Source organism: Corapipo altera, unplaced genomic scaffold (assembly GCF_003945725.1).
Source record: "Corapipo altera isolate COAL_440 unplaced genomic scaffold, ASM394572v1 78, whole genome shotgun sequence".
Classification (NCBI taxonomy): domain Eukaryota; kingdom Metazoa; phylum Chordata; class Aves; order Passeriformes; family Pipridae; genus Corapipo; species Corapipo altera.
The window spans coordinates 5,091,753-5,163,841 of record NW_020884904.1 but is presented as its reverse complement, the minus strand read 5'-3'; the positions used below and the strand labels follow the sequence as shown (position 1 = coordinate 5,163,841).

At 36.6% G+C, this 72,089-nt stretch overlaps 1 long non-coding RNA gene across 1 annotated transcript; it reads right to left on the bottom strand.

The window, feature by feature from the left end:
* Nucleotides 1-15,248: 15,248 nt before the first annotated feature.
* On the bottom strand, nt 15,249-70,629 carry LOC113950907. Its single transcript, XR_003528928.1, has 3 exons — nt 70,466-70,629; nt 42,080-42,179; nt 15,249-15,503 (listed from the first exon to the last, which is right to left on the bottom strand). It is a non-coding gene; the product is annotated as an uncharacterized LOC113950907 (long non-coding RNA).
* Between the last annotated feature and the right edge of the window lie 1,460 nt (nt 70,630-72,089).

Here is a 72,089-nt window from a genome sequence, read left to right as displayed (position 1 = left end):
CCACTGTGGCCACTCCCTTAACAACAGAATGACCCTTCTCCAGGAGAAATAACATTGGGAAGATTGATTGATTGGGAAGAGTTGTGACCAGAAATCAATGTGTTGGTACAAATGTTCAGTTTTATCAATAACTCAGAAGTCAAAAGGGTTTTGGCCAGTGCCAGCTTGGCTGATGTTGTTTCGGTAAGGAGAGGGCTCAGGAGGTTATATCTAACCTGGAATCATATCTCTCTTTAGATATACTTTTCCCACGCATAAGGTAGGCTAGAGCTGGTTGATAAAGTAACGGCAGAGATAGCTTACATTCTTGTTATATTCCTAATATCCTTTTCCCCTGGAAAAGGGAAGCAGGAAAAGCGCCCTGTTTAGACTGTTTTGCTCCATTTCTGATGCAGTGCCCTGCAAATTAGGGAAAAGCCTATTGCAAGAACACATGCTTTATGCTAACTGAAATATAAAATGAGTTCTAATACTTTTCCTTTGAGTCCTACAGGAGGCTTGAAATTTACTTGCAGTGAAAGAGGCTTTGATCCACATATTTTCATAAGTATTCATAAAGATACAGAATTAGAAGCTCCCCTTTATTCCTCCCCCTTTTCATGTGTGCTGGTTTTGAAACACATTTGAAACTGTGGAATTGATTGAACTTCCACTGAAGCTTCTTTCCAGAGATGGGCTAGACCAAAATGCAGGGTATCACAGGAAGCAAAAAGATCCCACGGAGTGCTATTCCTCTCCATGCTCAGCTGGAGCAGTAGACTACGGGGGAATATTGAGATTTACAGACTCTGCTGTTGCTTTCTTAAACTACCTACATAAGTACCAGGGCTTTCATGTAAGCATTTCAGCCTCTTCCTGCTAACTTGCATGTGAAAAAAGGACTGACTCTTCCTTGGTTTTTACCCCAAAAGTTATACTTAGCAAAGAAGCGTTAGAATAAAACCTTGTTTACTGATTGTGTTTCTTGTATGTACACATGAATTTTTCATGCTTATATACAAGAAAATAGTAAACCAGAGCTTTACCTGTATTTTATAACTTTGCTATTTGGATTGAATAACCAAGTCTGAGAGCAGATGATCTTAGTTTTCTGAGATATCTGATTCTTCAATTTTATGTTTTTCCCTATTCACTTTACAGAGCTAGTCAAAAACATCTGAAAACTAATCCCCTAAAATACAGCACACCTTTTCAGCTAGCTCTATTTCTAGTCTCTATAACTTAGAACAGAAGTTGTTGTTGGAAAAAAATTCAAATTTCAGAATAGGCAGTTTTACGTCTAGTACCTAGATTTAAGAATATTTCAAATGTCAAGCAGACAAATACACAGAAAGAAAGGAGTAAGGAATGTCATAATAACAAAGGAAGTCTGACCACATCAATGTAGAATGTGAATGTTATCTCACTGTACTGACTTGGTTCCTTAAAATAGAATGAATGGGGTATTGTACCTCTAAATCTCTCCTTCTAATAGTCTGTTTACTCTGCTGTACATCTGACATTTTATCCTCCTTAAGATATTATTTCTGGAATTAATATCAGTAGTATTAAACTGATGTAACAAAATATACTGTAATTCAAATCTTCTATGTGATATTCTTAGAGCTTTGCCAGAAATTTCTGGTGTCACCCTCAGTAGATCACTTAGCATCTTAAAACGTCAGTTCCTTTCTGTTAGATGAGAATATTATATTCTGAAACTCACAGGGTTGTTGTGCAGATTAATAGAACATAAAGTAAATACCATAATTCTGAGGACCATGAAAGTACTTTAAATAGGTGTTAAGACTTTCCTGAGAGTTATCACCATTTTCCTCTCTCTCACTTTCTATGTAGACAATTCAAGGGAAAATGAGGCACTATCAAATGTCAGGTGCAGCTAATCTGCAGTACAGTCAATGGCACATCTCCTGACTTTGGCCCTGTTTCTTTATCCTTTCAGGGTCTCTTTCTACTTGCAGAAGCACAGCAGTCCCTCATGTTTACTTGTTTGTTTTAATTTGTTTTGTTTATTTCCTGAACCAATAAAATATTTAAACACAATAAAAATGTTTATTAGAGGCAAACAGAACAGTAAGCTATGTTTAAAAAGGAAATGCACAAAACCACTGTGAACAAATCTTACTCCCAGGTGTTTCCTTGATGCCAACCATGAAAGCTGTAGAAGTATTCATTATAAACTATCAGTTCTGCCAAGATCAAGGGTGGATTCCTGGAGTGAGCAGCACAAAAGACAAAATGAAAGGATCTCCTCCTCTGTTACAGTTAGTTCTACATATACATATGTATATGCTGTGCATGTATGTTTGTGCATATGCATGTGTAGGTTTATGCACAGTCTATATAAATCAGTAGTGCTATCATCTTCTATTGAAAATATTCTCAAAAGTGTACTCTTTGAAATGTCAATATCAAAAGAATTCTTTTCTCCATTGTGAGGTTCCCAGAACAAAACAACTGAAGGGAAAATTTGACCAACCCTCTCAAGTAAGTGCCTATTCGAACACGTAGCCTTTATTCTCCACTGAATATACCAAGCCTTTTGTTACTATTCAGGTTCTATTTCTTAAATATATGATGAAAGAACCTGTGAGGGGTTGGAAAATACACATCATACCCAGAAGCACACACACCCCAGCTCCAGCAAGAACTTCAGTGTCATCTCTAAGGTGCACTTGGAAACTGCTCCTGGAATTAGTGATCAGGGCCACTAAACAGTAAGTACTTGGTATGAGAGTGTTTGATTTTATACCTTTCAGTTCTGATCACATGGTCTTTAATCTTCATTCCAAGACCTAGTAAAGGAGGAATTCAACCCAGGAAACAAGGCAGTATTTTCTACTTTCACTAACACACAGACTTTAACAGTCAAAGTGACTGCTTGAAGTCTTGGAAAACTAGCCTGGGTAGCCTTCTTGTATCAGACTGCTTCATATTGGCCTTGAAAAAGAATAAACTATCTATCTTGTATTAATCACTAGGTAATGTGATACAATTCCTTGTATATATGTTGGAATGGACCTTAAAAATCATCTAGTTTCAACCCCCCTGTCATGGACTGGGACACATTCCACTAGAACAGGTTGCTCAAAGCCCCATCCACCTGGCCTCGAACACCTTCAGAGATGGGGCATCCACAGCTTCTCTGAGCAACCTGCTTTAATGCCTCCCTATCCTCCTCATATCTGATCTAAACCTTCCCTCTTTCAGTTTAAAGCCATTCCACCTTGTCCTGTCCTTCAATCTGCTGGCCACATGTCTTTTGGTGGAGCTCAGGATGCAATTTGCTTTCTGGACTGCCAGTGCTGGCTTATGTCCAGCTTTTCATACACCAGCTCCTCCCGGTCCTTCTCCACAGGGCTGCTCTAAATGAATTTCCCAGTCTGTACTCATGTTTGGGACTGCCCTGACCTTGGTACAGCACCTTGCACTTGGACTTGTTGAACCTCTCTTGTTTCCCATGGGTCCACTTTTCAAGGTTGTGCAGGTCCCTCTGGATGGCATCCCTTCCCTCTGCTGTCTCAACAGCACTGGTCATCTTCTTGTCATCTTCAAACTTGCTGAGGATGTCCTCAATCCCACTGTCTGTGTCATTGATAAAGATATTAAAGAGCACAAGTCCCAAGATAAAGGCCTGGGGGACACCACCAGCCTCCACCTGAATGTAGAGTCATTGACCACAACTCTTGGGAAGTGTCCATCTAACCAGTCCCTTATCCACTGAATAATAGATGTCTCTCCAACATGGAGATAAGGATGTTGTGTATGACCATGTCAAATGCTTTTCGGAAGTATAGGTAGATGATATCAGTTGGTCTTCACTTGTCATCTGTTGTCATCATCCCTTCACAGGTGGTTGCCAGATTGGTCAGGGACAATTTGCCCTTAGTGAAGCCATGTCAATACATCTTTGTGTGACCATGCTGCAAGTTGGATTGGTCCTCAGTTAAAGAAGAAGATAAAGCAAATGTTGCATTTCCATCTTAATTCACCTATTTTAAGCAAGATCTTTTCAGTGACCTAATTTGCTGAGCAATTGTAATGGTACTAGTGATGCCTGGTAACTGAGGGTGAGGGAAGAGGAATTTAAGTGGAGAGATTTTTGTTTATTTGCTTGGGATTTTTTTGTGAGCTCTGAAACAAATGCAATACAGAACTACTTAGTTAGTGCCACATTGGCAGTGTGATCTCCCTATTAGTGTGTTTTGTACCAGACTAGCTCCAGATGCTTTTGTTGATGAGAATGGTGTGTAAAAATCAGGAAGACTGATTTCTCGGTGCCTTGCTTAATGTTTTCACATGGGCCACAAAGTGGTTGCACAGCAGTGCCATTCTGATCCGAGCTAAAAAAAGAGTTGTCTTCCCTTTAAGTGTCACAGAGCACCATACCCCAAAAACTTTCATAAGATTAAAAAAGCAGCAACAATTCTGATTTTAAAATGAGGAAAATATTTGCGAGAATATGACCAATCCTTCAGCTTATATTGTTTAGTTTATATTGTTTGCCTTATGATATGTTGTATAGTATGTGTCTCATTTGCTTACTTTTTAGGCCCTTTGATGTTACTCAGTGTAGTAATTAATAAACATTTATTCATATTCAGAATTTGGGAGTTTCAGTCTAAGCCAAGATAGGACACCTCTTTGACTTAGTCAGGATGAGTTTTCACACAGGGGAATAGCATCCTCAGTAACTTCATGCTGGTGATCTTGAACATGTAACAGTCTGTGCAGAACCGTGAGCTTCTTGGAAGTTTTTTGCATTATAGCTTTTAGAGGAGAAATCAGCATTTGAAAACGTGGAAGGATAAACAGCAGGTGAGAGCAGCATGGAGGACTCTGGTGGATGTCAACTTAGAGCTGAAAATTTAATATTATATTAGTATTTGTGTAAAGCACACAGGAGAACTGTCAGTGCTTTCAGAATAGTGGAAGTTATGGTCCAGCACTGGTTGCAATGAATGGTGTAGAAATTTAGAGAATGGATAAGGCAAGTAATTGAGCTTTCACAGTTTAAGGAATTGCTGCTAATTGTGTGTGTGTACTTCTAACTGACTGTAATTCCAAGGTAAGTGGTTTTACATATTAGAATGCCATGATTCAAACTAGTAACTTGTTTAAAATAATCTACTTTCCTTTGCAGTTGCAGTGAATCAGAAGTGTATTGTGATCCATTAATATAGTTCAACTAGTAAGTGGAAAATAGTTGAGCTGAGCTAACTCTAGTTTGCAGTTGTCTGCCCATACCCTAATTTACCACTTTGATGGGCACTCATTCTTTCCATCATGTTTCTTCTCATCAGGTTTTGGGAAAAATCACTCCCTACAAAGAAGTACTCTGTTAAGAAACATTGTAAGAAAGGAATTTCTAAGCTTGATTTCAGGCAGTTGCACTATTCATCAGCATTGGACATCTCAGTATAGAAATCTTGCTGGCAGCATAGTATAGTAAAAGCACAATTCAAACTTGATTATTACATTTAAAGTGTGATGATAGCATCTGTGAAAATGTAACCAACCAACCAAGGAACATGCAGAATTGAAGTGAATTGTTGCAATGGCAATAGAGACTAGTGTTCATAAATCATCTAGCAACCTAAGCATAGATAAAGCTGAGGATCTGAAAAGCTTCCCAAGTGCATGTGGGAGTCTCCGTTTTCCCTTTCTACTCTTCTGTCACCTTCTCCATTATTGGCTGCTGAGGCAGTAAAATTTTTCCTCTGGGTTTGTTGTGACAACATCCCAGAGAGTTTACAAAATGATTTTTGGTGTGAATCTTGTCACCTTGCCTGACAATTTTTTTGCCTCTTTATAGTGTTCTGTGGGGTAATGTAAACTATATTTGAGTGGTTCTCACTTTTGAGAACATGTGCCTCAAGGGGTATGTAAAGGCAGGGGACGGAAAAAAAAATTTAAATGAAAGGCACAGCTCCCTGACTGGGAGCTGTGGGCAGGAGGAGGGAGGCAGCATTACTTTCTTAAGCTATCTTTGAATATAAACATGGCCTGGGAGCTGCTCAGTACTGTCAAATGCATCATTAGTGACAGTGTGTGATAGAAAACTAATTTTTTTCTGCAAACGATTTTTTTTTTTTTAATAATTTCATCTAATTTTACTAAACTACTTCGGCTGAAAGATGCAATGCAAGAGAACTGCAGGACAATACTGGTTTTCTAATTTATAGTACTGATGGGAAATGGTGGTAACGTCATGCGTTTATGTTGTTTAAACCTATAGCTTGACTCTCCCTGTGCCACAGTTCTACTTAATTCGAGAATTTTTTGCACATTTCTCGTTATACCAGAGCCATCAGCATTGTTGGAGGCTGCTCTACTATGGAGGTAAACTACATAGAATAAAGGAGGTGGATATCTAAGCTCACATTCTGACTCTATGCTGTCCTAGGTGCAAATTACTTTCAATAGTGGTTTTCCTCTATAACAAAAATGTGAGTCTGAGTAGGAATTTACATCTTCTTATTTCAGTCAAGAGAGCTGAGGGAGGTATTTGAGAGGTGGAGATTTTAGAAAGGAATTACTTTGTGAAGAAGCACTGATGGTTCTGCAAGAAGGACCCAGTGAATACAGATTATAAATATATTTGAGTAGAAGTGATTAGTAAGTCTATTTTAAGTAGATGAATTAAGAATAAATTTTGATTCTGGATTGTCAAGATATTGGTTGACAGAATCTGAAAACCTGAATCTGTTGTCATGGTTAAAATAAAATTATGAAAGTCTAAATTCCAAAATTCCTAGCAGAGATTACCTCTTTATTTTCTGACTAGTGTGAGAGTTGACTGACTTGTACAGTAATGGAGAACTCAATATGAATTAAATAGATGAAAGGTATTTGATAAAATAAACCCCTTGAATGAAATGATAATCATGGCCATATAAATAAATGCGTAATCTGCAATGCATCTAAAATCAATGCCTACCTGTGAAGTTGTATTTACTAGTGCATCTTAAAAGAAATTTAAAGAAATACCTAAATTTTATTTGTTTTGAGCTAAAGAATGCTGTATTTGGTTACAACCACAATTCTGCTGTAAGATCTGTGGCCAAAACCTTTCACCTACAGCTGATAGACCCTGAATGCCTTTTTTTCTAGTTGATGTAAATTACTGACTGCTTCCCAAGGGCTGGGACTCAGAACATCCTTCTTTATATATAGTTACAAACAACATGGATGTCAGATGTACCAATGAATTCTTAGTAATACTTCTGCACTTTTCCAAAATTCTTGTTCACATGTGTAGTGTAACTAAGAGGTGGCCTCAGATATTGTTTCCACATGAAGTGGAAAGCATTGGTAGCTCCACCTGTAGATGGAGCAACTATATGGTAAGATGCACATCTTGAAGCAGAAGAGTTTGTCTGGAACGTTTTTCATCTTTATCCCTTTTCAATATAAGTTCTGCTTCTAAGGAAAGTTTAAATACCCTTAATCAAGGCATCAATAAGTGAGCCATTTTTAAGACAAGAACTGAACTAACTGTGTTATTAATTTCAGTGTAGTTCAAACCCTGTGTTCTTTAAGAGCAGGAGAGGGAGCATCTCTGGAGGAACTTAATGAATTCTGAGCCCTGGCCTTGCCTGGGAAAATCCCAGCAAAACTCAGTTTTGGGGAAGCTGGCAGGTAGTTCCGTAGTGCTCTTTGCATCCTTCAAGTTAATTGATACAACTGTGCCAGATTTATAGTTGTCTAGAGGGGCAGATGTACCAGAATGGAGAAGAGGGAAGTAAACAAAATGTGGTGGTGCACTGCTCCATATCAGAAGAAATTTCCTCACTGTAGACCATACAATCCAAAAATCTCACTTCAAAATATTTCTTCTGTCTTGCCAGAATACATGAATTTCCCAGAAGACATTTACAGCAGTATAGAGACACTATAGTTTGCTGTTGCTGTCCTGAAATTTTTTGGTGGATCTCAGGATACCCATTAAGATTTTAAATACTGAGACTCACCTTAAATATTAAGAAGTGTAGACTATAGGATTATTCTAAAAGAACAGAAGGATAAAAAAGTTTTTTTTTTCTGTGTATGAATAAGGATACAGACCTAGTTATCTTTCAGATAGGGAAACACACTCATTTTGTTGTTATTAAGAAGTAGAGCTAAAGATACCCAAGTAAATGGGTAAAAATGAAATACCTCCTGGGAAACAAAATGCATAGTTAAAAATAAATTAATTGTGGAAAGTTCTCCAAAAGGAGCTTTTCAAGTTTATGGCAGAGAACAAATCTGTATCCTAAAAAAGAATAAAGTCAGCAATTGTATGCACTTTTCACGTCTCTCATGTAAAACCTGGCAAACAGATTATTTGTTGGCTTAGTAGATTAGACATGAGGGCTTCTGTAAATTAAAAACAAAAGCAGCTTTGGAATGTATTTCACTGTCTCAGTTGGAAAACAAAGATCTCTTTCCCTCAACCCCTTCTTTTCCTTAGGATAATTAAAAATAAAAAAGTGTGCAGAGCCATATAAATAAAACAAGGGCTGGGATGAAAAAAAAAAGAAAATCTTCCTTCAAAGAGATGTCAGCAATCACAGTTTTCATTTGTCTGTGCCAAGAAATGTGCTTATATGTAGGTCTGAATGTAGTTTATTCTTGACTATTTATGGAAGTTATGCTCTTAGAGACCTTAATATGCAACAAAAAAAAGAAAAATCCTTAATTAAAATCTGTTTTAAATGATGCTTAACTTAAAAGCTTTCAAACACTCCTCTAAGCATTACACAATGTTCTACTGTCTTCCTTTTCTAGTATTCCTTACCGGTACAAATACATTAAAGTTTATACTCTAATTATATAGGATTTTATTGTAATTAAATAGTTCAAGAAAATGTGAATACATTCTTCATGGGCAAAATATGTTGCTTTGAATTTCTGAAAAAACCCTTTGGCTATACAACTTCTCCTGAAGTTTGTAACCTAAAAGAGAGCACAGACTGTAGTATAAGACATGAAACACATTTAAAATACAGTTCACTGTTAAAAATAATTCAAGAAAGAGAAAAGCACCCAGTCCAGGAGTGTGAGTGCCTGAGGACAGCACAGGATTGTGTCTTGACATATTATGCAATTACTTACCTTTTTTATTAAGTGAAAAATTTAGAAATTGCCATCACAAAATACATATTCTGACCAGGAGCTACAAGAATAACTCCTTAAGGGATGCTTGCCTAACACACGTGTTTCCTGACTGAATTCATTTGTCAATGTTTATTCCTCCCCTTTGATTTTTTGGTAGCTTCTTTCTGTCTTTTTCCGTCTCTTTATTTCTCCTCTCATATTTAATTTTGGGCTGAGTCTTGTCAGACTTAGATGATGGGAGGGTGAGAAGACAAAGGAAATACAAGGTTCCCAGGGATCAGTCTTTGCAGAGTCACAGAAGCAGCTCAAAACTACCTTCCTTTTCCAGAAATTACAGAATCCCCTCTGGTACTCCCTTCTGCTGGGCTGCAGTCAGGTTGAGAAGAGGATGTGTAGGGAAGAAGAATAACTTAAGAGTGACATTGTCCCTCTGGAAGCCATGTGTTATAGGCACATCCAATCCCACATTTCCATCTTGTAACCAGTGATGACTGAACATTTGTGTTTTCCTAAAAAGCCTTTGAGAGGATGCTTCTGTGGGACATCAGATGCATTGCTTTGCTGCTTTTGTTACCCGATGATTTTTCAGAATTTACTTATAGTTCTCAAGATAGTTCAAATTAGTTTGAAACTCGTTTACTGCTTGTGGAAAAGTGGAATACCATGTGGGGAAAATTAAGTCCTCTAAAGGCATGTGGAAATCTAATGGACACAAATTAACAATTTGTTGGCATCTACGTAGGTTTCATGTGTGGCACCATTTTTTCCTCCCACTTTTTCAGGATTTTATAGAGACTGCAACCAAAAATCATGACTTTGGGATGTTGTATGAGGAATGCAGAATCAGTTTTTGAATAAGCAGTTGGGAAATATCTTCTGCAGTTTTGGCTAATAGAATTATCTGGCTAGTTATCAGGCATGTTCCATTCAAGACAGTAATTCTCAAGGATATTCTTGATTTTGATTGAATGGTTTTTTATCCGTGAACACTACAGTCTTTATGTCAAAACTAATACTCATTTTCACTTCTGGGCCAACTGGCAGATCCAAATACAAATATTACTAATTGGCTGCTCATAAGCCTTTCTAGCAATTAATTCAGTTATAAATGATTCAGACCTTTCTGTAACCCAAATAAGATTCATGCTTGGTTTATTTTTCACAGAATTGTTTCATGCTAGAAAAGGATTTGTAATAAACCATTATTGAGAATGGGGGAAATGAGATGGTTTATTTGACAGTCCTCATTACCTCTTCTGCAGTGTGGCAGACAGATAAAGTGTAACCTTTACTCTAAAGCTGTTTCTTGTTTTTTATAAAAATACAAAAAATGTAGTTCTGTAATTTCTAACTTCTGCACAGAATATTCTGTCAGCAACTTAGAAACTCCAAGAAAATATAAGGAAAGAAGTTACCTGGAAAAGAGGTAAGATTTTAACCCTGATCATTGGTAAAATAATGATCAATTTCTGCAGTAAAAATTATTTATTTTAATAAGATAATGCACCTATATATTTGTCTGCTGTTATTAGTTTTCCAGGTAAATATTTTTTTATCTAAATCACTGAATTTTGCGATTGCAAGTAATTATGTGTGTGTTTCTTCACTGCATTTCTGTGTGATGATGAACATGTGAAACAGGGCCTCTAAGGGGACTCTGTCCCTGTGGATCCTGTGGCATTCTTTGTAAACCCTGAGACATTTCATTCCAGTATTCCAGCCAGATTTACAAGTGATTACATTTGCTCGTCTAAGCTGCCTTGCAGTCACTGCTAGCACAGTGTTATTTCTCTTTTTCCAGTTTTAAACTGTTCACTGTTGAACTAGACAGTTGCATTCAAACTTTGTGGCATCTACATTCTGGAGATGGTTTGGCCCTGATTCATCCAGGGACCACCAATTCCTATTTGGTGTCTAAATGATATTTGGTACCAATGTGACTACTATCTGAAAATTCTTCTGGTCTCTGTAGCATGGCATTTTTGTTGTAATTTGTTCCTATTAGTTATTATGAATCAAATTCAGAGCCCATTAATACCAGGCTCTCAAACACACATTTGTTTACTTATAAAATTCTTAATGATTGTCAGAAAGTGGAGGGCCAACTAGACATACCACCAACTGCTGAAAAGCACAATGAGACTAGATGAAACTAAAAAGGAGTAGCATCTGTAGGCTGGCAAAAAGACTCAGGACAGCAAGTCTGTGAAGCAGTGAAAGTCATACAGGTATCTATGTTGTTCTCTCATGTGAGAAGGCACAGAATAATGATGACAGAAATAAAGATTCCTGTTTATTTTAGCTATTATTCTTGCTGTAACTTTGACAAAGATGCAACAGGGTCTTTTGTAATTCAGGAACTGTCATATCAATCATTACTAGAAGAGGAATTGTTCTGCATCCAACTTGCAAAGAAAATGCTTGGAAATATTCTCTATCATCTTCTGAGGGAATTTCAGGACCTGCAGGACTTCTGGTTGCTATTCTAAAGAACATAAATGAAGTTGAGTGGTTTACAGTCAATAATAGTTGGAGATGAAGGGGAAATATCTTAGAGAATCTATTCTTAACCTCTTTCCTTAAATACGCTTTTACATGTGTTTGTGTTTTTTTGAAAACATAGCATATTGGTCTAGGTACATTTTTCTAGTCAGCTCAGATCACCTTTGGTCATCTTACGTCCTCTGTGTTATTTTGACTCACTCTTCTGTGTCTGAAGGGGAAAAACAGCTTCTGACAAACAGATTTAATCTTCCAAGCTACCAAATAATATGGCTTTTAATTTTAATAATTTTACTTATACAGTAAAGCCTGTACATAATTGATCTTAAGAATGTGAGTGGGGTCACTGAATTCAGATCTTTCCCCAAACCCCTAAATCCAATATGTTAAGGACAATGATATGACAAGCAGAGTGTCAGGGACTTATATTCCATTGACTGATAATTAATTTTCCTCTAAACTGTGAATGAAGGAGCACAGTTTAGGGAGAGACCAGTGAAAAGACAGACAGACTTAGTGAGGTGTCTTATTCAAGTGACCTCCTCCATACGTGAAGTAACATTAATTATTAAACAGAGATAAACTAGTAAGTTGTCCAGCAGACATAGGTTTCTGTGCCTTCCGTGTCCTCCACAGGATTTTGCTCATCAAGTCCACTAGGCACTGGATCTTGCTCTTGCTGAGTGAGATTCTTCAACTTTTTGTCCCATTAATAGTATAACATCAACTGCATTTACTGCTTAGTGTCTCTTGTGTTCTGTCTTTTAATTTGATGTGATTTTATTAAAGAAGACATATTTTAAATGGATGTCATCAGCTTGAGGATGTGGTCCTGTAGGTAACTGAGAGATGAGAGGATTTTGCAGTGTTTTATTCCATTGTGTTTTATTTCTGCTATGTGATAACCCGGAGAATAAAAGAGCATTGCAGAAGCAGAGTTGATTCAAAAGACCTAGTGCAGTTCTGTCGCAACGCCTAGAGTTATACCAAACTGGTGTGAAAGGCAAAGCAAGACAACATGCAGTAAATATAAAGTTAAATAACTTCCATTTGCTTCTTTGTATTTACTTATCTCAAGGATATTTACAGGATCAACTTACTGAATTAGTATCTGGCTCAAAACTTATCGGGGTATGAACACTAGGTCAAACCTTACTTGGTTTGCTAAATTCTGAGACAACAGATAAGTTTGATAGAGTGTAAATGAGAGTTCATACCCATTTCTGCACAAGCAGTTTAAAAGGAAAAAAAAGAAAAAAAGTCTTTTTTTTTTTCTGAGAGCAATAAATTTCTGTGTCTATCCTGGGTTCTGAATTCCCCTCAGAAGATTTGAGAAGAAAATGATACTGCGATTATAGAAATCTCAGTAGCTTAACTAGACTGTTTGCTTCTCTTCCAAAATGCTAACAGATAGTGGAGCAGACTATGGGCTTATGTCTTGCCAAGGGCCTTTTTTCATGCCAGAACTGTATTTTTTTTTTTCCAAGATAAAAGTCTTTAAAAACTTTTCAGTGCTACAAACTTCTTCTCAGACACGCATAACTGACCAATTTGGTGCATGTTTGTCCAGAAATGGTGAAAGGGATAAGACCTCAAGACAGAGCTTAGTTTTAGATGGGAGAAAATATTTATGGCTCTACTGTAAGTCTCTGGCTCATAAGTGTTTGAAAAGTAAAAGCTGGCATAACCTAACTGCCATATAACAACAGCAAAGTAATAATTCCCTGTTTAACTCCCAACTGCGCCTATGTTGTCAGTGCTGTTACAGATGAAGTAAAGGTATTTCCAGACTTATACTTGAATCTCAATGGCAACTTTTGCATGCTTAAACCAGGACAATGTATATCTGGGCAAGTTTTTTATTTTCTTTCTACTATAAAGTGCAATCATCACCTCCCTGACTTACATATAAAAGAGCTGTGGTACAATTTCTCACCTCTTATTTAAATATTGTTTTATGGGTTGAACTCTAAATGCTCATTGTCTGAATTGTCAGGATAGTTAAGGTGATTAGCAAGCTGCTTAGATTGAAAAGTGGCCTGTTTTAGGTAGACTTTCCTCTGCCAAATGTTTGTTCTTGTTCATTTCCCTCTCCTCCCTTCATTTTCCATAGAGACATAGAATCATAGAATGGTTTGGATTGGATAAAGACCATCTAGTTCCAAACCCCCTGCCATGGACAAGGACACATTCCACTAGACCAGGTTACTCAGAGCTCCATCCAACATGGCCTTGAACACTTTCCAGAAAGGAATGCTGCACTTTCCTCTGATGTTGACTAAAACAATGTCAGATTGCATATGCTTGCTCAAATCTTTGGAATTGATTATTACTAGAATTTTTTAACAAATAAAACTGAGTTAATTAGTGCATCTGCAATTGGCGATAATCAGCTCTATTCATCTATAACAAACAACTTTCCCTGATCATACTATCATGGAAAATAGAAGTGGGAACAGTTGTATATTAACACAACTGACGTGAGCTCTGGTTTTGCGCAATCCAGTACTTGTTGTGATCTTTTTGACTTGCTTCCTGTGTTTAACCATGTTTGATTATGTCTATCTACAAGGTTGGTTGGGTACACCCTCTATTGTGATTTTTTTACTGTTGTGGCAGTATGCAAGTCAGTGGTGGGTTTATTGATTTAAATTATGTCTCAGATATATCCCTGTTTCCTATAAACCAGCACATCTCTATCAAGCTTGTTCATGTGGCTGCATCTTTTGGTGTTTCACATTCATTTCTGTAAGTAATTCTGCTATATAAGAATATCTATGTAAATAAATTTGATAGTCTGAGATCACAGAACATGTTGCCAAAATACTACCCATGTCTCAGGTTCTTTGTAAGACATCCAGCTGCCATGCATGTGTGTGCATTACTGGAATCTCTCATAAAGATAATTCTTTTTAAGGAAGACTAAAACTCAAAAGTTGCAGAATTGTGATTGTATGGCTGGGACAGGGTTAGGAACCTTGCAGGGCATTATCATAAGAATGACAGCACTGGTTAGTGCCAAGGATCTATCTAGCCTAGTATCCTTCATTCAACAGTGGTAGAATAGAATAAGAATAAGAGAAACATCTGTGATATTTCTAATCCATCTTTCTCCTAGCCTCTGTTTTTTAGCTCACTATTCCTGAGCCTCATGTTGTGTGTTTGTTTAGTAGCTTTCAATGTACTTAATTTTTTTAAGTGTAAGGTGATGGTGTGCCCTTGTTTGAAAAACATTCAACCAGTCTACCATTCATTGCATGTAGAACCACCATTTGTTTTGTTTTTAAACCTGTTTTTTCTAGCTTTGTTTGATAGCTCCTCACACTTGTATAAGGAAAAAGTGAAAAAATTATTTCTATCTACTTTTTTCATGGCACTCATGATGTTGTAACCTCATCATGCTATCTTCTAAGTATTATGTCTTTCAAGCCAAAGGGTCCTAATGCAACTACCTATATGGAAGGAACTATTTCTAGTTCTAAAATACCCCTTCTTGAGACCAGGAGCCAAATGGTTCATTGTAATTTAGGAATAAGTAAATGAATTTATATGGTGGAGTAATATTATTTTTACCATGGTCACTTGTCTTTTACTGATAGTTCATGTAATTGCAGAAAAAATTATGTTGAAAGGGACATCTGGAGCCATTCAATCCAACCTTCTGATCAGGGCTAGACTAACTTTAAAGTTAGATAAGACTGTTCAGGGTTTTCTCCATCTGATTTGTCAAAATTTCCTGAGATAAAGATTTCACAAGCACTCTGAGTACCTGTTCCAATCACTGCATTATTCTTCTTTTCTTCATATCTAACAATAATTTCCATCATAGAACCTTTTAAACTATTGCATCTCATCCTTGCATGCTCTGGGAAAGAGTTTGAATCCATCTTCTCCATGACCTCTTTTTGGGTAATGGAAGACTGCAATTAGATCCCACCCCAGCCTTCCCTTCAGCATCTTCTGTGCCATTTTCTCCAACTCCTAACTGTATTAAGGCCCTTATTCTAGAGTCTCAAAGGTTTCTTAATGTGTCTCATACCAGAGTGCCAAAATCTGAACATAGTACTCCAGATGTAACCTCTCAAGTGCACTTGACCCTCTGGCTACATTCTTGCTAGTGCAGACCAGTAGGTGATTGAACTCACCTAAATTTGACTCCCAATTCCCTTTCTGCATAGCTGGTTTCTAGTCAAACGGTTCCCAGGCTGTATTTTTGTATGGGGTCTTTCAATTCCACGAGGCTCATGATGGCCCATTCCTTCAACTTTTTGATGTGTCCCTGAATGGCAGCCCTGCCTTCCAGTATCCCACTGCTGCCCACAGTATAGTGTCACCTGTGAGGCTGGCGAGAGTATGCTCTGTGTTAGTGACTGATGACAATGCTACACAGTACAGCCCAAGGAGTAGCCCCTGAAGAATGTTCCTTGTGACCAGCTGCTGTTAGTCTTTGAAGTGTTGACCACCACCCTTTCAGCTCCAGCATTCCTGACCTTTCATTTCCTTTTTATGACCACTACTGAGCTAATGTTTAAATAAGTCCGTTCGCTGTAACTTCTCAGACTTTCACTTGAGTACTTGCAGCCAGCTTAAAGTCCTGCATCTCACATTTGGCTGCCAGTCTTAAACTTGAATGGCATTCAATTTTTAATTGTTGAATTTTTAACGTTAGAACTTTGAAAACTTCCACATTCAGTTTATGAAGTTAAAACTTTTTTAATAGCTTGCAACATGAAAAATTTCTGAGCAATTGAAAATGAAAGCTGGTTCAATATGGGGATTTGGGGTTTCTGTGGCTTAAATGTTATGTTGGATCTGACATTGTATATGTTTATGAACTTTTGAATCCTCGTGGAATCACCCAGTTGTTTTCATATATTCCTAAAATTCTGTTGTAAACAAGTATATAACCAGCCTTGGATCCTTCTGCATTTTCTAGTGGGAGTGCTACTGAGCAATGTCTGCAGAATCACAGTATGCAACATCAGCTATTTCTGGCTTTCAGTCAGCTACCAGATGAATATGCCTTGAACTGATGTGCAACTGAAAAACATTTCTAATTGGTTAACTACCTGCCTATTTGCTTGGTTTTGTTGTTATTTTCTTTAAATTGTGTTGGGGAGATGCCAAAACATCTGTAAAACTTTATTTTAAATTTAAAAGCTTTATTACTCTTGTGTCAAGGACCTTCTGTACTTGCTTTTCTCCAACACTCAAGCCACTGAGCACTGGTCACGTGAATCCTGATAGAAAGCAAATGTTAACTTTTCATGCTTGAGTACCTACTGACAGCTAACATTAAACTTGTAAGCACATGTATTTGCACTGGAAGTGGTATCTGCTGTATGAGAGGGAACACTGCTTAACATTGTAAGGTAATGTTCCTCAGATCTCCTCACCAGAACATGGGAATGGAGACTATTAAATTAAGATCTGAAATATCCCTTCTTAGCCATGCCTGCTCACATACATAGTGTGATGATCGTGATTGTGACAGAAAATTACAGGCTAATACATGCACTGTTCTCTGTGTGTATATGTAGCATATATAAAATATGAATGAAAGCAAAGAGACAGTTTCCCTGAAGCCTTTTGCCAGACTCCCAGCACAGAAGCTGTTAACATAAGCTGTCAACCGGAACAGCCTTTCACCAGCCTGAGAACTGAGCCCTGTTATTCCTGTGTTCCGTTCCAAGCAGATCCTTTTCTGGAGTCATGAATCAAACCAAATCATATTATTTATTCCACTCCAGTTTATGGGAAATCAGTTCAATGCCCCTTGAAACAGCGAAACCAGTATCTTCCCAGAAAATTTAGAGATTTGGTCATGGTGGAACACTGTGATTCCTTTTGAACAGGACACCATCTGTAGCAGCATAACCTGACTATTTTAAAGTGTAGCAGCCACTGATCGAATTAAAACCTTGGGTAAGATTTTTCTTTTTCTCTGTAAGATATTTTTATTTCTATTTTACTAGCAGTGCAATAGGATTACTGCCAAGCCAAATCCCTTTCTAATCAGTTTATTTACTAGATTTTTAGTTCTGTTTGAGAGTTGACATAGATTGTTATACAAAATACATTAAGTCTTGGCATTCAGTCCTGCTCCATGGAGAATCCTACAAGCCTTCTTAGACAGCTTGATGACATCACTCTCTTTTTGGCATGGTATTTGCTGTTGCTTTTTCTTGTCCATGCTCTACCTTTTTGAAGAATGAAATGTCCATCTTTGACTTCTGACTTCAAATCTTAGTGATATAAACCCACAGATTTAACAAATTCCTGTAGGTTTTGTTTTGCTTATCCAGAGACCAATGCCTAGATTTTCTTCTAGTCAACTATATTCTTAGTTAAGAACAGATTTCTTTAACAAGAAGATTCTCAAAATGAACAAAGTGGATCTTTTTTTTATGAGAGGAGTTTTTTTCCTAGATTTCAATTTTTTACCCATCAAGTATTTGTATTTTTTTTTAGTCAGTTACTAAATATTTTAGTATGACCTGATATTTCTTTCCTTGATATGCTTTATGGTAAGATAAACTTTTGCACTTATGAGTCCTCTGAGGTTATCAACTCTGCAATGTAATATAGCACAGTTGATTCTACTAATCTCTATTGAAACACAAACTGGCATATCAAACATTTTAAATGTGTGTTGAAAATGTGTTGTGAAAGGAGGCTGTGGGTGATATTCAAGATGTTTTCAGTTTTCAACACATGTAAAGAAGAGAGGTTCTTTGTTAATTGTATAATTTAGCAATGGCATAAGATACATGTACACCATAGGATTAATGTGCTGACTTCACATTAGGTATTTAACTGTATGAATATACTCTATTTAACTAAACTGGAAACTATGAAGTTGTAACAAGATTAATTTCTCCATATAACTATATAATTCTATACTAATTCTTCAAGTCAAAGACCACAGCCCTCTGCTATATTCTAAGCAACTAAGAACATTGTGAACACGTTGCCTAGAGTCTTCTAGAATGTACTGAATTGAGCACAGTTCTGCGATGTGAGAGCTGTAGGAAGATGAAGATATTTGATACATTGATGTAGTGATGCAAGAAGAAGAGAACCTGATAGAACCTAAGAAGAGAACTATTGCAGTTGTGAAATATTTGCTGAGTGGTGCAGTTCCTTGTGGCATTGGCAGTCCCAGCTTCGCTTACCTGAATCACAGAGAAATTTGTTGTATTGACAGGTGATGCTCAAGGCAAAAGATCTTCTGTCTTTTTCGTTGTTTGCAACAAAATCTTTTCCCACCTCTTCTGGTAGCTTAAAAAATTATTTTAGATAAAATTTTTCAGAACATAATTTAGGGCTGCATAATTATCAGGAATTTCTACAATAATGTAATCTAACACCATATCCTACTAGGATTTATCAAGCGGGAGGTAATAACAAGAAGGAAGCTGTTTAATACAGAAAAAAAAGGCAAAATAAGTAAGGAATAATATTATGAAAATGGAAATTAACTTAACCAAGGTTGACCTAAAATTGGAAGAACTTGAATATGTCTAGACTGGGGGAACTAGATATTCTTCAGTGTAGCACACTGAAAGAAATGAAGGGCAGGTCTTGTTTCAAAGGCTTTTAATGTAGCTGTGAATAGCATGAGATGGCTGGAGAATAACAAACACAGTATTTAAGATGGTGAAAGTTTCTTGAGCATCTATAGATCTCTAAGACTTCTATGCTTGTATCCACAAATATTTAAGTAAAGTTAATAATATAATTAGATGGGACAGAATCAGGCTAATCTTCCATCTTTCTTCATGATCTTAACTGATTTTTCAGACTAAAAAAAACCAACAGTGGTAGATCTAATCTTGTGGGAATTAGCATTTGATAAGGTGCAAAATGGGGAACTATTACAGAAGCTGTGATCGTATATCATAATTGTGAGACCAGTAGACACTATGGGAAATAATAGAAAATACTAACCTGTATGAAAGCTAAAACCACCAGTTTGGGCAACAACCTTATGTAATGTATCTGACCAGATCTCTGGTCTAAGAGCAGGCTCTTTTGCAGCTACATGCAGCAACAGCTTACCCATGAATGTGACCCACCTACTTTGCCGAGAAAACTTGGCAGGTATGTCAACAGTCTGTCAACTCTTTGCTCTCGTTTGGTGCCCCAAAGTACATAAAAAAATAATTAAATTTCCCGTTTGGTTTGGCTACCACTCTGTAGCTGAAGAGTTTTCACAGGGGACAAAACAGAGTGGCTGGCAAGACTGATTTCTTCTCCTGTTCTACCACCCCTGTCACTTTGAGTACTGAGGCAAAAGGAAGGACAGGTCTTCAGACACCTGAGTTTTCTGGGCACACGTGATTTCTTGTCCACTGTACCTTAGTTACCAGGAAAACGAAATTCAGGCACACCATCCACAAAGAAGCCTCCCTCCTGTACCTGTGTCACAACATATTTCTGCTGTTCATTTCTGGGGCAGTCTTTATTCTTGGTCCAGATGCACAGTTCATGGTGTATCCTGAGAAAATTAACCTTCTTACTAGGCTAGATGATAGTAGTTTTCTGTTCCTGGATTGCTAGCATGGAAAATATGTATAGTTTATCTCTGATTCTGGTCTATCAGCAGATCATTTACCTTTATTACACAGTTATCTGTTGCCTTAAAGGGTACCTTGTTCATCCTTTAGATCACCAGAATGCTGCAAAGGCCAACAGTGTGAGACCAAGTCATCCTTTTTTAATTAATTTTCTTTTCTTCCTCTGACTTATACCACAAGGGCATTTTGCATACATTTTGCTCCTGTAGTAGGTTTCATGGATAATTGCACAGCATTTGCTCTGGTGTCTCTAAAAGCTTGGTAACCAAAGGCTTTTCTAGCTGTCACTCAGCTGACACTGGGACCATGTGTCAATCGCTTTGTAAATGCAACTGTTCTGAACACAGCTGCTCTCACTGGACTTGCTGCCTCACAACTTTATTATCTGGTCATTTTGTGTATACTGACAAATTTTGTTTGGTACTTTCACAGTGGCATTAAGTTTGACGTTGTAATTTCGTGATGGAATACAGTCCTGTCTTTGAATTTGAAGCTGTAAAAAATCTACTGCTGCATGTAAAATATTGCTTCCTAAATACAAGTGTAGCCAAGTGTACTGTTAAGATATTTAGAAGGTTTTTAAATTATATCCACTTTAAAAACACTTTTGTGTATTCTATTTTTTTAACTTCATAGGTTAATACAAAATTTCTTTCCTGGCTTGACATTGATATAAATGTTCTCTTTTACCCCTCTCTACAGAGGACAGTTAATTTTGTTGCTTGATACTTAGAACAGATATTAACTCTGAATAGGACATTGTTTCCCAGCCAGATCAGTAGCTACCTCATAGGCTTTTTTCAGTATTAGCTCAAGACTGGCAACAATACAACAGTAAAAGAGGTAAAAGTTCGAGTGTTCCTAGAGTTTGTTTATCTTTAATCCAGTAGCAAACATTGTTAATTTCTTCTTTGTCAGATTTCCCATCCCTTACTTACAACTGTAGATTTCTGTCTCTAACCTTATTTTAATGAGAATGGCAGCTCTAAATTCCTTCTCATCACTTTTATTTCTTACTGGTTCTAAATAAGGATATTGCCAGTCTGTATTAGTCTCACTTGGAGATGTTTAATCAACTGATCTCAAAGAGGCTGACTCCTCTTATGCTGCCTGCTATCACTTTGGCTCTTCTGCATTCCTAGGGTCAACTGTGTTAGAATATTCACTCTTCGCACCAATTCAAACAAAGAACATTTTAAATTCAGACTTTATCCCATGAGACTAGTGAGTTTCCATTATTTCATTCTGTTGAATGCTACTTAAAAGGGGAACAAAAGGAGAAAATATGTAATTTGTATATTGATTTACTACTAATGAGACAAACACCTCGATTTCTTTCTTCCCTTCCATTTTTCTTTTCTTAAGATGCTTTGCCATTTCCCCCTCTCCTTTCCCCTCTCCTTTCTCTTTTTTTTCCTTGTCTTTCTTCTTTCTCATTTCTCTTTTCTCCTTGTTTAAGCTGCCAGGCTGAATGAGGAAACAATTACAGGATGTTGGCTTTAAAAGTGTCTGGCTTTGCCAAATAAGTTTATCTTTTCATAGTGGCTTAAAACATGCTAAACTCAAAGCCAAGTTACTAACCTAAAACTGATGGTAACTCCAATTTTTTGCATTAGGCTTACAATAAACTTAGATAGTTTTTCCACAGTCCCTTCGCCAGTGATTAGTTTGGAAGATAGTATGTTTTGAATTTGCTGAGAGATCTACTGCTCTTAGCTTAGTTTTAGTACTTTTAAAAAGCAATCAATAATGCCCATTTTGTAATAAGCAAAATTTATGAACTGACAAGCAAAATGTCATTATAGTGGGTATTCCATACAAGAAAAAAGAGGTGATCTTAAAGGCATCTCAGCATTCTGTTTGCACTCATTTTCATTCATATAAATGATTAAGTGGTTCTATGCTGAAACGTTTCTCTCTCAAGGCTTAACATAAGTCTGGAAAGTTTGTTGCCAAAGATTTCTATAATGAAGTCAATGATTATTTGTATTAACTTCTCATTGTTACCTACAGACTAAATTTTTCACAGTGTTATTTTCATGACTATGGCCTAACTCAGCAGCAACTTAGACACCTTTTATTTTTGTTCACTAGGGAGGGTACTCTAGAAATATGTAAATTCATAACAAAAGTGAATCCTCCATCAAATGCCTAGGTTGACTTTACAGTGAATGACAATGTTCCCCTTGTTCTTCCTTCTGCTGAAAAATGGCTCCTTCTTGAGTCAAACTCCTTTGGGTCAAACTAAAAAATATAGATGTTAATTTCCATTTAAAGCAGGGTCAAAACTATGCTTTGCCCACGACGTTTAGCAATGTGTTGAAATAATAAGAAGCCAAATAAACATCTTTCTACATCACCAGTTTTAGCTGCAAAAACTCTTGCCAAAGGATCCCCTAAACTAGGTCTTAAAAATAAACAAACCAAAAGCCTTTCAAGTGTGTGAGTTTTAATTTCTCCATGTATTTAGAGAAATATACATCTAACTACAGTAGATAGGTCATCAGATGGGGCATCCAGCTGTGCCCAATATGTAATTAAACCTGTAATGGATCATTGCTTACTGGAAAACATGGACCAGCTCTGGTAGAGAAGGGAAACCTTAGTAATGGCCTTCGTCACTAATAAACTGAGAGATATGTGCACATAAAGCTCTATGGACCTCTATGGAACTTTATATGTGGGTGAATACATCAGTCAGCACAAATCTTTTCTCAGGATTGAGGCCTGAGATGGTGGAGAGGATGTAAGAAGATGAAAGGAGAACTCTAAGCCTCCTTCAGATACACTTCTCAGTGCAGCAGAGCAGCACAATGACAGCTATTGTTATGCTAGATGCAAATTCCAGCTGCAAACATTACATTGGGTTTCCTGCAGATTAAAAAAGAGAAACCTTCCAGATATCCGTATTTCATTTGTGGGAAGTAGAATAACGATGCTGTCAGCTACTGGGCAAAAGAAAATTTATATACTGTGTGTGAAACTTACTTTTCAATAAATCAGGCCTAGAGATGCTTATGTGGATTTGACTTGTGAGATTAGCAAATAGCATATATTGCATAAGCTTATATCAAAGAACAATATAAATGTTTCTATTATTACTTTTCAACCAAGTAGATTATCTGAAATTGGTACTAGTCACCAGGTCTCATTTTAAGTTTATTTAGCTTTTATTGAGAAGAGGAAAAATAAGGGGTTAAAACCAAACTCCTGACCTTAGTCAAGTTTCAGCAGGCTTATCCTGAGTTTCTTGATGCAACATTTCATTGGGCAACCTGCATGCCTGTCTCAGTTCAATAAAAGTACTTGCTCATTTAAGCCTTGTCTTTGGATGGGAATGTGGCTGTTGAGTTCCATTATCCATATATCTGTATATTAGCATGGACTGCAAAGCCGACAGCCTGAGCCTGGGAACATGGTTTAGATATTTGAGCCTCGCTCTCTTTATAGTACATCTATCACGAGAAGCTGAAGAGAGTCTTCAAAACAGACTGATTGGCAACTTTGCAAACCTTTATCTTCTTGTCACAAAAAACCCAACAAACCAAACAAAAGAAACCCAGAAAAAACCAAATTTTTGAATCCTACTTATTCTAAACCACCACAAACAGTCCTTTTGCTTGTTGTTTTCTTCCCATCTCACGGTCCTCCCAGGGATATGAACCAAACCAGGCATGTAAATCCTACAGTGAAGCTCTGAGGTTCGTGAAGGCATCACACTTGCCTGCTGGCGCTGGTCTGTGTTACTGTGATGTTAATGCAGAAAGACTTTAAACTCACAAGACTTATCCTGAGATCCTCCTGCAACTGCAGTCTCTTTTCAGGCTGTGTAGTCTATTTATGTCAGTCCTAGAGGAGTGATAGTAGTAGTGGTAATAAGCACTTTAGAAATGCAAGACAGATCCACAAATAGGCATTCATGCTAGAAAGCGTTTTGTCTGCTGGAAAGGGAAGGGTAATCAGTGTTTCCAAAGAGCCCAATTTCCACTTTGAAAATCTGAATTTCACTCCTGCAGACTGTATGTTCTCAGTTAGAAACCTCTGTTTGGTTTTGTGTTATTGAACTTTGTGACTTGATAGCAATTAGAAGACACTTTACTGAGATAGAGGAAACAGTATGCTATTGAAACCTTTTCTTTAAAAAAAAAAAAAAAAGAAAGAAAAAGGACAATTTTCAATATTGAAGTGATTAGAACCTGTCCTTTTGTGTTGTTGTTTGCAAGCTGACATAAATGACAGGACAAAGGAGCATACATGGAAAGAATATAAAAATTCAGAACAGATGTCAGGTAGCATTTTTCATGCTGAATGTGCACAGTGGCCAACCAGGTAAGGCAAAAGCATTTTCCCACTTAGGAAATAATTAGATGGCCCATCATGGACAAAATAGCTTTCCAAATTTCCTTTTTCTCTAATTTCCTTACATTCTTATTATACTCCAACTACTACTGACTTTTCTTGAATGGGAAGCTTCATCATCATCTGGACATGAAGCTAGTTCTTACAGCAGTGAATGAACTATTAACTGCTAAGTGAACAGTTAATTAGCTAGATGTTATCCTGTCAATACTATATCATCCTGTTATGTTGAAGGTCTAGCAATGCAGACCTTCATTGAAGTTCAGAGTTTCTGAAAGTTTTCATCAGTTACAAAAGTAAAACTTGGAGAAAATCAGAGTGACTGAAAACATGCTGGTATTATTATCTTAGAGAGTCTGATTATTTTAAGTGATAAAAATACTACAAAAAATGGATCTAGGAAGTAACTTGCCCACCCCAAGATCCCATAATTTCAGTGCTAAATGATGTCACCAATATTCTCAATTTGAAGCTATTTATGTGATAAATAAATAAAAGAACTTGTGGAAATAACTTAGTGAAGTTGCTTCTGGCTTCCTTCTAAATATGGATTCTATCATTAGTAATAAAAATTGAAAATGTCTTAATTAACAATGACCAATTTAGACATATAATTATGAATATTTTTAAAAGTCAATGGTGCTGAAATATAGTAGCTCTGAGAAGAATTCCACACCAAAGATGTTCTGAAGAGAATGATTATTTCCATTTGTCAAGGAATTCACCCTTCAATCAAACAAAATGCTTGAGGAAATAAAGCTAATTTTTAATGACATAAGGAGCCAATGTCAGTCACAGTACAGAGCTAGTGCAATTTTGTTGACTTTGGAATCGGTACAGGACTTGCTTAAATTAAAGTTAGCTAGGGAGCTAAAATTAAAGGATGATGCTCTGCCCTCATTTCTGGCTGTTTTCCCACTGTAATCCCCTCAACAGAACTTAGTGGTGCACACAGTGATTTGAATTAACACTGGCCATCAGTCCTGAATTGGAATTTCATGACTTTCTGATGACATAAGTGACTCCTATCCTCTGGTTTCCAGGATTAATTCTTTGAGGTGGTAAGTGAATAAAAGGTGAGCAACTCAAAAGTAGAATTGTAAGAGTGTCAACAACTCTTCCCATCTAAAAAATTCAACCTCTCCTTTCTACATATATGAAGAAACATTGACTTAAACCCAAAGTTTTTCTGAACTCTACAGTTTTGGAGAGTGAGGGGAGAATATTGGTTCATAGGAAAAAGACTTTTACTCAGTTTTTCCTCCCTTCCTGTAGGTGCAACAGAAGAAAAAGGACCAGAAGGAAGTATTTATACTGCATACATCCATATTTTTTAAAAAATTACTTTTCACTATCTTTAGAGAATCTTTAGATATTCTGAGGATGAGAGAACCTTTTAGTTCTTTCACCTCTTCCTGCTTACCTTCTCAATACGTTTTTAACCTTAGCTGTCATACTCAAGACTGTTCTTCACCTGCTTTGCATGGCTTTGACATTATTTGCAGGAACAGATTTGAAATAAGATTTAGCATTTCAGGTATTTGGATTCAAATGCCAGAAGTCATAAGGTGATCTTAGAATTATGCATTTTTGTTTAGATGGACTATTTGCATTCCTTCTTATATGCTTTCTTCATTCTGTCCTGGTTAATTGACTTTTGGCTGTGTTTTCAAGGCTTTTTTTTCATAACCATGAAACTATGACATATATGTTTTTCTAAAAAAATAGGAAAAAAGGATTCTTATAAAATTATATGTTCAAGAAACTTTTTAAAGTAAAAGATTGGTGGAGTTCATCTTACTTAATACGATTTAAATTCAACAACTAGTTTTGAACCCTGCAGTTGACAGAGGTAGAAACATCACTAATGGGTGCCATATTCCATAGCAGTGTGGGCTGAATGGACCATTAGCAGGGTCTTGGCAGTCTCCTTTTGTACATCTACAGCTAGGCCACAGTGTCTCTCTTCAGAAGCAGTGAACATCTACCCAAAATTGAGATTTGGCAGTGTCATGTAATGAAATTAACTGAAAGTTAATGTACATGTGTTGTTTTCAATCTATAGCTTACATTTTCTGGCTTAGAAATTCTCAGTGTTTTAACTTCTCTGATTCAGTTTTGGAGAAGAACTTATTCTTAAACTAAAATAATATGTCCAAATCTATACTCTTGTCTTTACTGTGAATTCACAGGGTTACAGTACAACGTAAAAAGTTTCCTTTTAGTGGTCATTTTGGCATGCATATTTCCCAATATCTCAACCTGAAAAAAGTCTGAAAAATTCATGAACCAACTCTAAGATCAAGCCATATTAATATTTTAGTTAATGCGATATATCATATGAAGTATACCATGAGCACCAAGATCCTGTAAAATCAAAGAAAAAATACAAAACCTTATCAAACCACGTAGTGAAAATACTTAGTACTGTAACTTGGAGTCAGTGAGCAAGCCTTTTCAAAACAATTTTTTTTCAGTAATATTAGGGAAGACAAAATATCCCCTTAATTTGCCTGGGTTTACCTCTAGGATACAAAGTATGTGGACTTATATAGCTAAGGTTAACCTTCGTTATTTGCAGAACAGGGATATTAATTTGGTAATAATTTGTACTGTAGAAGAAAACCTGTTGTGTGTGTGGGGAGGAGTCTGGTGAGGGATAAAAGGCATTGTGTTCTTCAGGCGGTTACAAGACCATTTGTTGACTTCTTAAGACCTTTCTTAAAACAGGTCTTTGGCTGAAAATGAGAACTGAATGAAAATCCAGGTTCTGTCATAGATAATTTATTGGTATCACAGGGAGTCTAACATTTCTATAACTTGCTTTTTTGTCTTCAATGTAATGGTGATGTTAAATTTGAAAATATATTTTCAAATTGAGAGGAAACAGCTGCATATATGCCAAGCACTATTAGTAATAAGATCATTATATTATGTCAATTGGCACAGTTGTGTCCTGTTCCCATATCATTATTAGCTACAACTATTCCAAGAGGAAGTGTTAAGTACAATACTACAAAATGGAGCTCTTTTGAGCATATCTTCTTTATGTTTATGTCCCACTGAAAGTAATAACTGGCCCTTTTAAAATATAAAGCACTATTTCCTTTTCAGTTTCCAGTGCTGAAAGCACTCCATGAAAAAAAAAATAAATAATTGTTTGGGTAATTCATCTTTTCTTCCACATGCTTTGTTAATGTATACAGCAATGGAGAATTTTAAGAGATTCTTTTGATGCGATGTTAAGAGCAAATTATCTTAATTCAGTCCAATTTATACATGAGAATAACTGGCTCAAAGCAGTGCTATGATCAATGTGGCTATGACTACCTTAAATATAGTCACTGAATATTACATCTACAGATAATAGCCTTGTAAGATTAATTGTTATACAGGGTTGGTTTTTTTTTTTAGTTGATTTTAAAAAGTCAAAATTTTAAAATGATACTGTTATTTAGATGTAGGGTGAAGGTTTAAGTAGAAATCACTCTAAGGTAACTTTTTCTAAGAGCAGACTAATGCAGTATTATGTTTTATAGTGCAATAAAATTATGTGCTAAAATTATGCTCATAAATGCAGGCAAATGTAAACCAAGCTATTAGTTATGTTTTCTCAGATAAAAGTGATTAGCATAGCTATCAAACTCTTCTCCCATTTGAATAACAGAATTATGTTTGAAATCTAAGGCGTGTTTGCTAAAGCTGAGTCTTAAAAAGAAATGTAAATCCAGCTATCAATGTTGTATTTGAAACTGAATGAAATGGTCTGCCCATCATTCTACTAACAGCTAAGAGCAGAGGAACATGACCCAAATTGCAGTGAAAAACATCAATAAGAAACGTGCCTGAAATACTATTTTGGAAGTCATTCTTAGCACTTCATCATAATCTCCTTACTGCTGATCAGACTTATTTAAAAATCATTGTGGTTAGTTTAAACATAAGAGTGATGAAAGAGTCTTTTAGCAACAGCTACTAGCAACAATGAGACAAAGTTTCATGTATAATTCATGAAGTATGTGGTCATCTACTAGCAAATTAATTTCCATTTGACAGGTATACTTCTGGTAGTGTCCTCTCAGGAAGGCGCATGGTATATAATTAAATTCTGAACGGAACAAATTAAATGCTGATTACTTCACAAACAATTTCAAGGCTTGAATACTGTTACCTGTCTTTATAGACTCAAACTAAATTATTTTGACAATGTAGATGTATGAATTTATTTTCTCAACCCACTATCCAATTTTTTTCTAATGCCTAAGGGTTAAAATTGCTACTGTCTCTACCTGTGGCTTTCCTATAATTCTAATATTGATTGGTCACAGGTAACATTTAATATTTGAGATGAAAACCACTGCCCAGATGGCCAGTGTTTCCTTTACATCTTCCTTGCCTCTCTCCTTTATATCCTTACATTTGGTTAATCACTGTAATTTGGTGGACATTTGCTACACTGAAGAAAGACTACAGATGGCCAGCTATGGTGATCATAAGGATTTTTTTCTTATTGTTTGCAATAAAAACTATTACAAAAAAAGATGATCCATGAAATAAAATATTACAAAGATTTTCAAGCAGTCAGAGAATGAAGAGCATTTGCAGGTAAAGTTTCCTACCGTCCTCCCCATCCCTGGAGGTATTCAGGGCCAGTCTGGATGGAACTTTAACAGCCTAGTCTAGTGCAAGATGTCCCTGCCCATGGCAAGGGGTTGGAATAGATGAACTTTAGGTCCCTTCCAATCCAAACCATTCTATGATTCTGCATTTTGCACTTGCAATGCGATGTGAGGTTTAGCTTGTGCTGGCAATTGCAGTGCAAAGTCTTAAGGACACGTTGGCATATGCTGGAGTCTGTCACTGTCTGCACTCTCCTTTGCCAATTCAACTTCCATTAAGTTAGCAGAGATGCAATACCGTGTTCTAAAATTTACCTTTCTACATATGGAATTTTTGCCTGTTATTGCAATACAGCTAGACTTCTGCTTATGACACAAGGACATTTTCTGTGTGTTGGCACACTACCGTTTATCAGTCAAATGTATTTCAATTTATGCTATTCCTTCATGATCCTTTTCTGGAGAGACTGAGCTATAACATAGAAAACATGCAGTGACAGATTCCTGTAGACTGTACTCATAGCAATAGACTTTTAGTAATGCAGACTAAGACAGTTTATTGAGAAAGAAAATTAATTTATAGATAATTTGAAAATATGGTAAGAGTAAATCTAAAAGAATTCAGTTGATAAACACGTGCTTAGATGTAGGTGGTGTATACACTGTTATAACACTGACACATATAAATATTTCTCAAAGATAAGACTAGTAATTCAAAGAAGGACTTACAAACATTGAGCTTTAGTTAATGTGATGGAAGATTTGTCTACCACATGGGCATTTATTTGCAGGTAAAGCAGTTGGTACTATCTGTTCACAGCCTCTGTAGTTTTCTGTAGAGAGTGAATAGATCTCCTGCATTCCCTACTGACCCTTTTACAGAAAGATTTCCATGTCAAAATATAGAAAAAGTACCAGAAAATTATCAGCAGTACAATCACTTTCTCCTCTTCCCTGCTCTTTCCTGAGAAGCATTGGCTGACTTTTTGTTTAAGCTCAGTAATAAGTGTTCTGGCTCAAGCATTTGTTCTTGTGTCAGGCTCTTCTTACTAAATAAATGAGCTCTTTCTATGGCTAAAATCACAAATTCATGATTAGAGATAGAGTTTAGGATATTAGCCAAGTTGTAGTTAATGCATAGAATCACAGAAAAAGTTCAGTGGAAGGAGCCTCCTGAGGTCAACTAGTCTGCACCCGCTCTCCCTTTCCACTCAAAGCAAGGGAGGCTGAAGTTAAATCATGGTGGTGCAGGTCATACCCAGTCAAGTTTTGAAGGAAGAGTTATGAGGAAACTGTTAGTAGAAATTGCCTGCTGTTGGATTTGTTTGGTTTTGTGCCAACAACAAAAGTATCTAAAATTAGCTGATGCAGAATACTGGATTTGATAACTCACACAGTTCCTCTGGTTTGAATGCTATGAAGAGGAGAATCACTGCTGGGATGTATGGAGCACTCTTTTGCATTACATTCTTTCTTTTTCACGGTTGTATCAATGAGAAGTTTTTTTATGATCTCAAAGGAGACACTAGTGATTAGACAGGGAAGACCTGAGTTTTGAAAATGCAGGGAAAGGTACAAAAAGAATAATCAGAACTGACCAGAAATGGCATAAACTAAACTGTAAGCTAAGGAAGTAGGGAATCTACCAATACAGGGAAAATGATATATCCAGGTTTAGCAAGAATAAAAAAATGAGTGAAAGTGCTTGAGGGTGAGAACATCAGCACTAAGATTAATGATGGGGAGTTGTAGCAACTGCCATGTCAATACCATATTAAGTTTGGAGAAGATTAAAGCACAAAAATTCTATAAAGGAACACATTCCGTGTGGTAAATTTGAGTTCATGTCATCTTCAATTTTGTAAGACCTACTGGACAACAATTATACCTAGTAAATATTATCAGGTGGCCAAAATGTGAGGCATGATATTGCATGTGCTGAAAAATCTGTCACGCTGCAACGTCTGTTAAACACAAGCTGAAAGAACAGTATAAACTGCCAGTAAATATAAAATGAAATGAAAACAAACACTGCAGTGCATGACTTCCTGTGGGATTTGATATTAATCCCCACTTATGAGGAGTAGTCTGTACAACATATTTTCCCTAGGGGACTAGTGTGTTATCCAGCTAATCCTTATTCAAGGCATATGATTTGTATCCGGCAAGAAATCATACAGATTTTTTTCAATTAGCTCCAAATATACAGTATCAACAATAAAATCTGTGTGATTAGATTAAAAAAAAAAATCCTTGGAAAACAAACCGGATGCGCACATTCCACTATGCAGTGATCAGTGCTATAACTTTGGAAGCGTAATTTTACACAGCTGATTGTCTTCTTTATAATGTCCATTTGGAGTCAGTTAATCTCCTTTATGTTTTCATTAATTTTTTATTCTGTTATTACCTTTTTTTTTTTTGCTACAAATCACAGATTGTTTTCTAGTTCTCTAGTTGTGTCCTAGCGATCAATGTGCTGTCTGTGCTGGTTTTGAACTCTCTAGTGTTTGCCATTTGAAACAGCTTTTCCAGATTCAGATTCTTCTGCCTGATATGGTCTTCATGCCGTAGTGACAGCATCAGTACCTTCCCAATCCTATGAAAGAGAAAAATTTAAAAGCTTGGAAGACGACAGTTTGCAGGTTGTCATATAAAAGACACTGACATAACACCTTAGGTCAAGACTAGGTACTTTAAAATATGTTTGTTCCTTTGTTCTTTGAATAGAACAATATTTAACAGCAACTAAATCTAACCTAATTCTGATAATGGGAATACAGTAACTGTTGGATGGAACTTTAAGAAGAGAAACATTTCAGTCCCCTGTGAGCAAAAAGAAGTGAAGTCCACTGTTCTAATGGCTTGATGCCACAAAGTAGATCAGACAGGTTTGGCTGAAATGTTAGCTGGGGTTCAGTGCTTTCAAAAAAGTCCTGTGTTTGTGAGATGGGAGAATGCATTGTGTTAGAAAATAGATTATTTCCTAAGTTAAGTCTGGATGTACATTTAGGCATCGTACATTTTTAGTTTGTGCAGAAAAATACCTCATTTACTTTTCTTCTGTTGAGACTGCCTGGAAGATAAAAAATACCAGATGTTACATATTTGTTACTTCTCATAGTAACATGTATGTGGTATGTATGCAGAAAATATTCTAAAGACTGAATCTTGGCATGGGACTGCTAGCATGCTAAATATAGAAATTACATTGTTCAGACTTTTATTTCAAGAGTTCAAATCTGGTATGTTGCTGCACATTTAAATACACATAAAGAGGTGGAAAGTATATAGAGATATTTTAAGTTTTCCCCAAATTGTATTTTTTTAAGCAACATTTTCTGTGCAGCTGGCAGCTCTTTATTTCCACTGAGAGGAGAAAACTTTCCAAAAAATCCTTCCTTGCTAATGAGACATAGACTGAGTTTGTCCATTTATTTGAAATACAGAGATTATCAATTTAATTTTTTTACTGAACAGTTTTAACACAGTAAGTGTAGATAAGGGTGAATGACTTCAGAAAGGCTGATGAACACCTTTGCCTTCTTAGAATCACACAGGACCTTTCAAAAATCTCTTGGGACTAAATTCTCCAATGTAGAGAATTTAGCAGCCTTTTGCAGTTGTTATGTGCTGAGAGTTACAGCCTCAGCTCTGAGAAGAACTTACTGGGTGAACTTGATCTGCACACCTGTTAGCTTCCACATATGTGTTAAGATTAATACTGGGTTTATGCCTTTGATTCATTGGGTAGGAGCTTATTTTCTTCTGTATGGGTTTCAGCAGTGCTGGAAAGAGAATAGTTTGACTTTGTAGCCAAAGATTTTCTCACATTTGTTTAAAATGTGGGCTTTTTCTTTTCAAATCTCCTACCAGTGGTGGAATTTTAGATCCTGAAACCAGTGATTTACTCAGTTAATTTTGGGAAGATGCCACAGAAGCTATTGAGTTCATAAATGTCACTTTCTAACTGTTCTCAAGACTGAACTACTACAATAGCTTTGCTGTTAGCCCTGTGTTTGGGCTTCAGCTCAATATTTGCTGAGTCAGAAGTACCACCAACTAATTGGTCTTTTTGCTGCTGCATATAACAGTCAATTCATAGTGATCCCATTTACTTATTGCACATAACTTCCAAAAGAAACATGCAAAGACATTGAGATGATCTTGCCTTCTTATTGTTAAATAGGTCAAGTTCTTATGGGGTAGTAAAATCTGCTTATACCATGCATCATGCTTTTATTAACTTGGGTAGGATATCAATTCAGTGTTAGGTCTGTAAAATGTTCCAAGCCTTTAGCAGTTCTCTAAACATAAAATTCTTAGTTGGCTCAGGAAGCCCATAAATTCAGTAAAAGGAGGGAAAGTATGTGTGTGTCTACCAGTTGGGTTACTATTAGTTGATGGGTTTGTTCCCTGAGTGCTGGAAACGATGTCATGAAATAATCTTTGTCTCTCTCCAGGCATTCAAATTCTGTATTAAACTTCATTGTAGAAACATCTCACTTCCTATAAGTTGCTTTTACATGTTTGGTGAAGGTAGAGGGATAGCATGAGAAAGCAAAAGAAAAGACATTTACTGTCCATTCCGAGTAGTAAACTGCTAGTTGGGGACTGGTTCCTAAACTGGATAATGAGTTAATCAGTGGCATCAGCAATGCTATTTTCTTTTCCAAGTACATAGGTAAGAAATGTTTCTTATATGCTATGTGCCACAGTTCTTAGTTCTAAATACTTTTAAAACACTTAATTCCTTGGATGATTTAACAACCTATACAACAGCCTGAACGTCTAAAAAGGGAACCCAATTTGTTCACCACACAGCATCTCTCTAATGAAACAGAAACAAGTAGATGGAAATTCTGAGGACATGAGATTCTTGCCAATATGAGATTGGACTCATGCTGATGGTTAACTTGCTGAACACTAGGAACATATGAAGAGCCAAGACTATTTCCTTTCTTTTACTGCATAGTAAAACTCCATCAGAAAATTCAAGGAGTACCTTTTGAATACTTAAACTTGGTTTGTGATCGGGAGATTATCTTATATAATCCAAAGGACTTTTCATCCTTATAGCTGCCAGACATATGTTGAAAAAGAATGATCTCTGTGATACTACTGTCTTCTACATATGCAATTTAAGTTACTTAGAAACAAGCATAAAAATTGTCATGTCAATTTTTTTTTTGGCACTTAGTGATTTGACTACTAATGGACAAGTTAAGTCTAGTGTCTCATAAGTTTCAGGAACCTGAACTATACTTAAAAATTAACTCAATATATGTTTCCCTAAGGTACAGCTATTGTCATAACCTCTCCTTACTCTATCAGTAGAGACCTGAGCTCAGTAAAGTGTTTATTGTGTTTAAGCCACATAATAAACACTTATATATGTAGGAGCTACCTAATGGACACGATTTTAAGAAACCTTATGGGTAATTGTAAAGCTGATAACTCTGTACTGGTCCCAGTGCATACTGAAATTCATAAGACTGCAGAAAGAGTTGTTTTTTAGCACAGTTTTGTCAAAGTAATGCTGACCACTGTAGTGGAATCCTGACAAATTGAAATCATCTGGATTCACTGGCAGAAGCCAAAAAACTGACTTTATATTGCTTTTTCCAACAGAGCAACCAGACCACAACACTGGACCATGTGGGTGGCCTCGCCCACTTACACATATGACACTTCTGGAAGGGGAATGGCTATGAAATCACTAACTGATTTACCCTATGTATAAAACAGCCAGTTTGTCTTCGTGCCTCAACAGGTTATGATGAGCCATCTTTATGGCTAAGATTCTCAAATTCAAGACAAGGAAAATTTGACAATTGCAGAATTGCTTTTCTTCACGTGCAGAGCTAAGTATCAGAGGACTTCACCTACAAAGCACTTGGATGCAGGCTGTGTATAGAGATGTGGATGGGTATAGCTCTTAATGACTAACTAGTGTACTTGAACTGTGTTTTCCAGAAAAGCCATTTTTATTTGTATTCTAGGTACAAGTTATTTGACGAATTAGGGCAATCAATTAGATAAACTGAATAAAGTTTGCTTTGCAGCTTTTCAAGCTATGTATCCTTGTTACAGAGATGGTAATAAAACCAAATATCTAATTTTTTGTTAGTATAAATACAGGCCATCTAAACTTATGTTAAAATAACTGGAAACAGAATTTGTCCCATTGTCTTAGTTTAATGCTTACAGTTTAAAGAATATATTAAGTAATACCTGAGACTCAAGTGAACATCATTCTGTAGTTGACCAAGAGGTACACAAATCAGTCTCAGAATTCATTTGGGAGTTGACCTTGCCTGCTTACTGAGCTATGATGGTTGGTTTTGTCTGTCAAACAAAAGCCTGTGGTTTCTGAATATGTCTAATGAGAAAAAAAATAAATCCTTCACTGACTTCAGTAACAAAATTGTCATCAGTTTCAACAGGGCATTCAGGGGGGTGAGCAAAGACAAAGTTTCACCAGGAGTAGCTAGTATATGCTTTGAAGAATATGAGATGAGTCAAGAGTATCCATTCATACTGAATGCTTTTAAAGGGCAATCATTCAAGCAGGAAAAAAAATGTTGGAGTGTTAAAAGTAGTAGATAAAATTTAAAAAAGTTTCCTTCTTCCTGAGAAATTCTAACTGACCTTCTATTTATATTACAATAACACGGAATGACTCCAATGTGGTAAAGCAACCTGAAACCCACTGAGCATTCAGCATCACACAATGAAATCCTTTTTCTCGTTCCTCAGACCATCATAATATAATTTGCCAAATCTATGTGCTATCATTTCTGATCAAATGCTCATCTGATGAACATGAATTTTACTGAAGTTTGCATTAATGCTTTGTTAGAATTTCTAATTTATTTTTTTTTTGCACTTTTTGGCCTTTAAGAATGGATGTTTTCATGCATTTGTCCTGCAGCTGCTACACAATGCTTCTATCCATTGATATTTGCGTGCAAAACGTGCAGCAAGAAATGGATGGATGACACGTGTGCCCAGCAACAGTAAAAAAAAAGGAGGGAAAAACTAGGATAAAACAAACTTCTCCACCCTAGTAAGAGATTTAAATCATAACTGCCTCAGGAGAGAATTGTTTCCTCCTTCAGTAGCAGTCTAAACTCTTGAACATAGCGCAGCCAAGACATATCCTCAGAAACAGTGACTGAGCGCTGAACAGCGTTACATCTCTTTTATGAAAAACATTCTCTGAAAAGCTTGCATAAACAAGAAGCACACATGTTCAACTAAACTATTTTTTGGCACTCTCACAGTATTTGTTGACTCATTTGGATTTTTGGATGTGTGTAACTCTTTAAGTTCCATGGTCCTTGCATTGTAGGCAAGTTTTGATTTTTTTTTTTTTCTCATTCATTTACGGTTCATGAATTTCCAGAATGAGCCTACCAAAAGTTGTGGTGTGTCAGTGGTTGCCATTAAAATGTTGATGCATGATAGTTGTTCTTACAATATTTTTATAAATTTACTAAAAGCTAAATTTTACTCTATGTTAATATATATGCTAATATTATAAGTGTTAGCAATGATAAAAGTATTTTGCATTATTAAGGCTGAGATTATGAGTAGAGTTAACATTGCATCCTTTACACTTAGAGGAAGAATTACATTTCCCAAACACATCCCCTCCCAAAACCCCAGTCAGTGTTTGCCAGATGTCAACAGCAGCAGACAGGGATTCAGGAAACTTAGAGCCTGTTCTCAGAAGTGCCAGTCTGATGTACAGCTTGGTCTAACTCCTTCTCACACTTTTGGTTTCCTTGATATCTTTTGCTTTCTTTGCCTTGTCAGTGAAATTTTTTTGGAGTGGAGTTTGTTAACAGGATGTGTTCAGACAGTATATATTGCATCTGGGTCCCAACCTTCATTTGGGCCTCTAAGTGCTACCGCTCAAGTCTTTGTTTCTCAAATGCCTTTGTACATGTCTGGAACAGTAGAAGTGAGACTGCTGCCTGTCTGTCATTTTTATGGTCTTTTCCCATAGTATTTTCAGCAAACCTCAATCAACTTATGCTTTTAATCAGTCATTATTTGTCTTCTTTTTTTATGGATGTCTAACTTGAGATACGGTGCTTTCACCTGCTGAAAGATGCACAGTTGCAAATGATTGAGTGATACATAGCACTAAATAGTCTAAATCAGGTACTTGGAATCTCATATTTAGAACTGAAGAAGAGTTTTAATTTCTGCTTCCCATCTTTAAGATTCAATAATATTCCTTCAAAATATGGAGGTGTATTCATGTGAAATCCTGGCATACTCTTAGAATAAATTTCACCTAAAATTCCATAAAGAAAGTAATATATTTTTTTCAAAACATGACTTGGACAATACTCAAGTACATTGAACAAAAGGGACAAAAGAAAATTTGACTGTATCAATAAGCTTTTGTATCCTTTGATGTAGGATCCTACAGAAAATTGTCAAGTGAAGTTTTAAGTAAAAGGCTGAATTAAGTTTATGCAGGCAACTTTCATTCTGTGTTTTATAGCTTTGAGGTCTTGAATTTTGACCCCTAGTGATACTCTTTTAACACAGTTACTTAGAATACAACTCTCAAACAATATGAAATTCTCTGCTTCTGATTATTATGTTCAGAAAGCAGTAAAACATATGCGTTCCTGAAGAAGGAGGCCAAATATATTTGCAACAATCTAGATTATTTGTTTTTAAATATTTCTATTTCTGTTGCTATTTTTGTGTTCAATTTTCTAGGAGGATGTATGTAAGTAGAACAGAATGTCAGAGCCTAAAGTGGCAATTCCAAGTAACGATAGCTTTTTGAACTGTACTGTTGTTGATACTTCTAAGTGCCTGTCCAAGTCTCTGAGGATTCAGTGATGCCTTAGGCAATCTTGTATCTCAAATGCACCAATCTGCCACACGTGCAGACAAAACTTTTCAGTACCTGCTCTAAATATCTCTTAGGTTGCAAGTTTCTGATCCAGTGCCGCACATTGCTGTAAGACTTGTCACAGTGAGAGTGAGAAGAGCTTAGACCTAACTGTCCTGCACCTCACAGGCAGTAAACACTACAGAAGTAGTGGCCTGACCTAGTGTCTGGGTAGGGATTAGTGTTCCTGGTACATGGTCCTACAGAGGATGTGATGATTTTTCTCTCTTTCCTCCTTTGTCCAGCGCAAATAGTGGTCCTGGATTCATTCCAGTAGTGGTCAGCAGAGAACAGTTCCATTCTGATGACTTGTCAGTTCTAAATGAGTGCAAACAGGATGTTTATTGACATTAAGGTAAATCAGATGATGAATATGAAAATTCTGTGCAACATGAAATTGATATAAATTAGTTATGAATACATTTAGTCAAAGTTCTGAAAGAGCTTTCAGCAAGCAGGTAGCAGACCTATTCGAAAATTATGGTAGAGATTTTGTGGTAGAGTGTGACTTTTTATCAAAAATATTTTGTTCTCTTGTTTCATTTAGCAAACATAATTTATAGCCATTCTTTGGCTTGGTTTGCATTATTTTATATAATTAGTTAATTGATTTTTTTTTAATATAAGTGTCTATGTGGGAAATATGATGAATGTGAATCACGTATGGTTGTCACTTTAGTCCAGAGTGACTCATCATTTGTGAGCATGTATGTTTTGACATCCTGCATAAAGAAATCAGGAACAAGTATTTGCACAGATAGCTTGTATAGATATTCTATACAAGCTAATATCTTGCTAGATCCTGTTTTTCTAACCAAGTTAAAAACATTTTAGGGATAGGAATATGTACCTAAAACTGAATTCAAAGTAACTCATCACTTGTTCAACTTGAAAATAAAGACAGCATGATTTTGTTATACTGTTACTTGAAAAAGCTTTTCCTTTGCTCACAAAACAAACATTTTCCATAGAGGTTTAGAGGAACTAAAAATAGATGCTTTAGCACTTATCCACATTTCATACTCGTGACTTCATATCAGTTAATTGTAACCAATATCACTAGAACTATTTCCAACAGATTTACACTGAGAGAAAAACAGAAGCAATGGAGATATAACCAGTGCCTATGAAAATGAATACTGCTCTGCTCCATCTAACAAACTGATATTAGAGTTAGATTTCAAAAGTCCTGTTTCTGCAAGCTCTTCTCTTTCCTTTTTTCATCTCATCCAGAATAAGGATCGAGACCTAAGTGCCTATGTGTGTTCCTGACATGTCCAACACAGCTACTGCTATCAAGAGTCGGTCAATGCCTGTTTTGATTCTTTTAACAGAGTGCCCTGGGGATGCAACTTTTTATTAACTACAGGCAGCTTTCTTAAGTACTTTGATTAAAATGACTAAAGAGGTATATTGGCAATTTTGCTTTTGTTTCTATTTAACCAAGAAAAAAAAGGAAGAGAAAAAATGTTTTGCTGAATTGCATGACTTCATGGACCATATTTCACGTTCCTCATTGAAATGTGGTTAAAATAATCTTGTACTTAACTGGTTCCAAACCTTCAAACAGCAATGTGTTTGGCTTTTTTTTTTCATATGTCAGCTTAAAAGATGGGTGATTTTTTTTCTTGGTCTGTATTTATCAAATACTTACATATACTAAACATTCATTAATTAATATGAGCACTGTAATTCATATAAAACAATTATAGCATTTAGAGATTTTAGAGGAGTTACTATTGCTGCCTTAGCCCTTTTATAAAATATACTCCCCAAAGGACAAAATGTGATCTATTAATATGTATGCATTATTACTTTTTTGTAACTCTGACTGCTGATGTCTCTGAATATGGAAGCATTTATAGGTTATAGACGGTCCCGTTAGTTGACTTGTAATTCTAAGTGCAATATTTTCTAAAACCTAAAAAGCATTATTAATTACCCTCTGTCTATATTAGAGAGTATAATATATTTTCTTCTGGAGATTTCACATTTCTTGTGATCCTGCAATAGCAATACATGAACTTGTTAGGTTATTTAGAATAATTGGCAACACAGGGATAAAAATTTCTGGTTGACTGCTAATTGCACAAATTAATAAAAATAATTCATCTTACATCACTTAGCCTTTAAGCAGATTTCTTACTTTTTCAGAATCTAGCAATTCTGGGATTATGCATTCCCAGCAGAAGGAGTTTACCTTCTTGCAATTGAAGGGTAGAATATTTATGCACAAAGGCTTGTAAAAGGAAAAATTGAGCTGATTCAATAATGTATGCATTCCTCCCAAACTAGAATGAGGTATTTTTAATTTATTTTCTATTCTGTACTTTATTCAAAAGTATCTTGTGTCCTAGTTATTTAATTGGGTTGATAAAAAACATTTGTTACACAGGTCTGGAATTGCAGGGAAGTGATTGGCTCCTTTTAAATGTATTAAGTGTAGTCAGTTTGCTTTTTATAAATGAAATAAAAGAACTACTTAAAAAATTTTCAATTCTTCTCCATGATCAGTCTATTGTCACATGCATTTGGCATTCATTATATGTTAGCCCCAGGCGCCTCCAGTCTTGTACTCAGGCCAGCAGTAATTTGGTTTATAGAGATCATATGGCAGGGAAACAGACCTTGAAAGACAGAACTCTAAGAAGCATATTTGATGAATTTCCTATGATTTGAGTCTGGGTTTATTCTTTCCTGTTGTGGAGCAGACACCCTACAGCACACGCGCTGAGGCCCGATGCGCCTGAGCAAGGGGCCAATTAAATGACAATATGCACACTGTTTTTTTGCACATCTCGGGTTGCATTTCCTATCAGAGAGAGGGAAGGGGTGATGGGAGGGGGAGGAGAGGAAGAAAAAGGGGGGCCTTGTAAAGGATCCAAATATGGGCAGGAAACCACACCAAGTGAAGGTTGCCTTTGTCATTAACAATTAATGTAACCACGAATGCTGGAAAAAAAATATGCTGCTGCTGCTAGTGGCAGTGGCATAGCCAGTGCAGCACGTCTTCTGCGTGCCCTTCTACCCAGCAAGGCTGGTATCCTGGTGAAGCCTGTGCTGCTCTAGCAAATGAACCAGCAACTATTTAACTCTTACACCCAGATGGATTCCAATCCTTATTTGAGGGTGCCTAACAGGTAGTAAAAGTGGGAGAAATGGATCTCAGAAATTTCTGTAGTCAACCGGTTTTTTGCCATTAGCTTTTACCTGCTTGGTCTGCATACTAGAGATTTTATAGGCTGTAGTGTGTCCCAACGCTCTTGGATGACATGGAAGATGTTTTCATATAAGTCACTGAATGCCAAATTAGGCCTAAGTGGTGAGGCTGGATTTTGATATCCTTTCTTATAATCAACACCACTTTGGGCGCTGTCATTGATGGAATGCCATATGTAGGAAGCTACTAACCACTACGAGTGAATAGATATAAATGTAGACCTAAACAGACGTTTATACTTCCTACTCAGGTCCTTGGGTGCAACCTTTACACCCAAACAACAGCACAAGCACATGCACATGTGCACACATGCAGGGGAAATTTCATTCTGAGTTTTATTTCATTTAAAGGTCTTAATTTCTTTGATGATGTCCAGAGACCGTCCAGGTCCCTTTGGGAGTTTTTTTGATTGATTTTAATTCCTTTTCCCCTCCTCACTTCTCCTTTCCTCTCTCTTTCTGTTCTTTTCCCCCACCCCCCAACTTTTTCTAGTAGTTTATAAATGCCACTTTTCATTAATGTGACCAAAATGTCATCAAGTAGTTTAATGCTCTTTAATGTCCTTGTATCGTTTACGTTTTTTGAACAGTGTGGAAATGAATCCCATCTGTGGATTTGCTAACATCAAAAAAGTTTGACAGGCTATTTAGACGTGCTACTTCACGTTGCATTAGCATGTACAATGTCAGAGAGGCAGGAGCCAGTGTGAGGCCATACCACGCCACCTCACTCTTGACCCCTTCTATAGCTGCTCTGAATGTGGCAGATCACTTACCTCAGAAAATGAAAGTCAATTGTGAAGTATCTTGGCCTGGACAGGAGCCCAGAGGCCCCAGGAAAAGTGTGAAGCCTAAATAAAAAAAGGCAGAGTCTTTCTGTAAAAAAAAAAAAAAAAAAGTAAACAAAATCAAACCCATCTTCTCTTCCTTGCTGGTGCCAGGAGTTCCTTTTATCATCAGCTGAGGAAGTGGACGTGCTCTGACATTGTCTGATGTTCCATTTTTCACTTGTAATAGGATTGTTTGCTTTTCTTATGGATAGACAAATTCTTCCAAACTCATCTAGTTATATTTTTTCAGGCTATTTTTTTATTTGCATTTTTTGCATATTGGCCAACCAAAAAAAGGTTCTTTCTAAAATAGGTGATGTTGTACCATCTTCTCAATGACTGTTCCCACTCCTGAAAGGACTTATGCTCTTTTTTCAGCACTGAGATTTTTTGAGGTGATTATTTGAAGTACCCCCTCTGCAATACTCTCCGTAAGTTAATACCTATCAGGAAAGTGTCATTTCTTATTTATCAACCCATATTTCTGTTAATGTCTCATAGTCAAGGTTCAAGGATTTAACTTCCTCTTTAGTATGGGTGTATTTTGCACTTCTCTGGCTTTGTGCCATGAGACTGACGTGCCTCCATTTTAAGGCATTACTGTAAAAAGAGATGTGCCTTTTTATTTCAGGAAAACAAAAGCTTCTGTTCTTCCTGAGACACAGGGAACAGCAGAGTGCATTTTAACTGTTAATCATTCTGGATAAATGGATAATAATTTCCACCTCTGAGTGCACTAGGATTTACTTGCTAGTTTTTTAAAACCTCCCCCCCTAGTGAATTTGCATATGCAAATATAATTTAATTTTAAGTAGGAATGTAAATAAATAACGTGGTATAGTGGCATCAAGTTTTCAAAACCAAGGTAATCTTTTATGAGCATGAAATAAAAATGCCTTTAGGACAATTATTATAAGTGCACAAGTCCTTTAGTCTTTAGCAATTGGGTTTGAGTGAGAAAACATACCATTGTGCTGTTAGTTGTGTCACACTGAAAGAGTAAAACACAAAGTATGGAAACAGTGAACAACTTACCTAATTTTACTCTTTAAATTGGTAGGATTGTGATAATTTCACTAAAGGCAGGATGAAACTGGCACCATTTCATGCCCTGATCTAAGCACTATTTACACAGAGTCAGGATTCAAACATGAAGGAGGAGACAATCAAGGTTACATTTATATTCATTTAGCAAACACATGCATTTGAGAATCAATGCTAATTGTTTGATCTTGTGGGTTTTATGCTAAATGTGGATAAGCAGGACAGACTCTATCAGATTTTTCAAGTGAATTTCAGACAGAAGTATCTCATGGGTTTTCCTTAAACATTTCACAAGGAAAGAAACCCTAAAGTTTGTTTTGGAAGCATTTTCCAAGTGGCAAAATCCAATCTTTTTACTCATGATGGCTCACATTCCCTTACTGTTTTGAAATCTGAAACAAAGCTTTGCAACTGTTCAGTCCAGGAAGAATAAGCCACGCAGTCACAAAGCTCTAGTTCTATGAGAAAGCTGTGAGGCTTCACTGAAAATGCAGTAGGCAATTTGTGGGTCTGCTATTAGAATGAGAATTTATGTTTTTTTGTGAGCAAACACGCCAAACTCATGTACAGTAAGCAGAGAGATTCCTCTGAAAAACTAACGCAACCATGAAGAAACCTCAAAAATCACCATTGGGCCAAAATTTGTCAAAGCTTCAGTGTAGGAGAAGTTGTTCTCAATCACAGTTAGAATCAATGAAGTACTCATGTCTTTCCAAACGTGTTTTGGGGATTTTGGAATAATTTAACTGGGTACTTGCAGCTGAGTGGAGCACTGAATACAGGGCCTGAAACAGCATGCTGCTCACTTCAGGCTGTTTCTGATATCATACAAGGCCTTGCTCTCTGTTGTTAATTACAGCACAGCTAGTGGATATGAAATTATATCCCCTTGAATACCATGGGGTGAGAAGTGTGTGTGCAGCCATTAATACTCACTAAAAGTAAGATCAGAACGGGACCTTGAATATGTCCTTTGCTATGGACTAGATCACAGACCCAGCCTCAAGGCTGGATTGATTACACTTTGGGCAGTTAGTTAGCAGAAGTGACATGTAAGTTTTCTGATCATAATGGCAGTGAAAAGATGAGCTGAGATGACCTCAGGTAGATAAATAAGAAAATTTTCTGTTTATTAATTTAAAATTAAATGGGAATACACTAGTCATAATGCAGATGAAGACAAGTCATTTACAAAGAAGAAACTATGTAACAAATCCAGGAGATAGTGCATTTTACTGCATTTCTCTTTGGATATATAAAATTGAATTGAAACTGCCAACAATTACTAGCTATCTAGCTATCTAGAGTATATGTCTATGAAGAAAACAAAGGAGAAAAAGCTTCTACTAAATTTAGAAAGAGTTGTTTTTACCCTTGTGCAAAACTTTGATGAAAATGAAGAGAAATAGTAATGTTTGTAGCATTTTTAGATGATAACTTTAATTTTTTTGATGAATGAACTTGTTGACAGTTAAATGTTATGGAGAAAAAAAAATTACAAATGAAAACAGTTTTCTCATTTGAAAGTTCCTATTAAAAGTATTCAATAAGATGGTTATTTATTGAAAAACACTCATTTTTAAACAGAATATTTGTTTAATCAAAAGCTTCTCATTGGATTCCATACAGGACTTGATTTTAAGATCCCTTCTACCAAAAAAAATCTGAAGATAGCCTGTTTTTCCTCTTTCTTCTTAGGCTACTGACAGTAGTTTGCCATGTAGCACAATCTAGAGGTACTTCAGAATAACTCATATAGGCAAATGCATCTGTACTGGATTAGGGACTGTTATGGGTGAAAATTCAGCAGCACTTTACCTGTATCTCTGATACATGGCAAATTTTGGGGACTTTCATGGCAGCTGAAGAGGGACAGGAAAATAGTTTTAAGACCAGTTTTAATGCTATCTCCTAGCAATATTGGAGATAGTAGGAGGAAGTTGCAGGAAAATGGAATTGGTGTTCTTCTATTCATGCTTTGTTTCTGAGAATACAAACTATCCTTTTTGTATCAATAGATGGGGTTTTAGGTGGTTCCTACTACTGGAGGGTGCAATCTGTATGCCTAGAGTGAATATTTTAAAGAAATGTTTCATTGAACATAAAGTGAAGTACTCTTATCCAAAGAATTTTTTTATTTGTTTTGAGAAATCCATAACAGGTATTTTGTTGCAGACAAATGTTGAGGAAAAGTAATTCAATTTATTCTTTTCATTGCATAATAGTGAATGTTTTTTTGATAGGTCTATAACTGTCATCTCCATTCCTTTCCCACACCTAAGCTTATGATTTATTTCATTTTTCATGCAGTCAGCAAAATATTTTTCGAGGTGTGAATGCCTAGTCTAGTATATAACAATGAGCTTATATAAATGAACTGTAACCCTAGAATAATAGGGATTTATTTGTGAATAAAGAGGTCAGCAACTGTCAGTCTGACCTTAATTCTTTGACCCCTATCACTTGATGAAAAGGCTTGGTTATAAAGCCAGTTAGTAGGCTAATATGGCTCTAGTTATAAGAAGAACAAGACAGGGAGGGCTCAGAGGGTATGCAAAGCAAAGGTAACTTACTCTGTCAGTTGCTGCTCCTACCACTTCAGCATAAAAAACAAACCAACCAGAAAATAAAAACAAAGAAAACCTGCAAGTACTTTCCAATACTGTATATAATGTTACAATGTTGATCCTATTCTTTTTTTTTCTTTTAACAATTAAGCTGGGATATATCGCTGTTAGGATTATTGCTTGATAGAGACAATATCATGTCAGACTTGGGTGTTATTTTCCGTGCATTTCAAATTTCTGGAAAATGAAATACAAACTAAGCGATTGGTGAAGCAGGAGGCAGATGGGGATATACAAAATTATAAAGGACAGAGAAAGAGAAGCATCTCAGGCATTAAACAATTTGTGTGACTGAGTGCATTGAAGAATGTCTCCTATCCCAGTAAACCTACACCTGTCTCCTATCCCAGTGATTCAGCCTGGACCTCTGTTTTGCATTGTATTGATCTCACCTTTTGTTCTTTGGATGGCTTAAAGTAGTTCTCTGTGTCTGTGGGGATGTTTAATAGAATAACTTAGTTAAGATACTTGATCTTTCATCTTCATGAGAGACAACTTTCTTTTCACTCCAGTAATATTCTGAGGACTCTACATAATAACAATCTAAAATTTTCTTTCTGTGATGACATAAAAAACATATTGATTTGTCATATGATTGCAGCAGTAAAACATTCTTCACATTATTTTATGCTTTAAAATATTTATACTCTTTCATTTAAACAAATTAATCTGTTATGTGACCCTATCATGATATTTACTTGACAGAGACAAGATGGGACATGTATGAATGTTACTTGAAACTCATTTCAATAGATCTTTTTTTGAAAGTAAAACACAAAAGACACCCAGACCTCAGTGAGGCTATGTAGAACATTAATTTAAATGCCTGTCCTCTACCCCCTCATATGGATGTGCAGTAAGCATTTAATCCCAAAGGGATCCTTACAGCATTGAGTTTGCACTCCTTGTAGGGCCTCAAAATAGTGCTCTACAAAATATTTGAGACTTACAGTTAAAGACCGACAGATATTTTTGTATGTATGTGCCCACGCATCATGAAAAGAGACTAGATCATAAGCATCTCTATTAATATCTCTGAATATCTCATATGGGGTCAACTGGGGTCATCCAGGTGTCACCTGGGGACATTCAGGGATCACCTGAGGACACTTGAGGTCATCCAGTGTCATCTGGGGTCACTCAGGGGTCATTTGGGGTCACCTGGGAGCATCCAGGTGTCACTTGGGTTCATTCAGGAGTCACCTGGGGTCATCCAGGGGTCATTTGGGGTCATTCAGGGGTCACCTGGGGTCATCCAGGGGTCAATTGGGGTCATTCAGGGGTCACCTGGGGTCATTTGAGGGTCCTGCAAGGGTCACCTGGTGTCATCTGGGGTCATCCAGGGGTCATTTGGGGTCATCTGAGGGTCACTTGGGGTCATCCAGGGGCCATCCAGAGGTCACTTGGGGTCATCTAGGAGTCACATGCTGTCACCTGGGAGTCACTTGGGGTCACCTGGAGTCACTCAGGTGTCTTTAGGGGACAACTGGTGTCATCCAGGGGTCACTTGAGGTCATTGTGGGGTCACCTGGGGTCATTCACAGGTCACCTGGGGTCATCTGGAGTCATCCAGGAGTCACCTGGGGTCATTTGGAAGTCCTGCAGGGTTTACCTTGGGTCACTTGAGGTCATCCAGAGGTCACTTGGGGTCATCTAGGGATCACCTGCTATCATCTGGGGGTTACTTGGGGTCACTCAGGAGTCTTTTGGGAACAACTAGGAGCATTCAAGGGTCACTTGGGGTCATTCAGGGGTCATTTTGGATCACCTGGGGTCACCCAGGTAAGCTTGAGGGTGTCTCAGGTGAGGGTGAGCGTGGCTTTTTCAGGCTGTTTGAACTGCATGGGCAGAATTTCTTGGGATTGGGGATGTCCTCACCTTTGCAGGCTCACCTGGGCTGTGCTGCTGCTGCCTCTGAAGACCCACCTGGGGGCCCTGACCTTGCCCAGCCCCAACAGGGGACGTGACCTCACAGGGAGTGGTCTTGGAGAGGGGCGGAGTCACCTCAGAGGTACCACTGTCCTGAGTGGTGAACCCGAGGCAGCTGCTACTACCAGGGGAGAGCCACAATAATATAACCTTTTAATTTTATTTGTTTTATATAAGGGTCTCACAACACAAAGTTACCATAACTCTGTAGATTCTGAGATGGTCCTGAACGCTTTAGTATCAAGGCTCACAGCAATTCTGAATGGACAAAAAGCTGTTGGAACTCAGCCCAGTTTTGCTGGAATACTTATTGAAGAGGCATCTTTTAGCCCAGCTGGCAAAATACCTTTCTGATGAAAATATGAACACCTTTGACATTTTAGCAAGATGTAGTACTATTTAGGAAGTGCAACAGTATCTTAAGGGGAATTGGATTCATATTGGAAGGTATCCTTGAGGTCTTAAAATGCATTGCTTCTTATTTTGATTTATACACTCTAATAAAGCTGTCTGCATTTTGGCTTCCCTTTTTAGCAAAACTTTAAGAATCTCTGTGAACCGGTTTGAAATCATTCTGGATTGGAGATTCTCTCTCAGTCCCAGTAGGGGTAGTAGTCTGTGATTCATAACATATGCCTAGCTGGAGTCTCCTATTCCTCTTTGGACTTGTCAGTTTACCTGAATAGTGTTCTTTCTTGTAAAATGCCATAAAAAGTCTCTTGATTTACTGAATTCTTGACAGGATTCCATGGTTAGTATTAGATTTCCTCTCTAAAACACAACTACAGTTGTAAAATTGACTAAAGAAGTTTGTTATTGTGAACAGAAATGTCTGATGCACGAAGAGAGCATCCAGAAATATACCTCTGAAGCTCATAGCATTTGATTTGAACTGTACTTTAGGTAAGGGGAAGTGTGTCTTTTCTGTCATCTCTGCCTGTGACCCACTGGCTATTAATCTTGAAAACAGCGCCAAAAATCCCAATGACTTCAACAAAAACCAGGCTACCCCATATTTTATAAAAGAAGCTAACATGCATAGTAGAAAGTTGGCTAAATTCTCCATACTTTAGTAAGGTAAAATTTCCAGTAATGAAATGGTCTTTCTTCCTGAGAACCTATAAATCCAAAAAACATTGCAAATCTCTGCACTTCCAAAGTCTGAAATGCCTGTTTTCCTTGTCCTTCATTTGTGGCTATTTCCAGTGGATAAGAAGGTCTCAGAAACTCAGTGATTTACTTCATTTTAGCTAACAGCATTTCTCTTTCTCTTAGGACTGTGACTATACAGTATGATACCATTTCAACAGCCTTTCCTCTTCCCATGTTTTCTTTATATTCAAAAGGTTAAAAAGGAATGGAATATGCATCCTTGTATTAGAGAAATAATTACAGTTCCAGCACTGAAACCCTAATTTTACTAGCCTTGTGCAACCAGAATGTTAACACTGCTCTAAAAATGTGGAGATATCTCCATCTGTATATGAGTTTAACTGCTTGGAAAACTTTGGAATAAATATGAAGTTTCCCCAACCCCTCCAGTAACATGATGTGAGTGCTGCTACAGTGCTAGTTTTGTTTCAGTACAAGACCTGTACTGTAAGCCTTTGGTGGCTGAAAGGTAAATTACATTCATGCAAAACAAAACTGATGAACTACTGAAAGCTGTAGCTGCTGAAATAAATTCCTGTGTGCTAAATTTATGGGAACTATGCACTGTGTACACCACAGTACATTCACTTGCAGATTCAACTTTCAAATGACTTTCATTACCACAATAAGTAGCAATACTGTGAGAACAAGGTCCACCAGTGATGAGCATAAAGGCACAATTTTGTTGTTGGAAATATATACTCATCAGCATATATTAAACCTTGTATGGATCAAAGAGCATTACTTGTGTGTTTGTTTTCATTTGCTATTCATTACTGACATAGAAGTAATGCCAGGGCCTCAAGGCTCAGTTTAAGAGGTACCTTACTGTATTAACACTGCGTTAACAGGTTTCATCTGAAGTTCAGGGCCTCCAGCATCAAGTTTTCCTCCTGGAGTCTGTCTTTGTTTTGTCCTTTGTGAATGTACTTGTTTCCTCAACAGCAGCATCTCCTGCTTATATTCTGTATGGTTCTGCTTATTACAGGGACTTATTACTGAGGGAGACTGAAAAAAGGGAGACTAAAGAATGGTACTGTCTGTCTTTCTCTGCATTATGAAAAATTTTGGTATTTGAATAGCAGAACAGGAAGATGATAATTCTGTTTTCTGAAGGTTTGTGTTGAATTTTGGGTCACTATCTCGCATAAAATTGTTCAGTATGCCGCTAAAGTGTGTTTGTTGTACTTCTCACAGAAAATAATAGAAAAAAGAGCAACTATTAGTCTTCCAGACCACATCCGTTTAATACAGTCGTCTCACATGGCATTTTGTATTTCACATTCTAAAAGCAGTGAGTCCTGAAGAGGATACAAATACTAATGGATGACATATGATTGTTAAAGTGAAGATATTTCAGATATGAATTTTTGCACACTTGACTGGGAAAATACAGACTGTGGAACAGCCAAGATAGGCTTAAATTTAAATCTAATCCCTCTTACACAGAAGGAAGTTCTCCTCGCCAGTGGACACCCATTAAGTGAACACAATCGTTCTCAGTAGCACTGTCAGCCTGCAAAAACAAAAAGGATTTTTATTTTGATTATTTTTAAAGTTTAATGACAAATCCTTTCCCTTCTTCACATTAAAAAATAAAGGCTGTGCTGGAGTCCCATTAAGGGACTGCTTTACAGCCTGGTTCTCTGAGGCACTTACATTGTTTAAATTTTAATTTACAGTCTGAAATTTTTATTTAAAACAGTACTTATAAACAAAAAAAAGTTTCTCATAGTCTATGGCTTCTACTCTTGCAGAATCTTCTAAGCTTTTACCTGTCCCAGTGTATTCTCTGCCAACTCCCAAAGGCATGTTTTCCCTTCCTTTGGCCTCCCCTAGTCAGTGCTACAGTGTTGTGGGAAAGCACTCTGCTTAATACCTTCCCATGATATTTTGACAAGGAATAGAATATATGAAAAGACAGAAGACTACATTCACCTTTGGTGTAATGACATGGAAGGCAATTCAAATGGCAGTCAATGAGGCAACATCACAGATAAATTAATTTTATGCAACATATTGCTTTAGGAAATTTCTGCCATGGATATAAAGTTGGGAGAAGGGACTATAGCAAATGTTTTATTCTGTGAGTCTCCACTTCACTTCTGCTGCAAAGTATGATTTTCTTCATAATTAGAAAATATTTGTAATTTTTTGATCTGTGATTTACTCATTGCAGTTATCTAGTCTGTGCGAATCAATATTTAAGATGTTTTGAGTAAAGAAATGGGTCAGACATTACAATTCTGTTTCCTAACCAGATGCAAAAAAAAAATCTCATGCTCATCTTCATTGTGCAAAGCTCCCTGACATCAGAGTTAGATTAACACTGCACAAATGAACCCGCAGTAAATAGATAAGTTCCTGTCCAGCTGATACCTGCCTGGATGACTAACACTTTAAAAACAAACCCCCAAACCAAACCCACCAACACAAAAACCTGTGCCTGCATTAGAGACATCAGGTTAGATTTGAAGACTGCAGATAGCTTTCCTGTATATCTGTTATTCTATTATGTGACATTGCTGAGTATAGGTAGGATAAAAATTCTTAGTGCATTGGTATTGCTCTTCAAGTTTAATGGAGTCTATAGCCTACATTTGTGAAATGCTTAGAAAATAGATTATATTTCACAGGCACTGTGCTATTCAGAAAAAGGGCTGTAAGAAATGTGAAAGTCTTATAATAATGCTAAAAAGAGGAAAAATTTCCAAATTAATACAGACGTTCTCATTTCTCTTTTATGTTTTGATGTGTAACTGTTGAGTGGCTCATCACAAACATGCCACTATCACTGAATACTCAGAGTTTATAACTGCAAGGAAATTGTTCCTTGTATTTATTTAAGGATCCCTGAGTGGGTCAACAACAGGTACACCCTTGAGTTGGGTATGTGGAAGGTGAGTAGGATCAGTGGTAGACGGAGCTGAAATTTCCTGAGAATGGGTTGAGTACACAGGAAACGTACTGCTTTCATCCTGTTCATTGCCACATTATGACACTGAGTATCTATCACTTTGTAATATTTGCACTGCTTCCTCTCTATAATGAAACACTTCAGAATTAACAGAATAATTTTGAAGCCATCCATGTATTCTTTCTGCTCTAAATCAAAATATGTCTATGATATAGTACCAAAACCATGAAGGCTGTAGGAAAAACCAAAGATGGTCTTAGAAAATGGATTGACAAAACACTTCAATCAAAAAATGGTTTGGAAGTAAATGACATGCCTTGCTAGGATTCTTCACACTCTTCTCCTGTACCAGTATAAATGACAGAATCATCAATAATACACTAATTACCTGAGTAGTTAGAATGTCCCATCTGCCTCCTGCTGGAACAAGTGTGATGCTTGGGGTTTAAATGGAATGCAAGAGGAAGTCAGAATTTGTTCCCCTATCTTCTCCTTAACTTTCTAGAAGAAAGGGCCAGCAGAGGAAGCTGTTGAGAGTTCAGAGCCTTATGCTCTTCTGAACAATTTGAGCAGCCTAGATTTCCTCAATGCCTTTCCCATATGGGATAATATTTTTCTTCCTCCAGTGTTTGTTCTCTCAAGGATGAATGTATCATCAAAGTTTTTTACTCTGTAATAAGTTGCTCAAAAATAATCATGATAGGTTTAACTGTCTTTAAAAAATCAGTAAGTTTATCTGAAGAAGTACAGTTCAACTATCCACTGATTTCTGGCAAAATATAGCATAAGTTGATATGCTATCCATACTGAGGTGAAAGACATTGGCAACTAAGAAATTGTGCTAATGCACAGCCAACAATATAGACAATTTACTGGAAATAAAGAGAAATACAAGCAGATATGGTGTTATTACATCTTGTAGATCACTTAGGACTATACTGTTGTCTATTTTCAGCACATAAATTTTCCAAAAATATAATTTGTGATGCTCTGCTCTCCATTGACCTGTATCCTCTACTTCTGTTCACTCTAATTGCCACTTACAGGTCTGGACCCTTAAGACTGGCACAAAAATGAATTAATGTGATGTGTTTTAAGCTTCTGGACTTATCATGGTTTAATTACAAGAATAAATTAATTTTGAATATTTTTATATCCTTAAAAAACCTCATACTCTAAGAACCAAAAAAGGGTGATCATTCCATTCTCATTACATCCCAAAAAATTGCCATGAGAAATAAAATAATTAATATCTGTGCTTATTCTTTATCATTAGTCTTTGTCCTAAGAATGGATTAATGAGAATATTCAATGAGAGTCAGAACATCCTGGCATTCACTTCTGTGAAAACTCATTCTTGTGTCAAAGACTATAATGAGGACTGAAAGAAGTGTACAATTAATTCACAGCAACCTTAAGGTTATAGTGAGAAAATAGTACATCATTCCAGACTGATAACCAAGATCAGCATAAGAGAAAACGAAGAATGAATACAAGAAGACTGAAGGAAGAGTGTTTACGTCTGGATTATAAAGCCTTTGTTTGACGGTGTGTAATTTTAAAATCCACATTAGATTTTATTGGCTACACTTTTCACTCCATTAGAGGTCTTTTTTTCACCTCTCCTTCTCAGGTGTTCCTTCAGAATTAAGCAATTGTCTAGCAAACCTATTTTCCTCACCTCTCCCAGGTAAGAGGCTGTCAAGAAACAAAAGATGAAACTACTTTTTGTATTCAACAAGAAAGGCTAAGAAATAAGAATACCGTGAAGCCAAATGATCTTTAGAGAAATTTCCTTCATATCTATGGTTTTGAAACAAACATAAACATTTTTTGGAATTCTTTGCTCCAGTGATAAACCATTTAGTAATGTTAGTGCTACAGTCTAGTTGACATGGTGATGTTTGGTCAAAGGTTCGACTTGATGATCTTGGAGGTCTTTTCTAACCTTAATGGTTCCGGGTTTATGTTAAGGGTGCTCATTTTCTCGGCTATTCACAGAACAAAACAAATGACAGCAGGTCATGTAAGTATGGACGGCTTGGGTGGGTAAAGGCAGGAGGAGGAAGAGACACCGACACTGGGCGGACAAGACTGCACAGTTGATTAGTTCAATGATTTTCTAAAGCCTTGTATTACGTTTATCATGGGTATTATTTCGGATCAGCGCCCTCGCAGTTGTGCAAGTGTTGCTGACTTTGAAAGACAGCTACTGATATAAAATAATATAGAGTAGCAAGAAATTAAATGAGCACATCTCCTTGAAAAATGTTTAAAACGGGTGCTTTGCTTTTGATTAATAATTAACGTTGCTTAGTTTCTGTAGGCTTAAAAGAATTATTGCAGCAGCACTCCTGCTCCATTATACTTCAGGTAGTATCAGGTTTCTCATTATTAAGCCTTGTATTTTTAGTTTGTTTGGTAATGTGGCTATAAAATTTGATTCCAGACATGAACTTCTCAGGAAAAGATCTCAGTTTAGCAGAGACTTAAACAAAATTATTTTAATTTTTAAATAGTTCAGCTATTTGATGGTTAGCAGGGAGAATGGAAGCCTGGGATAACTCCTCGCAGAGAGAGAGCTAGTGATCAGAGCATGGCCTTCTCACTGACTGCTATGCTTTACGTTGTTTATTTCCTGTCACAAAAAAATGCTGCTGGAAGAGAAGTAGAGAAAGTTGGAGTGAGAAACATGAGAAAGAAGAAGAGGCTTCTTACCCTTAATGAGATCCTGAGATTAGTTAGTAGCATGGTGCTAATAACACCAAGGTCGTGGGTTTGCTTCCTGTATGGGCCATTCACTTAAGAGGTGGACTTGATAATCCTTGTAGGTCTCTTCCAACTCAGAATATTCTATGATTTGGAATATCTGGTTAAACATTAGAATGAGGCAATTCTTACTGTAGTTCTTCTTTATGGCTCTTGGTATGGGGGTCAGAGCTGAATTTAAATTGAGGTAAAAGATATGAGAGAGAAAAAATACTGGGGGAGAGGGAAAGTGTTTTTAATGCTGTGGTGGCAAAGTATGAACCATCACTAAGAAACATAGCATCCAGTGAGAAGATAAGAGGCAGTGAGCACAAATTGAAATAAAAAACCTTCTAATTAATTGTAAGGAAAAAACTCTGACTGTGAGGGTGGTCAGACACTGACACTGGTTACCTAGAGAGGCTGAGGATCCTTGGAGAAATTTAAGGCCTAACTGGACATGGTCCTGGTCAGCCTTCTGGACCTGACCCTGCTTTGAGCAGAGAGTTGGATTAAAGAATCTGCAGAGGCGCTTTTCCATCTCAGCTGTTCTATGCTTCTTTGAGTTAACAAATGGATCTGGAACAAGATTAGGACTTTGGTGCTTTCTCAGCTTTACGTTGCTTTCCACCTGGTGGTACAGCCTCAGTGAGGGTAAAGGTGCATATATCTCGAGGGATGGCTATATGTCTAAAACTGGTTGTGATGACAACCCTCCTGTGTTAACCATTCAAGTAATACAGAGTTACTTTTCAGTTTCATATGACAGGCTGTCTTTGAGAAGGCTTTGAAAGCCTTAGCCTTGCTGGATTTTTTTCCTTTTTTCATTCTCAGATACTTCTTGTAGATCTTTCCTTGAAGTGAGAAGGAGGCTGGAAGAGGAGGCAAGCATTTCACAGAGGTATTGGCAAGGCAGTTTGGAGATTTTCTACACTTTTCTTCCTGTAAAAAATACCAAAGGGCTGCAGAGTACCAGAGGTGTAACAAACAAGCAACAGAGGACTGAGCCCAGTTTTGAATCCTGCTGCTAGAATTGTTCATGCATTCAACATTGCCCTATCAATGGCTAAAATGAAGAAATAACCCCAAGAAAATAGTCTAGCTATGAGCTAAAACTGCAGAGAGTTGTGGTTTAGGACAGCCTTTACTGACAGTGTTCTTCATACTATTAACTGCAGAAATGCTGATTCTTTCATATCGTTCCAGGTACCAAGGAACTGACATCACACAGAACCACCATTCAACATGAAAAACAGCTTGCTGAAGAGTATTTTCTTTTCTTGGCATTAAAGAACTCCTCAAGGATTACTTAGCTCGTGATAAAGAGACTTACATCTTCCCCTTTGACCAGCAGCTTCATATTCTGAACCAGTAACTTTACAAAGATCTCTACCTTGACAGAAGCCTAGCATGGAAACCTGATGAAGAACTCAATCTGACATAAAGATGCAAGAGATGCTACTGTGCTAGAAAAAATTAAGAAAACAAAATCCTTGCTTAGGATATCAGCAAGGAAAATGTGTAGTGATGAATTAGTTATGTCACATTGGTGAGCTGTCCCCTTGGGTTGACATGGGAAGTAAAAGGGACCATGAAGGAGACCAACCTGCTTGCAGAGGTTTAAGACTTTTTTATTACTGTGGTGTCATTGCAATAAGAGAAGAGGATAGCTCAGACTAACTTCCCCTTCCCCCCTCCCTCTTTCCCTTTTTTCGGTTCTGGAGCAACACACACACACACACACAGAGCAGTGTTGCAAGTAAGGTTTTGTGTGTCTGTGCATTAAAATGATACATTTAATTAATGAAGACACCTTGGGGCTTGAGTCTCATCTTGAAATCACAGTATAAAAAATTAAATACATGTATAATACGTGTGAATGCTTGCCACTTTAAAAGAGACAGTGAAATATCAACTGCATGCACACTAAAGAAATAGTTTTTTAAATTACTGTGATCATACAGTGTGCATTATGACTGGCATAAAAAAAAAAAAGAAAAAAGGAGCTTTGTGGAGGATTTTAACAGTGAAATACTCAGTACAAGCTTCTCCTCCTGGTTTTCCTTGCATGCATACGTGGTTTGTTGAAGTGAGAACTGTTTCATTCTGTACTTGTGCATTGTTTAGCACAAAAATCACACACAAACAAAGTATTTAGGGGATCTTTGCTCTACTTGAAGGCATGTAAAATTGTAAACAGTGATTGACATCCCTAAGACCAAGTTACATTTAATAAGGTAATCACAGAGCAACTCACAAAGTTAATTTAGGATTGTAACTTCTCTTTATATTGTAACATAGGTCTTGCAGGTACTTTGCCAGCTTGGAGAATTCATATCATATTTAGGATCCAAGCTGTCTATGCAATGTAAGGATTGAGTTAAGTAACAAAGAATAAAATTCATAAAGACAAGCATTCACTTGCAGGAGTAGGAAGAGGAAGGTGGACAAAATTGCCCAGATCAGTTAATGTAAGATGACAAAGAAGGCTTCAGTACTGCCCCCTGAAGGGAAGTTTCTAATTCTACAATTAGATACTTTGATTGGAACATAACTATCTCAGGAAGGCAGTAAGGGAACAATGTTTACTCACCTACCAAGAAAAGGCCTATTTAATTTTTCGGAAGTAATTATCTATTAAAGTGAAGCGGATCCTGGTTATTTTTTCTACATCTCCAACTAGATGACCTAAAATAATGGGTAACAGAATCCTTATTTCATATTTTCTTAGGCTCATTTGTTGTAGAATATGGATTAAAAAACATGTGTTCTTTGAGCTGTTGCAAGTTACCTTGTTGTACAGAGATCAAAGGTCTCTGTACAACATTTGGATGGCAACATTTGGAATCTCACCGAGAGTGAGGAGGTTCATGATAAAACACTTTACAGCTACCTTGCTACTGTCTAGCAGGGAAAACTAAGCACACTTAAGTATAATTTTGGATTGCTGAGACTGTATGTTTGACAAGGGAAAGACTTTTTCCATACTTTTCTCCCTTCACAGTATTATTGCAGATTCTTCCATTGTATGTATATAGTTACTCTTCAAATGACACTGGAATGAAGAAGTCAATCATCCTAACAGAAAAAACTGTAACACATTTAACTGTGTGCAGTAAGAGAGACTCTCATCTTAAAGTCTGGTTCCAAGGAAGGAAATATATCAGTGGATTGCCTTTTATGCAATCCACTGAAGCCAAAGAACTGACGTTGGGACTGAGTTATCCATATGGATACTATTCAACACTCTCCTAGTGCTGTCATAGGAAGAGAACACAAAGATGTGCTCTGCTAAAAAAAAATCTTGTGCATCCCTGCTCTATAAAGTGTCTTTGTGAGAGACACTTTTTTTGGATGTAACAACAGATCCTATGAATGGGAGCTGTGAGTCCGAATGCATGTGTTAGTTTCACATGTACTGAGCACAAATATCTGTGCTAGAGCCCTTCAGGGAATAGATTTACTAAAGAAAAAGAATAACTCATTTTGTGGAAGGAAAAACATTGTCTACTGTCAATGTTATTACAAATAAAAATCAATTTTTTTTCAATTTTTATTTCAGTTTATTATCTTGCCTTCAGTTAGTGGCATTCTGATGAACATGATGAAAACCTTGCCTCCTGCAAGAGCACGTGTGTGAACCATAACTGAAACCCATTTCTTTTCAAAGTTTTTGGAATTCTGAATGTTCATACAACGGAATAGTTTGGCACAATCTCCAGTGTGAACACACATGAAAATACTAACTAATACTATCAAAATGTGACATTTTGTTGTTTCTGTTTTTATTTATAGATCCTGCCTGTTTTGCAGCTGTTCCTTATTATACAAGCTGACTAGAAACTGAAGAAAAAACATGAGGAAGAATAGAATAGTAGTACTATCTTAACCTGCTCATTTGATTTTTCAAGTTCCCTATATCAACACTTGGAGTAAGTGTATGTCTTTCTAGTACAAATCCAGGCCAAGAGTACTTCCAGGTAACATTAGTCCTATTAATAGACCCAGCAGACTGATATTAGTTACAGAAGTCAAAACCCATCAAGCTTCTCTTATTTCTGACTGGTCTTATTGTATGTACCAACCCAAACCCTTAAATCTAAATATTTCCAAACCTAAAAATACAACGTTGCTGGAAGCAGGGGAAGGAGGGAGAGGTAATTGGTTCAACACAGAGGTGATTGGAGAATAAAAAATTTCTAATGAGTAGTTATTAAATGCTAACTTCCCCTGTTGTGAAATTTTTTGTATGGGATTTTAAAGAGCAGAACTTCCTACTTGTCTTATCTTGTGCTGTAAAACGCTATAGCTCTAGATGAGAATTAAAGGTTTTTTCCACAATCCTGTCAGCTGGGCCATATGAGTGTTGATCCTAATTAGATAAAAGCAAAAAGTATGAGAATTGTTACCCATAAAGTATCAGTATTTCTTATCATCCTTATAGTGCATTGGTACCAATCAATAAGCTAATCAACACATGTCACCTGGATGGGAACTATCCTGTTATTCACATGCACCTGCTCAACACTCACACTACAAAGGGAAATTGTTGGAACCTTTGAAGCAAACTGTTAGAAACTTTTGCATGAGGAGAGCAAGGGAGGGGATGAGATTGAGGGGGTAGCTTGGATTCAGCACAATCTGCAGTGTGCAAGTCTGTGGTCTTCAAGACAATACCTGCTTCAGTATTCTAAATGGTTAGATGGGGGATCATTTCCTTTTTCTTCATTAAATTTGGGTCCTCTTGGACTAGAGGTTTATGAAATATTGAGGAAAATGTCTGTACTTTCATAGCTATCACATAAGCTTTGGGTGGGGTTCTCCAAACAAATTGTTTTTAAAATGACAAAATTTTGATTCTTTGCAAATCCACTTGAAAACCACTATCAATGACAATCAAAAGAGCATTCAAATCAAGCTGAATGTAATCATAGTTTGTGGTTCTGAGATGTCCATTATACTTCCAACTACTGGATTGTTTGGTGGTTTTTTTTTCCAGGCAGAGAGTGCCACGCTGAGTGGTGTTTGAAGACAGTGTAGGAAGCATTTCACTGTGCTGCCTCGGCAATATGGATTTCTTATGTTGGGTAAAATGTCTTGCTAAGGAGATAGACACTGAAACTTTAAAATTCCTTTTCTCCCTTTTTGGAAAGACATCAAGCTGTGGACTACAAGATGTTTGGACTGGGCAGTTGTGGCATGGCTAATAATATTTGCAGCAGTACCTAGAAATTCAACTGAAAGTCCCTAATTTTGTACACTGTACTTATAGTAAGAGAGAGTTCTTGCTCAGATACGCTAGAATAAGCAGAGAGCAACACAAAGAGGGAAAATGAAGCACTAAGTTATTAGCCCAAATTTTAGGACAAGAAATCTCTCAACAGATTAAGTGTGTGTCAGATCTGGGAACCAAAGCCAACACAGTGCATCAATCACAAGTCAACTGTTCTGATTTTAAGAGAAGGAATTATATGGGTAACCTCCTAGAGCTTCAAATAAGTATCAGATTATAATTCCATCTTTAAATTTCTTATTCAAACCAAACCCCAAATCCAAACCTCTTGAGGGTCTCTCAACACTGCTAATACACTCATCAGTTCACATTCCAAACAGCATGTGTATTCAACAGACAATAGTGATTGTTGTGGTGGGAGGCAAAATATGCAGTGGGCTGCAGTAGCAGGGATTATACCGTATATATTTTTAATATAATGTATGGCTCATGTTTCAAACACTGATTATAATTAAAATTAGGGTATAAAATGTGACTTTAATATTTGCATCCAGTCTAATGCCTTTATTTGTTCTATAGTTTCATTTGAAACACTTCTATGCACAAGTTGTTATGTCAGCTGAAGTTTAGCAACTGTTATTATTGATTATAGCCTTGATGGAAACTTCTCAGCAGTTTACAATATTTAGTTAGGATATTTGAAGAGACCTAAAGGATTATTATAAAGAAATGAAGCTAGGTTTGGCAAAGAGCCTTTCTTTTGTCTCTGAAACTTTCTGCAGTAAATTTAGAACAGAAGAGCAGTTCTCTGGAGTAAAAATATATGTATCGCTGGCTACAAGTGTATGTTTGCTGCTTCACAATTTTAGAATTAGATGATGGACTTATTTAGTAGACATTGGATAGTAAAAAGTAAAACCCCTAATTTAAAACATTCCACATTACCACATTCCAAGAAAAACACGGACCGGTGAACAAAACCAGCAGTATTGTAATAAGAAAACAACTAGGTGCATTTTTTCCAAAACCTAAACCCAAAAATATAAATGTATGAGTTACTGGCTAAAAAATGCTATGTTCATGTCTCAGTTTCTTCATGAACTTAAAAAACCAACTTAGACTTGAAAAAAATAAAAAAAAAGTATCTAAATCTCCAGGTCAAGGTTTAGAGCACAGTTCTGATTTTATAAAAATTTTTTTTGAAGCTTTATGTTGTTGGTTTTTTTAATTTAAAAATGTGCTTTTTAGTTTGCAAGTGATTTATCATTACAACATTTTTTAATTTAAAGATAAGATACTTTTGGTAATTTTTAAAAATTATGATAATTAATGTGAGCAAAGGATTTCTATCACCATATTCTGTGCACTGGCTTTGTTATTTAAACTAGGGAAGGGGTCACTTTTGACATAAGGTACAGCAGACAACTGCTGATATGTAATAGGAGCCCCATTCAGCAGGCTACATAAGCCCCTGATTGCTTGGCATCCCTTTCTGATTACTATCAATTTTTGAGCATTGATCATAAGCCACGACTATTCAGTCAGACACTCATACTTACACTCAGCTTTAAACACATGCTAACACTCTAGGTCAACTTTCTACATCAGCTTAATTTGTGTTTTACTGAATCATAACTGTAATAATGCTTGGAAGTGAGAAGGGAAGATTGTGGGACGATCAAAGGGAGAGAAAACTTGAGCCAGATTCTTGAATCCTCACTCTTATGAAGAGTGTTAAAGCTGCTTTGCTTTGACTTTCTAAGGGGTCTTGCAGAACAAGAGAATCTGTACCTACTCAAGAAGGTACAGATGAGAAGAAGAAGACGTATGTTGATAGAAGGGGGTAACACTGTGGGATGCTGTTGAATCTAAAAGGCTGTACACTACTGGTGAGACTTTGGCAGGAGAATGTTCTCCTAAACTCATGCAGCAAAATTGTGCTCAAGTGACTTATAAGCACTTTTGTCCCATAGAAGTCCATGTCTCTGAATAAGCATCATCTGCTTTCTAACCAGCAATTTCTCTTATGCCTAATCTTTCTTGCTTTATCCACGTGTGAGAAATAAAAGAGAATTGGACTTCCAGCCCCTTGTTGGTGTATCTATATGATTCCACTGGTATGTGCTGATCTCTAATATTTCAGTCAGCCACTTCCCTGTGATACCATTGTTCCAGATTTCATATTTATTTATCTTCCATTAGTCCCCAGTATCTCATGAGGGCAGGGATTATTTGTAAATATAATTATCTTTGAAGGGCTGATGGGGTAAAGGCCCCTGGATCCTGGGCTTGCTCAGCTGTTTTAGCTCTTGCTGTTTATGGATACATCAATATTAATCAGAAGGACACTGCATGTAAAATATAATAATATTTGTGATTACATCTTTTATCTCCCTTTTGAGATCTAGGCAAAAGGCAACCTCTTTACAATGCTCAGTGCTTTGTACAACTCCATGACGGACCAGAAAATAGCACCAAAATGTGGTGTGTCAAATGCATCTCCCTTAGGAGGGTTGGTGTGACTACTCCATTATGTGTCCTGACCTTCATTGCCTGAAGGATGAGGAATTTTGTTCTTGAATCTGTTTCTTTTGACCTCTGCCTTCTCATTTTGCTTTGATATGCATAATAAATACAAGTGCCATAAACAGCTGTTTAAATAACTAGTGTGTATTGTTTTATTGTACTTGCTGAGATATGCAGACAGAAGACAGATCTTTAATACGTGATTAGAAATACATGACTTAAACTATAGCACTTCAAGGTATGAAACGTATTTTGATAAATGGTATCCATATTTAGAAAATATGAGATCCAATTCCAACTTAGCCATAAATTTTGTGTGTAATAATGGGATGAATCATTTAAATTATTACTTCACCTGATGCTCCTAAACTGCTTGGGAATGCACTCAGCATGTTGCCATTATTCAAAGTAGTCTTGACTCAAAAATCTTCACCTGAATATCTACAGAGGCAGATTCCTTACTCTGCCATAGTGGCAGTACTGTGAGCTTTTCCGTGTTGGAGCTTACTTTTGGGAACATGTAGCGTTAGTTCAACAAGGCAGTGGAACACATGAAAAATAGGTCACAGGTACTGTGGTGGATAATAAGGGTAATTCTTGGAGTTTGAATTTCTAAGCTGGGTGTCTAAAGTCTTGAGGGTTTTAAACAAATTTGTATCCAAAGTAAGCCCATATATGCACTGGAGCCATTATCACTACAGAACCCAAGACTGGCATGCAAAAATGAAGTGTCAGTTCATACTTACAGGTTTACTGAATTACTCTCTATATTAAAAGTTTTCTAGCCTTTTCCCTCTTCTCCCTTTTTTTTTCTGTTCTGTTTTCACTTTAATTTATATGTGCTCTATTTGCCTTCCCTTTCTCATTTTCCTTTCACTGGCTTCTAAGTAGGAATACAGTAGGTTGTTTTCATTTACATCAATATTTTTAATATTTGATGTTCAGTTATTTTAAATCAGGCTAAACTTGTTACAAGCAAAAAGTGGAATCATCTTTAAATCAGCTGACACAGAGGGTATTGTTATAAGAACTGCATCTGTGGCTGATATCCTGCTAAGTGATACAATTATTCCATGCAGTTGCTGGGAAAATTGAAGTGTAAAGCACACCCACCAAAAGGCTTAAGGCGTTGTGCAGTATAAAACCATTTTGAAATATGTACCCCACTAAAGGACAAACCTCTGAAGAGAAAAAGAAATTCAATCCATGGAGTCCAAATGAGGGCAAAGTCTACATAAGACAAGAAAATTGTAAAAAAGTAACAAGCGTGAAGCCAATAAAATACATTTTTGTTGTGGCCTAAGAAACTGTTATGCTTATTGCATTACAATTGAATAAAATAAGAAGCTGGGTTATTGTCTGAATGATAAATTCTTTTTGAGGCACTGAAGTTCACTGCACATTATTTCTGTGTTTTCCCTCACATAACTGTGCTGTGATTTTGTGAGTCACAAGCAAAATGTGCACCTCAAGTCATGCACTCTTAAAAAAACCAGCAATATAATCTATTTAGAGAAGGCCTGAAGCATTTTCAGAACAAGTGCATCATTTTTAAAGTTTTTCCATGGGGAATTACTTATAAAAATATGTATCTTTTGGGATTTGTACCAGGATATCTCTTAATTATTGCTGACATGCCCCCCATAACACCATGAGCTCCCTCAAAGGGCAGGAAAAGGGAATCGGTCTTCCTTAATCACTGAGGATAAACCAAATAAATCTAGTAACTACCTCATGCTATTGAGGCAACAAATTGATGCATTCAGAGTTCCCTAATGAATTAAATGTATAAAAACTAACAGGAAAAACAGTGCTGCATGTTGTCAGGATGAAACCTCAACTTTTTTTTAGGGCACTTTTTAGAGCTACCTCAGAAACCTGCAAGTCAAGTGTAATCAAAGATTGTCTAGTCAGTCAGTGGAATCGTTTGTATCACAGAGGTAGATAAAGTGACTTGGAGGTGTAGTAAATAAAACCTTTAAGGAATCAGGACAGGGGGCAAGTCCTGAACATATTTAATACTTAGACTAGAATTTTAAAAGCATGAGTTATCTTATTATTTTGGGCATTTTAAAAATAAAGACTAAAACCTAAGGGTTTCCACAAAGAATTGGTATAGAGCATCCATTCAGGGTGTTATGTATCATCTTCAACTTTGTACATCCCCCCTGAAAAGCCAACCTATGTTAAATCAAGTACAACATAAAATTTTGATCTCTATGAGTATTTTTCTTCTGATTAATCTCATCCATTGATTTGTATTGAGTTTTCCAGGTTTGAATAAACTCAATACTTAAAAAAAGTTTTCTGGCATGATTCTATATTTTTATACTCTGATAGTATGACAGCTTTGTGGAGTCCCAGTGGGCACTGAGGTTACATTGTGCTATTTGTTTTATAAATTTTTAAAAAGACAAAGCCATAGCAGGTTGTCCCTTGCTATTAAAACTGTACTTGGCTATGAAAGGGAAGAAACACAACCATGTGCTTCACTAGTAATATATCAAAGCCATCCATCAACAGCAGCTCACTTGAATCTTGTCTGAGATTGAAGTCTTGTGTTTTGCAGAAAAGGGCTTGAAACCAGATGAGTTTTATGACAAATGTTTCTCACAATGTTAGATGTAACCTTTGTGGATTTATTTATATTTTTACCCCAGAGAATGTTTAGATTCTTACAGAACTGGGCACTCATTTCCAACAGACTTTATTTAAAGTTATGAGTCTTGCATCTGACTAGGGTCCAATGACCCTTTCACACAGGGTTTTAGTACAGAAGGAGACCCTTAAAATCACTGTCAAATTACATACAGGCCTTCACAGTCTCACCTACTAGTAGAAAAGGAGTCTCTGTGATTATTTTCTAGTGAAAATGATGAAAATTTAAAGGAATAATAAAAAAAAAGTCCTTTTTCTATACAGAGACATGTAAAAAATTATAATTGGTGTGTTTATATTCATCCAGGATTATTTAATTTAGTGATTTGCTTTAAATAATGTATTTTTAAATTTTAATTATCCAGTACTTCAGCAAAGAGATGAAGAAGGCTGAATGAGACCCTTGATCTGCTACAATGTCTAACTTTTGCAGGTCGAATATTTAATCTGTTATATTGTAATAAATCACACAGACTGAGACATAACCATCATCTGTATGCTTTTGATCCTTCTTATTTTGTCTTACCAGTCTTTAGGAGTTGTCTAAATACTAGAGTTTTTTTCAGGTATGTTTTAATGTTCTTTGGAACAGGCTTGAAAGACATTTAAGGCTAACTCCACAGGAAAAATTGTATCTGATTTACTGTTTCAGCTTCAAAACTCTCCTAAATCCCTGTTTAGTTGCCTGCCTACCCTAGAGCCAACTACAGTTCACAGCTACTAGATTGTTGTCCAATAAACACGTACAGTTAAAAAGTCCTTAAGTAAGACCTGGTGAGATCAAGCCCAAAAAACCTCTCTCAGGTCATAGTTTCTTTCATTAAGAAGGTAAATCAGAGCTAGGTGTTACAATATTCAGCACTGACAGTCTTTTTTTATTGATGCCCAACTTGGGCTCCATAAACATTCTATAACTCACACACGGGAGGAAGGGCCCTGGGGATTCTTGGGATTTGTGTGATGTGGTAGGTTTGCAAATAGCTTTGCAAACCTGTGTCTGGATATCTTTCTTCTGTGGATCTTCAAGAATATGAAAGCATCACCCACAAGTGGATGCAGACATAAATATCTGCTCAAATTGCACGATAGGTTGATTTGAGGTCTAAGGGTTGAATTTTGTAAGTTTGACTTCTAGTTTTCTTACTCAAGCAATGTATGCAGTGTTTCACATACATATATATATATCTGAGGGAATAACACATACTAAAGGCAAATCAAAATAGTATTTTAGTCATTTTAAAAAAAGAATAGACCCTTGTCAACTCTGAAAAACCATGATCTTTAATTCCCTTCTGGTTCTAAAGTAAAGAACAAACAACTTTCAACTGCAAAAGTAGTTAAAAAAATTTCTAAAAAAGAAAAAAGATAAAAGTACATGAGAGGCAGTTATCTAAATTCAAGTAGTTTATATTGAAGCATAAAAGATTTTTGTGCCTTGCAAAAAGTTAACTTACAAATTTTTGCTCAAGATTTTTAGCAACTTTTAAAACTTTCTCAAAATATTGTCATCACAGACATCCCTGATGTTAAAAGCCTGCACTGTCACCAGAGTAATTTGAATCAAGACAACTGACATCTAACACCAAATGCACACTTCCGTAGAATATATATATATAAAGGCTCCTGGGCTCTGATTAAACAACAGCTGCTCTACAACCAGACCCCAAATCTGCTGGACCCCAGTAACAGTCAAGCCTTATCTTATGTTAGCAGACAAGTTCAACCATCAAACAACACAAAGAGCGCAGCAAGATTAATGAACCATTCTTGTAAAACCACCACGTCTAATATAATGTTTAAAAGTTCTTCAGCAATTCAGTGGAATTAAAAAACATTAGTGCTATTCAGTATTTAGGGTCTTATTTAAAAGTTAAGCCATCCAGTTTAACAAACTCAAATGCTTATTTTTCTGGTGCCTCTCTGGATGAACTTCAGTGTTACCTATGTCTGTCTTATCTTTCTGTAAATTCACTTTCCTAATAATTTGATCTCATGTTCAATGTTTTGATTTCATAAACTCTTTGTTCAGTCCAGTAGTACCTCACTTTTCATTTAAGTACATATATTTTTGACTGAGCAACCTTGTTACATGTTGTCATGAAACAGACCAAAATATCCCCATGGGGGAAGGTTGTCTCCATTCTGGAAATCATAAGCAGCAGCCTTAGAGAGGAACTCTCATTCTCTTAAGGGTTTTTATTCTTTTTATTTCTCCCCCCCCCTTTTTTTTTTTTCAAAGAACACCCTATGTAAATGTATTTCAGTAAACAAATAATCTTACAATCCCCAAAAGGTCCCAGGGTTTATGCTACTGTTTCATATCACACGAGGCTGTTAGGCCCACTGCCAGTGTTAATCCATTCCATGTTAGAAATCTAAAACCTCTCAGATGTATTAGGCAGCCGATCTGTGCTGGAATTTGGCTTAATTCCTGATAGTCATCCCCCTGCACTTCTTCAGTGGAGAGAAGGCTGGGTTTTTTAAGAACTTATCATTGGTAATTACTGAGATTTTTGCTGACTTTAGTGATTTTTGGGAAGTTTCACTGAAACTGTTACTGAATCCATGTTCTTGGCATCCAAAATGTAGTGGTCACTACTGGAAAACTGAAGGTCTTATGCCACAGAGTCAGAACATCCTATATTTGCCAGCATATACCACAGTTATTTCCTTTCCTCAGCCTGTGGAAATAGACACAACTGATAATTGCTAGCAAATGTCACATGCTGTGTTATTAGCAGAGAGGTTTATATAATTAATGAGCAGTCCAGAGATACTGATGCTCATTGCATTATTCTTACTTTGAAACACCTTAGCAGCTTTTTGCCTTTTATTTTTCAATCTATCTTTATGAAGCTTTGGAAAGGATGTCACAACACCACCAACACACATAGTAACCAATGACTTTTTTTTCTCTGAAGTTCATAGACTCAAGACAAAAAGTAGTGTCTTCTGATTTAGACAGATGAAGCAAACATTCTCTTTTAAAATAGATGCTAACAAATGTTAGCCAGTCTCTGGTTTGATATCCCTGTTTAGTGTATTCATGCTCTAAATTGGTTGCAACACAAGAAAAAAAGAGGTTTTTATTTAAACAGGAGTATCATGACATCACGGTCCTAAAGTGTAAAGGCAATAAAAGATCCATTCCAAGGGCTAGATGCAATTCCAGAACTTTTTTCCCTAAAATTCCCTTAATGCCAGAGGTGCATGTAAGCTATTTTACCCTCCACATCATCAGCCAAACAACTTGAAAAGCAGTTGCCATTTTTAGATAATTAATACTCTAAATCAATTCATGTTTGTTTTTATCTGGGTGTCCATTACACAATCTGTTGCTGTTATCCAACACAACAGCTGGGTATAATTTACTTCTGGCTTATCTGGCAGCTTACAGGCATAGAATTTAAACTCACAAATTCTTCAAAAGTGTTGGAAAATAGTTAACATAAAAGTAATTCCTTTCAGTAAACAGTTCTGTTTTCTCTGAGTTGTGTTGGACATTTTACACCTTTTTTACCCAATCTGGGAGCCTCTAAGCACCTGTACTAGCCTGTACCATTTGTAAGATAGTAAAATGCCATGAGATGATATCAACAGTATTTACCCAGCTAACAGCTTAAAAGGATAGTAGCGCCAAGATTTTGGGAACATGTGTGAGCGTGCTTAAAAAAGGTGTTTGGCTGACAGAGCTGTAGACTTGTAAACCACAAAGTCACAAGTGTGACTTCAGTAAGGTCAGAATGAGGAAATGCTCTTATGTGCTGCTCCGCTTAAAGGAATTTACTGTGTCCTTGTTAAGATTGAGATGAGGAGTGGTAAACTGGGAGCTGACTGGCGAATAGGTATTAAAATCTGCCTAAGACCTTCTGTAAATCTGGTCTGAAGATGTTGTGCAATAAGTGGAAGACACAGCAAAGCCCTTTGACAACCACTTGAAGAGGACTGTGACAGGAGTGATAAAAAGCAAGTGCTTTGCGTTTTTGGTCATTACACCTTATTCCACACGGATGTGCTCCAAGTTTCTGTGCATCCTGCCACTGACCAATGGCACAGACTCAGACACACAATGCTGTTAACAACTTTAACACACATGGAATGTAATGTACTTCTGGATGGCCTATTTGTGCCTGACATGACGTGCAGCACTATTGGCCACGAAGCCTGATTGCCATGTGAAGTTTTGAGGGTCAAGGCTCAAAAGGCAAAGAGGAACACTGGTAAAAAATTTCTAATCAGCAATGATGAAAAAATATCTGTCTTATTCAAAGCAAGAGAGCAAAAAGTTAATTAAAAAAAATACTCTGTATTTATGAATATTATTAAACAAATATACCAAAATATTAGTAAAGCACATTTTTCAAAAGAAACTTACGTGCATGGAATGAAAAATGTTTATATTTAAAAGTTGCTGTGGAAAATTTTTGCTTTGTAAAACACATTTCTTAAAAAGGAACATGGCATATAAACGCAAACATACATATACACACATCTGCACACACATTCTTCCCAAACCCGTAAGATGTCTGTTTGAAAGATGTCAGTTCTTTCAGTGACTTAAAGTTTCTTCAAGGCAGAAAACTATGGAAGATACAGTATAGCTGAACATCTGTCTTGTCATGTAGGCAGATATTAGGATTAAATTAACTAGAAATGAATAGAATGATATATGACAGGGTGCAGATGTCCCAGCCACAGTGTGATAATTTCATTGCAAAACTATGTAATGAATTCCATACATTAGAGAAACACAAATATACCACTTTAGGTAATTGTGATGAAAAGGTATAATATGGAATGGATAAACAGATGGTGTACCCAAAGGCATTTTTCGTTTACTCGTTGCTCTCTAGTAATTTTGAAATTGCTTTATTTGGTTTGCTGTGCGTCTATTATTACATCCTTTTTCTTCTTTTTAATTTTTTTTTTCTTCTTCTGAATCTGGATTCCATGAGGAGCATTAAGGGCCATTTTGGATGTCTGCTCCTGATAGATTGGTTAGCTCCTATTTTCTTTTGTAAACTGCACATAGCTGTGCTACATCTAAAGCCAACGTTTCCGTGACTTCATCAGAAATTGGATTGATTCTAGTAGCCTTTTGGCTTTATGTATTTTCTAAATTGGCACATGCTGCATCTGTGCTACTTGAATTAGCAGAACCGTTCATATTTTACCACAGATTATTAGCAAATTTTCCTTTATTACTTGCAAATGGGTACTTTGGATAGCATGTGAGATTCACTTGAGGCCTAACCATTTCCAATAGGTATATTAAAATGTGATTACATGAAGATGTATTTTACGATATGATTATCTGACCATCCCGAAAAATAAAACACCCTTTTACATCTGTCAACAGGTGGTTTTAAGTGATATAAACAGTCAAATCTGCAGTTTTGGAGAGTACAGTCAGCTCTTGACTTCTTTAATGTTCAAAGCTGAACAGCAGGGAGATCAGTAACTGAGGTGTTACATGTAGAAGTTTAAAATCTACTCACCACACCCACGTGTGCCTGTGCTCGGAGTCTGGACTGAGGCCCACTTGAAAGTGCAGAATTTTAGTTCTGCTGTTAGCTACATACAAATTAGCTGATGTCTCATTGACCTAAAAAGTAATAGCAAAATATTTTCAAATGCAGTTAAGACCAGGAAAAAAATCCAAAAGAAATATCTGAAGCATTGGTGTTCACTTGCAGTAAAGAGCTTCTGAGGTTATCATCACCTTCAGCTTCAATTCATCATTTAATCAGCCACAAAAGTTATTTATTGCCTTGTATTCTCCAATGTCATGGACGTTCCCCCTTAATTATTAACCATGTTTCTAATTTTAGGTCTATTTTTTAAGGAAAAAGTCTTCAGTAATTGAAACAAAACAGGCGAGTGTTGTCAGCTGATTTTATTTCTTTCCTAAAGCAAATCAGTGACTAAATATGGCAGTATTTTTATTACCACCAGTACAAACACATGCAAGCACCCTACATATTTCAATCACTTCTGCAGTGGTTGGTTTTATTGCCAGTTTTAATCGCTTTAATTTAATACAGTTTATATAGAGGTTTGATGAAGGTGCTAGTACCAAGTTCAAGTTTCAGTACATTAAAATGTTAACACACTGGTTACTGAATTTTGACTTTGTACCTGCTTGTTTCAGTTTCAGATTCAATGTTACTAATTTCTGTTTCTTAAGCTTTCAAAGGAACTGAATCTATTTAGAGTCATATGTTTTTAAATATGGAGGTAGCACAGTTCATTTTCTCATGATGAAAGCATATTTTGGATAATCATTTTTTTCCAGGCAGATGCCCAGTTTATCTCACTTAAATCAACTGTTTCTGACTGGACCAATTCCTGGATGAGTTAATTGAGCATGGCTAAACCCAAAATGCTGGACTAATCCAAGGAAATAGGAAGAGGTGATGACTATGAAGATTCTCAGCTTTCAGTAAAGGTGTTTAGTTGTTTACTTATATTCTCACAACAGAAGGAATGTAACAAACTCAGCCCACTGGAAATAATTCTGGGTAATCTCACTCCATTACTTTCAGTGAAATTGAGTCTGCTCACTCTACCCTTGTGAACCAACATCTCAGGGAAATAAGAAGGTAAATAACTCACTCATGCAGTACAAAATAACTGACAGAAGGAAAGGCAGACTGAAAGCTGTATGTCTTTAGTTTTTAATTTATATTAGTAGTTCACCATTAATGTATTAGCTTCTCAATAGTTACATTCAGTACAGGAAATCGGTGTATTGGTAATGCTGTTCATTAGTACCAGACTGTCTTGCACACATCACAGCTGTTCATTCACATTCACTTTTCAGACTTGGAAATTTTAGTTTGGTGAATACATATATCTTGTTTGACTCTCTTTTTCCTCACACCTCCGATGGAACCCTCTTCTGAGAAAGACGTACTAAAAGAAAATCAGATTCTTGGATATCTTAACTATGTAAGAGGGTAACTTTCTATTCTGAGTGCTTTGCATACCCTCATCTATCATTTTCTGTGATATAGTTCATAGGCAGACAGCCCATGGGACCAAGCATAGAAACCTATCACCATTGTAGCATGAAGCTGAGTCAGGGAAGGTTTAGGTTGGATATAAGGAAAATTTTTTTCA